Source organism: Castor canadensis, chromosome 6 (assembly GCF_047511655.1).
Source record: "Castor canadensis chromosome 6, mCasCan1.hap1v2, whole genome shotgun sequence".
Classification (NCBI taxonomy): domain Eukaryota; kingdom Metazoa; phylum Chordata; class Mammalia; order Rodentia; family Castoridae; genus Castor; species Castor canadensis.
In genome coordinates, this window is record NC_133391.1 from 169,203,577 (window position 1) to 169,273,902 (window position 70,326).

General features: G+C 42.4%; 3 protein-coding genes and 1 long non-coding RNA gene across 8 annotated transcripts; 2 read left to right on the forward strand and 2 right to left on the reverse strand.

The window, feature by feature from the left end:
* Window positions 1–1,379: 1,379 nt before the first annotated feature.
* Window positions 1,380–3,930, reverse strand: LOC141424233 (uncharacterized). The gene is made up of 2 exons (XR_012449245.1): window positions 3,728–3,930; window positions 1,380–3,438 (listed from the first exon to the last, which is right to left on the reverse strand). It is a non-coding gene; the product is annotated as an uncharacterized lncRNA (long non-coding RNA).
* A 63-nt stretch (window positions 3,931–3,993) lies between these two features.
* Window positions 3,994–20,460, forward strand: Cmbl (carboxymethylenebutenolidase homolog). 3 transcript variants are annotated; one of them, XM_020176857.2, is made up of 6 exons: window positions 3,994–4,091; window positions 11,358–11,591; window positions 14,533–14,640; window positions 16,406–16,548; window positions 18,753–18,844; window positions 19,881–20,460. In XM_020176857.2, exons 2-6 carry the CDS (start codon window positions 11,377–11,379, stop codon window positions 20,058–20,060), a joined length of 738 nt encoding a protein of 245 aa, XP_020032446.1. In that variant the 5' UTR covers window positions 3,994–4,091; window positions 11,358–11,376; the 3' UTR covers window positions 20,061–20,460. The 3 variants fall into 3 exon arrangements, with proteins under 3 accessions (XP_020032446.1, XP_020032445.1, XP_073933838.1); XM_020176856.2 differs by having other exon boundaries at window positions 3,994–4,087; XM_074077737.1 differs by lacking the exon at window positions 3,994–4,091 and adding an exon at window positions 6,670–6,815.
* A 3,274-nt stretch (window positions 20,461–23,734) lies between these two features.
* Window positions 23,735–36,969, reverse strand: Cct5 (chaperonin containing TCP1 subunit 5). 2 transcript variants are annotated; one of them, XM_020176851.2, is made up of 11 exons: window positions 36,766–36,969; window positions 33,344–33,404; window positions 32,710–32,874; window positions 31,080–31,278; window positions 29,423–29,615; window positions 29,191–29,340; window positions 27,096–27,215; window positions 26,404–26,589; window positions 25,465–25,602; window positions 24,832–25,012; window positions 23,735–23,927 (listed from the first exon to the last, which is right to left on the reverse strand). In XM_020176851.2, the coding sequence occupies exons 1-11, from the start codon at window positions 36,967–36,969 to the stop codon at window positions 23,800–23,802; spliced, it is 1,725 nt and encodes a 574-aa protein (XP_020032440.2). In that variant the 3' UTR covers window positions 23,735–23,799. The 2 variants fall into 2 exon arrangements, with proteins under 2 accessions (XP_020032440.2, XP_073933837.1); XM_074077736.1 differs by lacking the exon at window positions 36,766–36,969 and adding an exon at window positions 35,704–35,828.
* Window positions 36,970–37,059: 90 nt separating this feature from the next.
* Atpsckmt (ATP synthase c subunit lysine N-methyltransferase) lies at window positions 37,060–54,543 on the forward strand. Of its 2 annotated transcripts, XM_020176853.2 has the most exons (5): window positions 37,063–37,308; window positions 43,173–43,462; window positions 45,204–45,341; window positions 46,502–46,552; window positions 53,547–54,543. In XM_020176853.2, the coding sequence occupies exons 1-5, from the start codon at window positions 37,245–37,247 to the stop codon at window positions 53,715–53,717; spliced, it is 714 nt and encodes a 237-aa protein (XP_020032442.2). In that variant the 5' UTR covers window positions 37,063–37,244; the 3' UTR covers window positions 53,718–54,543. The 2 variants fall into 2 exon arrangements, with proteins under 2 accessions (XP_073933839.1, XP_020032442.2); XM_074077738.1 differs by lacking the exon at window positions 45,204–45,341 and having other exon boundaries at window positions 37,060–37,308.
* The last annotated feature ends 15,783 nt before the right edge of the window (window positions 54,544–70,326 follow it).

Consider the following 70,326-nt stretch of genomic DNA (forward strand, 5'->3'; position numbering starts at 1 on the left):
GTGCCAGGTTTTGTCACAGCAGCACCTACTTCCAGGCATCAACATCTGTATTCACTAAAATTGCCATATAACAATTTAGCTCCACACTCAGCAGCTTAAAGCAACAAATATTATTATCTTGCACAGCTTGGGCAGGTCAGAGGTCTGGGACTGGCCTGGCTGGGTGGTGTTGGCTTAGCTCTCTCAGGGGGTGACCGTCAAGATGTCATCTGGGGATGCAAGCATCTGACACCTGACTAGGGGCAGAGGACTTGTATCCAACACACCCCAGCCACATGGCTGTATAGTTCGTACACTTTGTCTACCATGTGGGCGTCTCCATGGCAAGTACTTCCATTTGATGGATAGGGGAGAAGGAGGGAGAGACAGAGAGAGACTGAGAAAGAAACACCGTGGGGTGTTTCTTTAAGAAACTCTTCAAGAACTGGGGCATGGGCCTAGGGGGAGGTGGTTAGGTCATTGGGAGCTCTGCCCTTGGAAGAGATTAATGTAGTTCTTGTGGGGCACGGGAGCAGGTGTTATATAGTGAGGGCACCCCATGTGCTTGGCCTCTTCTGCACACAGCCAGTTCCCTTCCATTTCTCTGCCATGTTGTGACAAAGCAAGGGGGTTGTTGTATGGATCCTTCAGCTACCAGAATTGTGATCCCAACTCTTTATAAAGTACCTAGCCTCAGCCATTTTGTTATAGCAACAGAATATGGACAGAGAGGGGGATGGGGAGCAGCAGAAGTGCTGGTGTCCTGTATAAACTAATGTCAAAAAAGACACACCACCACCATTTCTTCTGCATTCTGTTGATTACATAGGAAACCAGCCATGGTACAGTGTGGGAGGAGAGTACTCACAGTGTCAATAAGGAGAGGCTAGGAGCGTTATGACTCATTTTGGAGACTGACTATCACGGAATTATTAAGGGATAAAATGTCATGTTGCCTATAATTTCCATACTTGAGGGAAAAAAATCAATAGAGCAAATTTAGTAAAATATTAACAATAACTATATCTAGGACTGGGGTCCATGGAAGTTTATTGCATTATTTTTACTTTTCTACCTATTTGTGCATTTTCATAATAAAACCATTTTAAAAAAGAGTGAATGTAGACTATCTGGGTGTAACAAGATGGCTGACTGGCTCAAGAACCTTTTAGAAACCAGCTACTTTCCTCTCTGCCCTGCCCCACCCCATCCTCACTAGCAAAGCCTGTCTTGCCCACAGGCTCAGGGCTTTCCAGCTGGCTTGCTGCAGTCTGCAGCATAGGCCTGCAAATGAGGTGGGATATGTTCCCCTTGTGTATTGAAACCCCAGGCCCAGCTTCAGGGGTTTCAGATATCAGGCCTGTGCCCTCCTCGCCCACCAAAAATGAGATGAGTATTGGTGAAGGGAAGACAAAGGATATTTATTCTATCAAAGGAAGAGGAAAAGTTAGCACTTCCATCCATCCAGCAGGGTACAGAATGAGCTTTAAGTTTAAATAGAAAAAGAATTTGGGACAGGGGACAAAGGTATGCAGAGTTCAGCCGTCCCAGTTACAGGTGTGGCCCGCTTTGGAGAGGGTTTTGGAGAATTGTTGTCACTGTCGTCACTTGAATAGAGCAATCTGGTCAGGATGAGCAAGTCCTTGTTGCCTGGTGGTGTTCTGTACTGCTGGGCTCGGCTGTCCCCGTCCTTGGGGGAGCTTTTTCCATCCCTCCTTGTAAAGATGTTGTAGAATAGTCCTGTCCTTCATGTATCCTAAGGTGACTGCTAGGTGAATGGCTCCAAGACAGACACAAAAATGGAGACAGCAGTGCCAAGGTTTCCCCCTACCCCAGCTTTTAGTTAATTCCAGGGCCCAAGTAAGGAGTCAGTGTTTTTTGGCAAAAGCAGTGTAAGGATCTGTTTCAGTGTTATTTTGAGATGTTCTGAAACACAGAGCACTCCTGATTCTGTTCCACATTTTCTTTAGAGGAGCAGTTCTATGGAATTCTTCTCCTTACCTTGCCATCAAGGTCAGCGTTAACCACGAGGGCTCCAATGGAGTCAGCAGTTTTAACTTTGGCCTTGCCTGTTTGTTAGTTCAGCTGGGATGCATTTCATCCCTGGGAATTTAGTTCTTTATTTCATAAAGAAAAATAAAAACAACTTTGTGAGAGTAACTGGCAGTAACTGCTGAATCCTAACTCTTTAGTTTGTAAGGCACTCCATAAAATCTTGGGCTTACTGTGCTGAGAGGTCCCATAAGAATGAAACTTTCACTTTTTTTAAGGACTTAGGTTAAACATTTACTCATATGATGGATTTTCCAGTGGAGTCTGAAACTCAAATTGTGAAGCTCAAAAACTGCCATTTTGGGTGTTGTAAGCACTTTGTGTATTTTTTAAGACTGAAAATATTTGTGTTGGGATGGGGTGGGGGATGGTAAAGGAGAATGATGAATTGCTTTCCTTCTCCCCTCCACCACCCCACCATCCTAGCTTGCTTCAGTTTCTCTGTCTCCTGCGCCAGGTGAGGAAGAGCTCTGGACCTCTGCAGGACACTCTCATTGTCAACGCCAGACATCCTTTCTGACAGGGAGTTTTGCTGGCTTCTGTATTTTTCCTTTACTGATGGTGCCTAGGTGTGAACTTTGGCCTTTAGCATTGGTTATGTTTACCTAGGAGCTGCCTTGCCAGCCCCTGTAATTACATAACCTGACTCCCTGCAATGAGGGGTTCAGTTTCTTAGGGTTCACTCAGAGCCCTCAAGTGAGAAGCCCTCTGGCTTAATTAAAAAGTTCTTCAGGAATTCAGATATTCTCACGCAAAAGTCTGAGAACCAAATATGGTCTAATCCCCTCATTTTCCAAGTAAGGCAGCTGAGTTTTATGGAAGGGACAGTCTTGGGTTAACACAGAGCTGGAGTGGGAGGCATCCATTCAGTTAAGGAGAATTCTCACAGCCTCAACCTAGAGAAACCTCAGGTAGTGCCCGTGTGGAAGCCAGGCCTTCATCAACCAGAAATGATTCCTGACTCAGAGGCTCAGGTCATTGATCACAAGTTCTTTCCTTGATCATGCCACTCAGGCCCCCTGAGGTCTTTTTCAAGCAGGCCTTGCTTTTTGAAGTGCACTCCTGATTTTACTATGAGGCTAGCAAATTGTGGCAAGGCAGAGTCTTGTCAGTATAAAATCCTTTCTATTAATAACTGTTATTAAATCAGAAGTTAGTAGCAATGCTTAGGGAGCTAAATTTAGCGAATAGAGAAAAATGATATGTAACTAGTACAGATATGTAATTAGTCATCTCTATTCTTTCCTTGTAAACGGAGCATCAAAGATGTTGAAAGATGCTTAAAAACAGTCTTCAAGAAAAATCGTTGCTGCAATGGAAAACCGTGTTTGTCTAGAGGTGGCCCTCGCGCTCTGTTTGCCTCTGCGTTTGCACTTGGCAGGTAACTGCCAGGGAAGCTGTTCTGTCCTGTGGGGAGAGTGTCATTACAGAAAATTACTCTTTACAGCGGGATTAGGCGTCACACACCTCACCCCAGTGGGGTGACATTGCCTTATTGCCCTGCGGGCCCTCTTCCCTCTGATCTAAGGGCCAGGTCCTCAGCGTGCATTGGCACAAGTTCCACCTCCAGCAGCTAAATGAGTACGGTCTCACCACCCAGGGCCACACGGTTTTGGTAAGAGTTGTGGCATCTGGACTGCTATCCCTCCCCCTGCTCTCTCCCTAATCCACTTCTCTCACCGTTTTCCTTCTTTACCTTTCACAGCCAGCTGAAGCTGTTTTCATGATCGCCATCCCATGACCACACAAAATGGGGAGGGCGGAGGAGGAACAAGTACGTAGTGTGTGATCGTTTATTCTAAAAACTAGCCTAGTTTCTGGGACTGTCACAGGCTGGCAGTCCTCCTCCTCCCTCCCACACCTTCTCCCCTCCCCTCCCAGCACCATCCTCCTACCCCGGCCTCCCTGATCTCTCACCTCCCCCTCCCTGGGCCCGGACCCCCCCCCCCCCACTGCGTCCAGGCTCCTCCCTCGCCGCCGGCCGCGCTTGTCCCGGGCACCTCCGCTCCTGCTGCAGGTCTCTCGGGTGCACAGCACTTCCAGGCCGCGGGACAAGGTAGGTGCGTGTCGCTGGGGACAGACAAGCCCGGGAAGCCGGACGTGCATTACGGCAAAGGGCTTTGGGGTGCAAAGATGAGGAACTTACCCAAGTCCATTATCAAAAATGGATTTTCAAAAAGTAATGCATTGTGCTTGCAGAAATGCGGCCCCCTCACCGCACTGGTCCCAGGAGATCTATTTTCCTGTAGGGGTTTAGCTTCATGCCTCTAAAACCTAGTTGCAACCACATTATATACAGTTTGTGTTCCTTATTGCCGTTTGACACAGCATCAAGGTAGCCCTTTCTCCAAAATACTGTTCCTAACTATTGTCCTACAGTTGGACATTTTGCAGAGTTTTTATGAATGCAAAACTAGGAAGAAACTGAGCATGAATGCGTGAAAATCACTATCCATGTTGGCAGTATTTTCTAGGGTACACACCAGAGAGGAGTCACTCACTGTCCTATTAAGAGTATGACATTCTAGATGCTGGACGGTACTTGCCAAGAAAGATAGTACAGTTCACATCCCCGGCCATTGGATCCGCCAGGCCTTGCCAACGCTGGGTACTGCACTTTGTGTCCATTTGCTGATAGAAAAGACCACCTGTTGTTTTCAGAGCCCATTTAAAATAAGGTGGCCAGGGATGAGCCCTGTGCTGCAGAACTGGGGAAGTTTGGGAACAGCCTGAGAGAAGGCCTTTGGTTTTCCGTGACTGGCTTGTGACTGGCAGGTTTAAGAAGGCCACTTTGTGCTCTTTGCATTTAGCTTTCTAATTAATGCTGTCTGAACTATATACCCTATGCAAAATGCAAGCAGGATGGCTGACCAGTAAGTACTTGGAGGAGTTCAGTCACAAAATTACTTAAGGGTAAGTATTTACCCCCTGCCTCACTTGGATTGAAAGTCAGTTGCTCTGTAACTTCTTGCAGTGTTTAACTGATAAAGGGCAAACGCCCAGCCCCTCCTTCCTTATGCCCTTGAGCCCTGAGCCTCCATTACACTTGCACGCGGTTTCTACTTGTAAATCTCTAAAATGTCCAGCACTTTATTCCTAGTCTGCTTTGCTTGTTCCAGTTCTGTCTGCCTCAGCCCCTTTTGGTGGTTGAAATCTGTCTTTTCTGTTTGTGTTGGAGAACTTTGCTGGGTGGAGAGTTCTGACTTACTAAATCCTTGGGGTCTGAAATCAGGAAAACCACACTCTGACCATACTTCACTAACCACTTCTGACTTCCAGTGAGAAAAAAGTTGTATTTGGTTACACTCTTAAAAGATAATTTTCAGCAAAAGGTAAAATCATGATTTTCATGTATAAGTAAAAGTGAGCACATAATAAAGATTTTACTTTATTCTTTAAAGACGGAAATAGACAAATGCCATAACTGGTTCAAAAATGAAGTCAAGAAGTGCAATTTTATTTATTTCTTTAGGTGGTACTGGGGTTTTAACTCAGGACCTCACACTTGCTAGGCAGCTGCCCTACCACTGAGCTGTGCCCCTAGCCCAAGAAGTGCAAATTTGTATGGAGTAAAGGAATGCCTCAGGGAGGTACGTGTATGAGATGGGGAGATACCCAGAGCCCCTTGGAATTTGCAGATCTCTCACTTACAGGGAACCCCATGGATTTGAACTTGTATTTTTGTCAGGGGATTAGTTGCCTGGGAGTCAGGACTGGAGGGGCCACAGGGTAACTTTGCAGGAGAGTGGGTCTGTGATCATACATGTGGCATCTTGTATGAATGTTTATAGAGAAATCATAGGCTTCCTGTTGCTAGCCTGTGTGGGCTTTGCCACCAATGTGCCATCAGGATGTCCTCTCTAGGGGCATGCCTTAGCCATCCCTGGTGCCACAAAGAGTGCCCTGACTTTTGGAGACTTTGCTAGTAGAGGCCACAGAACTGGTCTTGGGCTATGGCCCCAAACACACCTGCCATGAAAGAGAGAGGCCTTTGTGACACACATGTAGTGAGGACCCTGCTGTGCTTGTCTTCTCCCTGTGCAGGAGAAAACAGAAACCTTATTGCTCCTAGGAAGAAACTTCCTGCTTCTGTGGAAAAGCATCCATCAGCTGTAGTTCACCCTTCTGGGTTGTCTGAGTCTAGCCCTGTTCTCTGTGTCTTTGGGATTCTTTGTAAGTTATTGATAACTGATAGACTGATGGTTTGTCAACTCTGCCATGTCTCCTGGAGAGTTAATTGACTTCCTCCTGTCCTCTGGAAGAGTTTTGTCTCTGTTTGCATCTCACTGCACATGACACTGTGGCCCAAAATTTGTGCTCTTTTGACTTTTCTTTCAAGCTAGTTAGAAAATCAGCCTCACTCTCTCCAATTACCCCATTAAAATAAAATCCTCAATGTGCAGCCATTTCTAGGTCTTCTGGGAGCGATGGCTTTACTTTTCCTGAAGTTTATTTTTTAATAAATGTATCGTGAGGAGAAGCAAAACGCCTGGAAGACACATACAGAAATACATTTATCCTGGAATCAATTGCAGTTCAAGGAGGTGTTCCCTGAGACTTGACGTGGCCCCTAGGTGGTCCAATCAATAGAAACTCTGTTCACCCTGTCCATAGTGAACTTGGCCCCAGACACACAGGCTTGGGCTAGCAGCCTGTCCACGTGAGAAATCTGGGCAGGAGTCCAGCCTTCCACACACAGCATTCTCAGGCTTCTGCTGGCTTCCACCTCTTTTGGTCGGGGAATAAATTCAGCTCTCCTTTTGCAAAGTGGACATCATTGGAAGGTAAAGCAGAAAGATTCATATTAGAGGCTGCTTTTGAATGTCAGGTTTTCTGTGGTTCCCTGGGTCCTCCTCATAGGACAGCCTAGGTAAGAAGCTAGCCCATGGAATCAGTTCTTAGTAATAGTGAGTGCAGTAGGGCACAAAATTTACTCGTATTAATGCTGAACTGTTGTGAGTTTTTGTTCATGTGTGTGTTTCTGGGACTTGAACTCAGTACCTTACACTTGCTAGCCAGGCACTCTACCACTTGAGCCACAGGGTTATTTTTCAAATAGCACCTTATGTTTATGCCTGGGCTAGCCTTCTTATTGACGTTTTCTGTGTTGTGACATCTCTTATTGATAACAGTTCTATAAGTAGCTTATGAAACAAAATCAAGAAAATGAGAGTCAAAATGTCTTTGATTGAGTAATTACTTATTAATTTCTTTCCCCTTAAAAGCTAATCACTTCTTATCTAATTATGAAACACTATGCATATTCAGAAAAATGCAAGAAATAATATAATAGCCATCCATTTTTGAATCACCAAGCTTAAATTGACAGGTGTATACCAACATACTCAGCTATTGGTTGAGATACCTTCTTGTGAACTTCCCCCACCCACATGCTGACCTTAACCCATGATCTCTCCACCCCTTAGACTCCCAAATAGTTATAATTATAGGCATAAGCCATGGACACCTGGCCCCAAGTTTTAATTTGCTTTTTTTTGGCAGTACTAGGGTTTGGATTCAGGGCCTCATGGTTGCTAGGCAGGCGCTCTACCACTTGAGCCACTCCACCAGTTCATGGCCCCAATTTTTAAGGTCACATTTATAGGAAGAAGGTTGGAATTTGAACGTACCTATTCTTGAAAAGGACACAGTTCAATCTACAGCCACAAATAAGTCACAGTTCATCTCCTTCTTCTCTTGGGTCAATAATATTGTATTCAACTCTTGCCACCACATCAGTGCCACCAAGAACAATGGGCTTCCATTACCAGTGCAAGAGCACATGCACATACCCTGGGGATTTCTCTACAGAACACATTTAGTGGTGGGATTTCCAGGTTGTAGTATGTCTTCATCATTTCTGGCTCTTCATCTCCCATTCTGATCCATCTTGCTAGATTGCCTTCCAGGGTTTCTGTCAGTCTTCACTTTCCCACCTTGCTACAGGTCTATGTTCTTGATGTTAACAGACTTTTTGCCAAATTGGCAAGATGAAAAATGGTATTTCATTGTTGTTCTTGGTATAATTGAGTTAAATACCCATGAGGTTGAATCTCTTTTAATGTATTTATGGGACCATTTAGGAGTACTATTTTGTAGTATCTTTGGAGCATTTTACTACTGGGTTGTCTTTTTCTTGATGATTCGTAAGAATTTTTCATATGTTTTAATCTAGATACTAAGATTGTTAGTTGGCTTTCTGTCATTGTGACAAAATACCCGAGATAAAGAAAAGGAGGTAAGCTCTGTTTTGGATCAAGGTTTTGGAGGTTTCAGTTCATGGTCACTTGGCTCTGTTGTTTCTAGGGCAACACATCATGGTGGGAGAGAAATGATGTTCACCTCATTGTTGCCGGGAAGAAGAGTAAGAATGAAAGAGGAGAGAGAGATGGGGGGTTGGGGGGGGCGGAGAGAATATGAATGTAAAGGAGCCAGCGTTCCAGTCTACCCTTCAAGGGCACTCCAGTGACCTACTTCTTCCCACCTCCTAATGTTTTTACCACCTCCCAGTAGTGCCACCAGTTGGGGACCAAGCGTTCAACACACTGGCCTATGGGGGACATTTCTGAGCCAAACCATAATACTAAGTTTTCTGTTTTTAAAATATCTTCTCCTGGTCTATGTTGCTTTTCCACATGATATATGGAGTCTTTTATCATTATTAAATTTTAATCATTGTCCTGTTAACCTTGTTCTAGTTGTCTTAGTTATAATGAAAATTTAAACTCTTTTTGTTGTGGGACATCTCGAGCATGTATCCAGTAGGGAGACTGGGATGGTCCTCTGCTCACTCTCCATTCCCAACTTGGGAGCATGGGCTTCCCCTCCTCACCCCACCCTCCTACAAGGCAAATTCCAGACACGGGCTCATTTCTTGTGTATGTGCATCGAGATATGTCTATGAAAGAACAGACTCTACAGCACAAGAGTAGTGCTGTTACCTGCCCACCAACGCTAACAGTTCTCAATGTCCTCAGATGCCCACTTGGAATTAATTCAGTTTTCTGTAATTGTCCTTCCTTCCTTCCTTCCTTCCTCCCTCCCTCTTTTCCTCCCACCCTCCCTCTGTCCCTCCCTCCCTTCCTTCCTTCCTTCCCCTTCTTCCCCCTCCCTCTCTTCCTCTTCCTCCCTTTCTTTTTCTCCCTTCTCCTCCCTCTCCTTCTTCCAACTGGTTAAAAATAAATGAAATTTGCTAATCTTTTCCTTTATGGTACATGATGTTTTGGGGTCTCGTTGAAGACATCCCTGCTAGCTCCAAGGTTAAAGAGAAAGGCATTTCCTGAACACTGTAGTTCTGCTTTCCCTCCTTAGATTTCTAACGGTCTGATGTGACTGCTGGGGAGGTGGGCAGGGATTTGAGGGCTTGTTTTCTCAGCTGGGCAGCTTAGTGTGGCACCTGTTGCCTGTTCTTTGACCAGTCCATCCTCCTGCTATGGATCCTCAGTGTCCTCCAGACCGCTGGGATGACCTTACAGAACCCTGTAGGGCCAACAGCTCTCTCTGCAGACCCTGCACCTGCACTGCACTGCTTGACCTGGCAGAGGAACATGCAGCTAGCACACTTCTCCCTGGTCCTGTGTCCTGCTCTCCTCCCTTCTTGAACCTTCCCCCATCTCACCCTGAGCCGGTGACTCTACTTCTCAGTTCTGTGAACAAATGATGCAACCCGGGCATATCCACAACCTGCCAGCCCCACTTCCAACCCTTCCTGTGTTTGTGTCCCCTCCTCAGCCCTGCCTCCTGGTGCATGGAGGACCTGTCCATGCCTCTAAGCACAGCACTGCGTCACTGCGTGCTACATGCTGTCCTCTCTTCCCCTCCAGCCCTGCTCCTCGGCATGGTGGACTTTGTTTTGCTTTCCTCTGATGTTCTCAGCACATGGAAAGGCTTGTCTGGATCTCCCCTCCACCTTTTGTTCACTCCATTTGCTACCCTCACTGGCAAAAGTCTTCAAAGACTTTCCCATGTTTATACTGCCTGAATTGTCTCCTTCCCTCTGGTAAGCCTTTCACAGGTATGCTTTACTCACATGACTCCTCTGAACCTGCCCTGCTGGAGGTCTCTCTTGACCTTCATGTTGTTGAGCCTATGGCAACCCTCAGCTCTGTTCTGATGATTTTAAGATAGAGTCTCCCAAATTGGCCTGGTCCACTTCCCACGTTGCTGGGATGACAGGTACACACCAGTATTCCCATCTTTTTCCGTTGTGATGGGACCTTACAAACTTTTTTTTCTTGGTCTGGGCTGGCAAAAACACCCCTCTATCTGCCTGATCTCAGGCTCCTAAGTAGCTAGGATTATACAGTAGAGCTGCTGCACTTGGCTGGAATACTCATTTTTTAAAAATCCAATTTGAGAATCCGTTTAGTGAGTTTAATCTGTTTACATTTATTTGGATTTATTTCAGCCACGTAATTTCATGCTCCATGGTTGACGAGTTTTTAATTCTTCCCCCTGGTTTCTATTTTGACTCATTAAGCTGTTGTATGCTTGCTCTCATTTTGCACCCCATCCTCACCTTCAGTCTCTCTGGGTTGTCATGTCTGCTGGGTGTTGTTGGTTTGGGTTGTTTCTGTGGGTGTTTGTTGACTCGAGCCCCTCTTGGAAGTGTATTCCAGCCTGAAATGTGAAAGTCTCACTGTAAAGTGGACTTGCATTGACTTTCCAGGGTCCAGAAAGTATTGCTGGATTAATTTCTCAGCCTACCTTGTAAGGACAGCGTTAAATCTGGGACTGGTTTCTTTTCCTCTTCCACTTGGAACTCAATGCTGTGTTTCCAATCCTGATTGGTAGAGCTTTTCTTGTTTTGTTTTGCTTCCTCCTTCCCCCCAGATGCAAACTTTTGAGGACTCAGTGTTGCAGAGGTGGGTTTCAGTTTTAAATCCCCACCTCATGTGGTCCCAAGGCCTCACTGGACAGAAAGTCCTAAGCACCTGAATGATTGTCAGCGTGTTTCTGGCTCTGGCCCCGCCCCTCCCCCCCCCCCCCATCACCAGGCTCCTTGGGTATCTGCTTGTCTGGCTTTCAGCTTTCTCTCGGATCCTGGACCCTTGGGGATAGTCCCTTTCCCGAGGAGCTCTGCCATTATTGTTGTCATTAGTTAGTTAGGCTCAGTCTGGCATTTGTAGTGTTTGTGATGGGAACGGATTCTGGTTAACCTTAATCTTTGATGTTCTAGAACGAGAATCAGCATGATTTCTTGCATAATAAATGCCATAGGTGGAGCTAAAATGATTTTTTCAGCAGTCTTGACTATAGTTTTCTTAGTATTTATAATCTTTAGATTTGCACCATTCAGAATATAACACGTGTTTCTTTGTCCCTAGGCCAATATCAGGACTCTCAATGGCTAACGAAGCTCATCCCTGCCCGTGTGACATTGGCCACAGGCTAGAGTATGGAGGCATGGGCCATGAAGTTCAGGTGGAGCACATCCAGGCTTACGTCACCAGGTCCCCTGTTGATGCAGGCAAAGCCGTGATTGTCATTCAAGATATTTTTGGCTGGCAATTACCCAACACCAGGTATATGGCTGACATGATTGCAGGAAATGGATACACGTACGTATAAAATTCTGTTCCTCTCATTAAATTCATGTAAATTTCTGTGGTTCATTTTGTCCCCTTCAGAAGACTAAAACAAAACCCCCAAACCAGCCTGACTGTTTTCATTTACTCACCGTGGAAAGGCAAGTGGGAACTTTGATATAAAATTAAACACCCATCTGATGGACCAACTAGTTCCACTTTATCCCTGGCTTCAGGTCCTCCTAGAGTACCTGGCCCCACAGAACTGTGGGGCAGAGTCCTCTCCCACATGGGAACCTGCCTACACCCAGGTGGCATAGCTTGCACAGACTTGCAGGCTCTGAAATAGACCCATGACTTGATTGTTGAAGTATCTTAGGTCTGGGCAGGTCCTGCAGGCCTGGGAGGATGACAGAGCATCTCCAGTCATCCTGGCCCAAGTCTGCACTGACCTTGTCCCCTCTGAACTAGATGGGGGTCCAGAAGTGGCACAGTGGGACCGTGCTCATCACCCAAAGCTTACATCTTTGCCCAACCAAGTGAGGCCTACATTCCTCTCCAGCCTCTGAAAGTGGGAGCCCCACCAGCCCTGCATGGGTGGTATCCCCATTTCCAAAGAGAAGCCCAAACCAGAGAGTGCACTTGTTTCCCTTCAAAGAGACACTGGTTTAAAGGAGTCTCACCCACTGTGGCACGATGTACGCTTAGTGTCCAATGGAAAGATGACTTGCACTCAGTTTCACGTTTTCACAAGATGAGGCAGCTTGACTTTGCAGGAAGTGCAGAGGTGAGCGAGGGTAGGGGCCAGTGCTGATTGCTTCTGGCTTGGCCAGAACTGTGGAAGGCACAGGCACCCTCCCGCAGCCCTGAGGACGGAATGCATCTGTCTGGGTTTTGCAGATTAGGAAATCTGGGTGCAAAGACAGCTGCTAGCAGCTGCCTGAGTGGCACAAAAGGATGGTGGCTCCTGTTGTCTTCTGATGCATCCTTAGCTGAAGTCATTGCGTAATTGGAGCAGAGATGCATGGGATGCTCAGGGCTCTCCCTGTCAGATCAAGAAAGTGAGGCAACAGCTCTGCCAGTGGTCACATCCACATCGTCCCTTGACAGCATGGCTTGAGGCTCACTCTTCACATTCAAGTAGATCTGTATCTGTGAATATGTATCCGAGTCATAACCATTTTCTGGGTATACACCGATTCTTGGGGTAGTCACCCATTGAGCCAGTGGAGGTGGAGAGGCCTTTGGGATTTGGACACATAAAAAATTCAGAGTCTTCTCCTCTCCTCAGCCAAGCAATTGATTGTAAGCACTTTCCATGGCACCAGCAAGCCTGCTAGGAAGTGCAGGAGCCTTCCTCCAGGGTCCATTTGCTGTGGAGTTTGTGGGTCTTGGTAAACATTATTTCTGCAGAATGTCAGCTTGACCACCTGCAGGGATTCTGGAGATTTTCATTTTCTGTTTTTCTTGCAGCCCCATGAGGGGAGTTCTCCATCTTCTCCACCATTTTCCTTAGAGCTGTCAGTGAGGATCCACTGTTTCTTTTACAGATCTGAAATTCAGTATTTCTGGATTTTGCATCATCTTTGTCTACTGTTTACTCTTGCCCTGCCTTGCCTTTCCATGCCATCTACCTCTGCCACCCCACACTGTTTCATCACATTCATGGAGATTCAACCAAGTGCTGTGTATTTCTAATCCATATTTTTTTTATTCCTTTAATGCAAAAGCCTTTATTTATAATAATATGCTTAAATACTATAAATTCACAAGCATTGCATTTGAACAATTAAAAAATGTAGAAATGTTGAAATCACAAAATAAACAGTGGACATTGGAATAAATTACATCATAATTCAGGTATATTAAGACATAAGAGACACAATTATTTAGCAAAAAATATTAGTGTATCAAATAATATAGAGGATGACTTAATTTTCTGTCATTGAGAATCAGTGAAATTCTCTTTGTCACACAACCTGAAATAAATGTTTGGTCCCACTCAGACTATTTGGGAAGTATAAATAGAAGGATCACAGTCCGGGCTGGCTGGGGATAATCAGCTGAGTCCCTATACAAAAAAATAACTAAAGTAAAGAGGGCTGAAGATGTGTGGCTCAGGTGGTAGAGCAACTGCCTGGCTAGTGCAAGGGCCTGAGTCAAGCCCCAGTACTACCACCAAAAAAAAAAAAAAAGTGAGCCTGAAAGTGGTTGAGTGACTTGTTAGGGTCATGCCTCAGGGTGGGGATGGGACTGAGATGAAATTGGATTTTCTGGACCAGGTTTTGGTGTCCTGCCCAACTCTGTAGGAGGACCTGGACATCTCCAACCACAGTCAGTGGCAACTCCGTATTTTGGAAAACAGCCCAAAGTTGGCTCCATCCCTTCCAGGTTGACTTGCGAGAGAACAACTTGGACTTGGGAGTCCAGCTTGCTCTTTGTGGTCTTTTCTAGAACTCTGTGGACTTTACTCTCTGGGAAGGAAACCGTGTCCTTTAGCAGTCTGGGCGGAGGCTTGGGAAAATTGCTTGGTCATAGTGACTGGCCAGGCTCCCCAGGTGTGACCTGTAGCCTGATGCTAATGGCAAAGGCCAGAGATTACTGGGCCACTTGAGAGGTGCAACTCTGGAGAGGGGCTGGGGGGAACCCTCCGAGCCCCTGCCCCAGGCCCAGTGCAAGGTGCCCCCATGTACTACTGTGGAACATCTCCTGGGGAGCAGCTCACCAATGGCCTCGTCATCTCCTAGGGCTGGGTCCCATCCAGATGGCTGGAGGCCATGCACCTGCAGTTGTGAAGAGAGAGGCTCTAGCCTGGCACCAGCTGGCCCCCTTGCTGCAATCAGAGCTGGGCTTTGTGGCCCTTGCGTTTCCTCTATGTGACCATAAAGGCCAAGCTAGCATGTTGCTTAAGAAGTGTGATCAAGGACATGTCCAAACAACTGTGAAATGATGATGTAACGGCCATGTTTCATAGGACAATTGTTCCAGACTTCTTCGTGGGCCAGCCGCCATGGAGACCTTCTGATGACTGGTCCACATTCCCTGAGTGGCTGAAAACAAAAAATGCCAGGAAGATCAACAGGTGAGTGAGTCATCAGCAGCCATAGCTGGGGACATAGCCCAAGGAAAAGAGAGGTAGGTAGGACTTCGCATGGGCCTGGCCAGCAGAGCCTGTCCCCCGCATGGAGGAAGAGTGGTAAGACCTAGCTGCTGTATGAGCTGAAGCATGGAATGGATAAACACTCCTGTGGCCAGCCCTGGAAGCTGCTTCCCGAAGAAAGAATTCATACCACTAAGGCCAAAGGGGGTGTCTTGGAGTCAGGGGGCAGAAGTCCTGGTGTCCAGACAGGTGTTTTCAAGTGACAGGAAATCCATCCTGAATGTTTAAGCAGTCAAGCCAGTTACTGGTTTACAGAACTGGAAAGAGGTAGTGTCTGGCTTCAAGGAGGGCTTGGTCTGCAGATATCCCCATCACTCATTCTCCCAATGTCTTTGCTCCATTTCCTGGTGCTGGCTTCATTCTTAGGCAGCTCCTGCCTCTGGGTGGCAAAATGGCTGTAGCAGTGCCAGCCCCCCATTGCCTCTCTCCCAGCAATGTAGAGAGTCTCACTTTGTCCCCTTAGTTATGACTGGGTCAGACCATTTTCGAATCCATCATTGTGGGCAGGAGATTGGCCTTCTTAAACCAGCCAGGCATGAGTTACATACTGTACTTCTGGAACCAAGGAAAGAGCCCCCTGCTAAAGTATGTGGGTGTAGGGAGGCGTGGTTCATCCAAAGCTGAATTCTGGTGTTCTCAGAGAAGCAGAGGGCAGTGTTGAGCAACAAAACAATCTGATGTTCACTCAAGCCAAAGAATTTTTATAAAAAGCCAGTTTCTCCTAAAATCAAAGTAGTCAAGAAAAATTAAAAATCAAAATGACAGGCTGGAGGAGTGGCTCATGTGGTAGAGTGCCTACCTAGCAAGCATGAGGCTCTGAGTTCAAACCCAAGTTCTGCAAAAAAAAAAAAAAAAAAAAATCAAAATGACACAAAATACTGCTTGTTAAATCTTATTTTGCAGAGTTAATTACTGTTCTTGTAACATGAAAATCACGACTTGCATAGAGAGCAGTATGATGCATTTGTTTAAGCGTGCAGACACTTGTGATGAGAAGGAAGAGGTGTCCTGGCACTGCCTTATGCTTTCTTTTCGAATTGCATACAAGTGGCATCTCTTGCCTCTCTGATCAACAGAGCTTCCTGGCTGCGCGTCACTGTAGCAGTGGCAAGTGCCTTCCAAGTTCTGAGCAAGTGTTCTTGTGTCCTCATGGCTTAAACAGCCAGGAGGTGACTTTGCCAATTTTGCTGCAGTCTTTGGGCAGAGGTGATGGGTGATGCAGAGTTAGGGATTTTAGGAGGGAATGAATGTGTTGGTGTACTGCTCATGGTCGTGGCTGGCACCTGTCACAAGGGAGGTGGGTGGTGGATGCTCACACCATGGACCAGGTCTTGGACTCAGGTCTTATGGTCATGGTACTCTGAGGCTGGAGAGGCTGCTTAGCCCTCAGCTGCAGTGCAGAGCTGCAGCTTTGCTGGGTGTGGCTGAGGAGGACTTCCTTCCTTCCTTCCTCTCTTCCTCTCTCCCTCCCTTGGTGTCTCCGTCCTGTCCCTTCTTCCTTCCATGCTTCCTTCCTTCCACGCTTCCTTCTTTCTGCAGGGTCTCACTATGTAGCCCATGCTGACCTCAAACTTTCAATCCTCCTGCGTCTGTTTCTGCCTCTGCCTCCTGCATTCTGGGATTACAGGTGTGAACTACTATGCCCAGCTAATCCTTGATGCATAAATACCTTTTTCTTCCATTCCAGGGAGATAGATGCTGTCCTGAGGTATCTGAAACAGCAATGTAATGCTCAGAAAATTGGTGTCGTGGGATTCTGCTGGGGTGGAATCGCTGTGCACCATGTGATGACAACGTATCCAGAACTCAAGGCAGGGGTGTCTGTTTATGGTAAATCCACAGGGTGCACTTTTACTTAGAGAAACCAGGAGGAATGGTTGAGTGATAGAAAGCCCAACTCTCTTCCATGCTGTACAACACAGGGACCAACTAAGGAGCCTGGATTTAAGAATCTGGAAATAAGTTGGGGCTGGTGGCTCACGCTGTGATCCTAGCTACTTGGTAGGCTGAGATTGGAGGATCTCAGTTTGAGGCAGCCCAGGCAAATTTGTGAAACCCCACCTCCAAAAATAACCAGAACAAAATGGACTAGAGGTGTGGATCAAGTGGTAGAGCACCTGTTTTGCAAACATGAAGCCCAAGTTCAAACCCCAGTCCCACCAAATAAAACAAAACAAATCAAAAGTCTGGAAATAGAGGCTGGGGTGTAGCTGACTGATACAGTGCTTGCCTAGCATGCTCGAGGCCTCCCTTCCCCGCCCCTGGGTTCCATTCAGTAGAGGTAGAGGCTGGTCATGTAGTTGTGGGAGCCCGGGAGGATGTTACTGGGAGTGCCTGGGTTCCAGCAGTGACTGAGGCCTCCATGACTTCAGTCAGGATAAAGGGGAGAGCATTTCTTCCTGTCAGGATGGTTGATATCAAGTATTATTTTTATGAGCAACATCTGTGAAAACATTTTTCAAGATATGATTCTTCACTAACAGCACACACACACACACACACACACACACACACGATGAAAAGAAAAGGAAAACCCACTCTAAAATGTAAATACTGACTTTTACATTTTAGCCCAAACAAAGCAGCCATCCTAACAATGATGTAAGAACATTTGTACCTGGAAACTGTATGCAGTTACAGCACGTGATACAGAAGCAGTGAGACAAAAAATGTTAAAAACAAACAAGGCTCAAGGGGATTTGACTGGCAAGTCACAAAGTCCTACTAGTACACCACAGCGTTCTTTTACACTGGTGTGTCAAAGTTAGTTCCTGTAGAGTGTGATTCTTATTTGGTTTAGTGGTTCCTCGCTGTGGTATTTTCACCTACTTTTAGTTCTTAAAAAGAGCATCTTAAATATTTACTTACCAAAAATGAAACTCAGCAAATCGCGGTTGCCTTGGGCACAATAGGGCCCTATCCACTGCTAGAAGTGATGCCAATGGTGCGTGCCTTTGTGGGAACAAAAGGAGCTCCTGAGCCGACGCCTCACTAGTACCACCTGCTGGCCACTGTTGTGCAGCACGTGAACTGCAGAGCACGAGAGGACAGACCCAGGGGACATCCATTTTTTGTCCAGTCACATTATGTGACTTTGCAAGAGTGGAGCAGGGAGTGTGGCCATCTTCCCCGTGGCTCCCTGACTCCTAGAGAGGGGTGATATGGGAGGAAAGACCCTCTATGTTACGTAGCTTTGCTGTGCCACTGGCAAGAAGTGGAAAAAAAAGTTATTTTTCTACCTATTCTTATCTTAAAATGGTAACTTACAGCAATATGCTCACTTCTTTTCTCCAGAAGAGGGCATCCCTGCAGGATGTTTAGAACCCCTGGGCTGCTGGGGGCATGGCTCACGTGGTAGAGTGCCTGCCTGGCAAGCTCAAGGTCCTGAGATGAAGCCCCAGCACAGAAATAAGTAAATGAATGAGTGAAGGCTCAAGCGGTAGAACTGCCTGCCTGAAGCCTCTGGGCGGGCAAAGTGTGCTTTTGACTGACTGACCTCTGAAATTCTGAGACAAGGACCCATACTTAATTTTTATAGAATGACCTGCTAAAACCAAACAATTGCTCACTTGTGGTCATTCATGTCTGACTGCAAATACTTGTTCCAATGGCTATTTCTTCTTAAGCATAAAACTGTTCTGTGCGTTGAAGTCAAAGCCTTTGGGACTCATGTAGACCAAAACTTGTAGAACAATGGTTTGAGACTTATCAGCTCTTTGTAAATGAAGGTACATCCCAAGAGGGAGCATTTATCAGTCTGCTCCTGTGTCTTTGCATATTGAGCAACCAGAAAGGTTCAATTCCATTATGTAGTGGCCTCGTTTCTAGTGAATAACGTGGAGAGTAGGAAGATCTAAGACAGTTGCTCTTTTACACTCATTTCATAGGCCAGGCCCCTTCTGTAGAATTGCTAAATAAAGAAAATAAAAAGCCCCACAACACATATTTTACTCTGACATGAAACCAAGTTCAGGCAGTTGCCTGTGGCACGACTGTGGAAGTCATACTCTCATACCCTCGAACTTACATTTCAGGCATTGTCAAGGATTCCGAAGACGTTTATAGTTTAAAGAACCCCACGCTGTTCATTTTTGCTGAAAACGATACTGTGATTCCTCTGGAACAAGTGAGTTGCACCTTCCCTCTTCTCCTTTGTCTATTCCAATGTCTTTTTGTGTTGAAATGTTAAAAATGAGGTTTATCGGGGACTTAGAGTAGAATTGTAACCCCTAAAAATCGCCAATTTAGCTTGACATCTGAAGGATGTTGCCCTTTTATGGTAACCCACAGGTTACCATAAAGCCTGTTACCCTAAAGATGGATATGCGAAATCCAGTAAGTTGATAAGGAAAAAGCAAAAGGAAAATTTGATCCAGAAGCAGTCATTCGGGCTGGGGATGTAGTTCAGCAGTAGAGTGCTTGCCCTTGCTTAGATCAAGGTCCTGCCTTTGATCCCCAGATGGGGGTGGGGTGGTGGCAAAAAGCAGTTATTTGGAATTGCTATTAGTATCTTGTAATACAAATCATTTTAAATACAAGGAGTCCTCAACTTATGACAGTTTGACTCCTCCTCTTTCAATTTTATGAGAGTGTGAAAGAAACATTCATTTCACACATTTAAGTGTGAATTTGGAGCTATTCCTGGCTCCTTCTCTTGTGATGTGACAGGAGCAGCCGGAGCGCCTGTCTGTCCCTCGGCATCCACTCTCCAGTGTGCTGGGTGCTAGCGTGGCCAGCACGCAGCAGTATTAAATTCATTATTACTATTGTTCTTGGTGATGTGGAGGATAGAAGCCAGGCCTTACACATTCTAAGCAAGTGCTCTACCACGGAACCACACCCTCGCCCCTCGAGACGCACTTTTCACACACAATATTTGCAACTCATGATGGGTTTATCCGGTCTCGAACCCATCGGAAGCCTAGGAGCAGCTGTAACTGCTGTTTTATTATTTTTATACTGCTCTGAAATCTCTTTATGCCAGAGGTTAAGAACTGTGTTAGTTATAAAGGTAAAAATAAAGAATTTGGTATAGCGGTGGAACTTGCTTGTGATTTAAAGCGTTGATGCTCTCTTTTATGAACACTCACTGAAGAATTAAAGAATAGAAACTATTACTAAAAGTTTAAAATGATGTCTTCATACGGCCTTTTGTATGCTAGGTTTCTGTGCTGACCCAGAAGTTGAAAGAACACTGCAAAGTTGAATATCAGATTAAAACATTTTCTGGGCAAACTCACGGCTTTGTGCATCGAAAGAAAGAAGATTGTTCACCTGCTGACAAGCCTTACATTGACGAGGCAAGAAGGAATTTAATTGAATGGTTGAACAAGTACATTTAGCAGCGATCAAGTACAAAATAGCTTTAATCTAAAATTTTTCTTCATCATTTTTTACTTTATAGGAAATAATATAGGAATCTGGAATTCATTTAATTTGAAACTCATTCATATTCAGTACAAAATGTTAATTCTGAAAATTTTTAATATGCACATAAAATAAAAATGGAACTAGATCAGCACCTGAGGAATTTGAATGATTAAATAATATGTTAATTAGGGAAAACCTGGGACTCTTCAGAGTACCAGCTGAAAGCTCAGGTGTGACCTTTCTGGTATTTAGTTGCATATATCCTTTAAAATGACTGTTGGCCATACAAGACATAATGTAAACTGGGGAAAAATTAAAAACTCATGGAGACATTTGTCTTTGTCTTAAAGAGACCTGACTTTTTCACATTTATATGCTGTAATTTGAGTATTGAAGTGAACATAAGTTTCAGTTGACCTAAATCTATCACCCTGCTATCCCCTAGGTGGTGGTTTTCCAAACACTGGCATTTTGGGTCCAGGGTTGGGCCACATGTGTTCCATCACAACATGTTCCATCAGAGTAGTGCTGGTGAAGGGTAAAGTCCCTGGCCTATACCTGCATCTGTTCGGGACTAGTGTGTGGCTTTTTTTTTCCTCCTTCTCATTTGGTCCTGTGGACTCTCTCATGAGAGTGGCTTTAAACTCTACCCCTGCTCTGATGGAGCTTCAGGGAGTTTGGTCATGAGCGTTCCTATGCTTTTCATGGGACACTTTTTTTGGCAGTACTTAGTGCTTGCTGGGTAAGTCCTCTACTGCTTAAGCCAGGCCTTCTGCCCTTTTTGAGACAGGTTCTTACTATGTCCAGGCTCTCTGATGTTGTGGGCTCAAGCGATCCTCCCGTCTCATGCCATGGGCACTTCATGTTGCTGGATGGCCTAATGCATAAGGGTTTGACTCATGATGGGGTCCCCTGTCATGTTTCTGCTGACAGATGTCTTTGAGGCTCATCTGACCCATGTCTAGTTTATTCCTACCAAGATGGCCACTCTTCTTTCTCTCAGTGGGGGAGGAAGTTAGGTTAGGGTGCATCCATAGGTGACACTGGAAGCAGCTCAATAGAACACCTAACAGCAGCACGTCATATATAGATCCAGACTGAGGGTAGCACCCCTCACAGTACCAAGAGGAAATGGGGAGCTGTCCAGGACGTGTGCGCTCAACCAGGGAGTGGTGGCCAAGAGATCAGGCCACTGTATTGGGGTTCATGGGTTACTCAAGCAGGCTTTTTTTTGGAGGCAGTGGGAGTTGAACTTGTGAGGCAGGTGTTCTAACACTTGAGCCACACAAGGGTACACAAAGGGGGTTGTAAGTGTTGGACCAGCAGGCAAGTTCTGTGGAGTCACATGTCTCTTAAGAGGCCTAGCTATCTGGTCCAGCCAAGGTTGGGGTTTGGTGGGGGAAACCAGGTAGGTTTTATCTAGTTGTCCTATAGGCAGGTGATCACTAGGTGGCTGCATGAGGCAGAGGTCTGGATCCACTACCTTGAGGAACTAAGAGGAGGCAGATCGCTAGTCACTTGTCAAAGGTGACTAATCCTGGCTCTGGTTAAGAGAATTTAAAACCTACATTCAGAGCAGATGCTGAGGCAACATAAAATTTAAGAATCCACTATACTTGACTTCTTTTTTTTTGTGGTGCTGGGGCTTGAACTCAGGGCCTACACTTTGAGCCACTCCATCAGCCCTTTTCTGCCTTGAGTTTTTTTGAGAGACGGTCTCACGAACTATTTGCCTGGGCTAGCTTTGAACCATGATCTTCCTTATTTCTCCCTCCTGAGTAGCTAGCATTACAGGTGTGAGGGCACCTTGCTGTTTTTGCACCTGTCAAGTGGGGATAAGGATGCCTTTTGTGTAATGCTGAGAACAAAAGCCCGAGCACAGGTTGTACACCAGGAACCCTGAGCCACAGACTTCTAGCAGACTAATGCCTGTGCCTGCAGAGGGAGGCTCCAGGGCCTCTCCTCCACACTCCCAATACAATCCAAAATGTGCTGGGCTTCCTTCCTGTCAGTATGTGGGCAGGCAGTAGACAGGAGGGTATAAAACAATGTTAGAGGTAGCCATCCAGGCAGATCTTCCCGAGTTGATTCTGAACTTGAAGGGCTGCATTCTGATGCCACACCAAGAATGGAATGATGCAGTATTTTCAGTACTCAACTGTGTAGTTCCATAAACACACAAACCAGGAAGAGTAGGAACATGCTAGTGCACAGGATTTAGCAGAGCCCCCAATGCATTAATGTAGAGAAATACGACACAGTTCGGAAGGCTGGCTGGGTTCACAGCTCTGAATGTCGCTTAAGCAACTTAGGAGGGGTTTTGATTTCCTAATTCCTTGGTTGGGCGAATTCTCTCCCCTGGTGGCAGTGGTAACCAAGTTACCACTGTGGTTCTCTCTTAAGAATTCTTTTAGAAAATCTAGGGTTGGAGATGTGGTTCAAGAGGTAGAGCCTCTACCTACCAAGTGTGAAGTTTTGAGTTCAAATCCCAGTACCGCCCCCCACCCCACCAAATTATAGTTTAGAAAAGAGAAAATCTAAGGAACCATACATAAGCACAAAGCACACAAAAGCAGAGTTAAGAATATGGTAAGGTGTGAAGGGAACTCCAAGGTCAGACTGCCTGTAATCGACCTGGCTCTACAATTTACTAGCTAGCCAGGAGAGCCTGGCAAATTATCAAAACTCACATGCAGGTGGGCGCTGGTGGCTCATGCCTGTAATCCTGCCTACTTGTAAGGCTGAGATCAGGGCTGTGGCTCCAGACCAGCTGATAAGACCCCACCTGTAAAATAACCAGAGCAAAATTGACTGGAGCTCAATCAATAAAGTGACTGCTTTGCAAGTGGAAAGCCCTGAGTTCAAACCCATCAAGCAAAGTCACATGAGATGTAAGAAAGAAATTTACCCACTTCCCTGGCTTATGAAAGCTGAGGTGATCCAGGTAGTCCTCAGATCAAGATCTGGCCCCAGGTAAGGACTGTCATTGTTGGCTAGTATTATTTTAGGAAGTAGAATTAACACTAAATTTCTTCTCACTAGTTTTGAAGACTTCTTTCCTTATTTTGTCCCTCTGACAAAAAAAAAAAAAAAAAAAAAAAAGAAAAAATCAGTCTAAACTGCCCCTACATCATCTGCTGGCAGTACAGCTCTGTCCATGCTGTTCTGATTCTGCTCGAATCTTTCACTGGTTTTGTCAGCACTGTAACAACATTCCTGGCTGTTGATGTAACCTGGTGAAAGCACCCCAGAACTGTGTTAGAAATATTCATCTATAACCCCGTCTCTACAGAGCATCCACTAATTAGACTGGCATAGGATCAACCCCAGGTTTCTCTCAATGTTGAAATAAATCCTGAGAACACACTCAGTGCTTAAGATACTAAAATAATATCTACAGCTTATGTCAAAAAAATCTACTCAAATCCTTTCAATTAAGGCAGCATTTAATTGTTAAAACAAATGTTTCTTAAACTTGAAGATAAAAAGGTTTAAAGAGACCTCTTTAATGAATACAAAAGCTTGTAACACAGTACTCCTACAATTACATGGCTGTGAACAGAAACCATGGTTACCACGCAGCTGTTTTTATGATACCATCTACAGTGTCTGAAAAAGGATGTAGCAATAAATAACTGCAGATGCATCACAAGACACCCATTTATTTAACCATGGTGGTTGATCTTACTACATTTTATTCAACATTTTTCTTTATTCTTCAGATTCTCCAGGCTTGCGGATGTCATCAATTTTCAAAATCATTCTGACCATTTGTGTTGCAAGAGATATCTGCTGCTTTTTGCCAATCAAGGTTTCTATGACATGTTGTTGCTTCATATCTGAAAACCACAAGTAAATCAATTAGCTAAAATAACACAGATTTAGTATCAATTTATGGAATTACATAAATTATAATTGAGAATTATAGCTGAGTATGATAGTGTACAACTGTAGTCTCAGCTACTAGGGAGGATGAGATAAGAGGACTGCTTTATCTGAAGAGTTCAAGGCCGCTCTGGGAACCACAACAAGATCCTGTCTCAAAAACAAACCAAACCACAGTGTGGAGGTCAAATGGCCACTAATTGGAGTCATACTTCATTTTCAGATGAGTAAGACTTCATTACTTCCAAGGACACTCTAGAATCCAAATGTGGTCAACTGCTCGGGGCTTCTGGTCAATGAGCAGCTATGGGGAGAAACTGTCAGTGACATCCTATCCCACACAATATTCAGTGAATCAGAGAGCACCTAAAATATAAAGTATTGCTCAGCAATGCTAAATCACAGGCCTTCAATTAAAAAACATACTTAGCCTGACAAAGAGTGGCTATCATTAAACTCCTTGGGATGTGAGCATGAACAGAACACACCTACACTCCTATGTAAGAACAAACAGATTCTGTGGTGGAGATGGATGACAGTAATTCAAATATGATATGACCAGTGCAGAAACCACTGGACCAAAGTTTCAACCATCTAAAGCTCTCCCGAATGACACGCTAGTAGCTACAGAACAGTGTTTAACTCATGGGATATAACCACAGTACACAGTAAACTAAAGTCCATTTCAGGGCTGTTTTGTATGATATCCAGAACCCACTTTGACAGATATTTGTATAAAAAAAAAAAGGGCAGGAATTATTTTTTAAAATCAGACATTATTGTGTACACAGCCATACAGTATATAATCACTCAACTTAATAAGAACATAATCCACACGAACAACAGTGACACTCTCACCATTTGTTCCCTTATGCAAACAGTCAATCCCAAGGGCAGGGTTCTGCTCCTTTACTTGTCTGGCGCGAACTTCAGTCATTGTCTGGATGGGATTCATGCCACTGTTTTCGGAAAGGGCCATGGGGATGACCTCCAATGCATCTGCAAAAGCTCTCATGGCGTACTGCTCCAAGGTTGGACACTAGAAGGGTATAGGGGTGCAGAGTACACTTAGCAAAAACCCAAGTTAAACCAAACAAAAACACCCAGCAGCAAGTTGAAAACCTAACTCTACATTACATAATTTGAAAAGTAACGCACGAAGAGTTTAAGAATAAGCTGGCTTGAGTATTTTTAATGTCACAATATTAAGGTCATTAAAGAATAATGATGGAGGGAACATAAAATACATGTGTGAGAGAGATCTTAGAACAAAGCAGAGCTCACTGCTTCATTTTTAAGTCATCTTAATAGATTAACTTAGAATGGCTGAGGAATACTAATTTATGGTGACTTGAATTTGTGTAAGACATCAGAATGAATTTAAATTCTTGTTACGTATGACCGATGATGCTTTTGTTTGTTCAGGGTCTAGTGCCCTGTTCTGTTCCACAGCCTTGGGACCACCACAATGCACAAGTCTTTGTCTTTTACCTTATCTGCCTCTTGGCTAACCGCCAAAGCACAGGATATCTCAGCAGCACCTCCCCCGTATACCACACGATTATCACGGATGAGGTTCCGGATGACACATAAAGCATCATGAAGTGATCGTTTTGCTTCCTCGATAATCTGGGGAGAAATTCTGCGTAAATCAATGTGATCAAAACCATTCACTTTAGTGCCAAATACCTGACATCTCTGGTTTAGTCTAAGCTCTTGCTGGGTCCTGGCAATACCTCTAAAGAGCCCCAATTAAAACTAGCTTGGTTGAAAAGAGGCAGAGACAATGTGTTATAATACTCTGGTATCTGTATTTTCATCATACCTTTCCTCCCCAGAGTGTAGTTAACGGAATGCAACCAGCAGAGGCAGCCAGCAACTCATTATGGGATACATGATAAAACAAAGCTTCCAAACAATGACAAAGACCAAAACTTCACTTATCACAATGCACTAAAATTGTGAAGAACAGATTATCAAAGGCTATTTACTTGGATTTCTTGTTTTTACTTAAAAGACAGCAAAAAAGCAAATTTCCCTTGTAAAATTGTCAATTTAACATGCTCTTCAGTAAATTGTTTTTTTTTTTTTTTTTTTTGAGGTCTAAGATTGAACCCAGGGCCTGGTGCATGTGAGGCCTGTCCTCTACCACTGAGCTACATCCCCAACCTTTGTTTTACATGGTTTCACTATGCAGCTCAGGTTAGCCTTTAACTTTTGATCTTCCTGTCTCAGCCTCCCTAGTGCTGGGATTATATGCATGTGCCATCATTCCAGCTGGTCTTCAGTAATTTTACATCATGTTAATCATTGCTTGAGAAAAATGATTTAAAAAAATGGTGACTCAACTTAAAAATGCATCGTGTGACAAAAAGCCAAACCATGTACCAAAATCAGAAAAACAAACATGACAAAGAACTGAATTCTTACCATCTTATTTCCTCCTCTAATGAAAATGGTCACAGCTCTGGAGTTCTTACACTGCTCGATGACCAGCATTTTGTCTTTAGTTGTGCCAAATGAGATCTCCTGCACAAGTCCAGCAAAGCCCAGTTTCTCAGCTGTGAGTTCTGAGAACCGAGGGACAATCCGGCCTCCTGTTGCAATGGCGATTAGCTATTTGGGGTGGTCAGGAAGACAGTGTTGTTCAATGTTAGTGAACACTGGTGAACTTTCAAAACTGGACCACAAATGAACTAAACCTAATCTAGGACTAACTTGTTTGACATAACTGCTGCACCACCATGGACAAAATTATCTTAAGTTCAGTTCCAAGTGCTTTATTAGGCAAATAGGTTCTGAAGAGCTGGACATCTCGGCCTGGCTCTGGTGCTGCCTGGCTCTATCACTACGTATGTAGTCTCCACTCTCTGTGAACTCAATTCTCATGTCCTCTGCAGCAGGCTGCCAGGAGGAAAGCTGATATCCAGCTGTCAAAGGGCATGCATGATACAAGGTCTTCATGCCTCAGAAAGTCAATGAGAGGGGCAAGGAAGATGACTATGGAAGGCAGTTCAAAATGCCACTGAACACCAGAAAAAGAGAGCACTGTTATTCAAACAACAAAAAGATGCTAGTGGTTTCTTCTCTAGCTCCTCTCCTCGAACTGTGGAGTCTCCTACCTCGATCTCAGGTCCTCCAACCCAGCGAACTGCAGGCAGGGTGTTCTGAAGAAGTAAATGATTTGCTTCATCATCAAAGCCCCACTGGCAAATAGCTAGGTTAGCTCCAGTATTTTTAATCTGTGAAAAGAAATGCCAGAATCTTATTGATAACAAGTAGGTATTTATTCTTTGTTATGGAGTTTGAAACAAAATGGGGAGGGGAAACACAGCTGGGTGTATAAGGTGGATGCATTAAAATATTCAAAAGCACAGGAAAGGAAAAGAGGGAGTAACATTTGAGTGTCTTTTTCTGCCAGTTCTAAATTTTAAATAACTGACACGTATCAATGGAATCACTTCATTTTTCACACTATGCCTTAGAAGTCGATCAGTAACTCATGCTGAACCCTATTACTATCATTAAACAAAAAGATGCACCAACAAAACCAATACCCACCCCTAAAAAGTTAACAGCTCTGTTTTGCCCTAAATCTATTAAGTAGTTTCATCTCTGTGTTTAAAACAAGACCAGAATGTTATGACAAACACTCATCGGAACCTTGCTTGACTCACATGAGTGGATGATATTTGAGAATCGACACACACAGTCTCATATAGGGGTCTAAAGTGGCAAGCAATCCTGTTTGTTCATTCATTCATTTATTTTAGAAATAGAGTGTCTCCCTCTGTAGTGCAGGCTGGCCTTGAAGAAAAGTCCTCTTGCTTTTTGCCGCTCCTAGTGATCAGCAATCCTGCTTCTAGTATGAAGCACCCTTCTACCATGCACATAAAGGGCTAAGAGCATTTTCCCAAGACGGCAGGGAAATGAATGGGCCATCTCCCCTGTAGTGACCATCTGTGATTAATTATTGGACTATGGCCCACACTTCTATGGAACTATCTCCACCCAAACCTCCTATACGTCTACCACTTGTGGGTTTCCACCTCCCTGCACTCCAGGACTCTGGAATACAGGGCCATCAACACCAGACTCTGTGCATGTTTCTATCATATTCTTGCTGTACACAAACTCTGGCGGTTCCCTGAAAACGCCCCCTCCCCGCCCCACATTCCTCCTCAAAATAGAATCCTTCCTGCTCCTCAGTTTCCTATAATGCTCTCTGGGTCACTCTCATTCTTTAAAATTGTAGCCTCTAGGCCTGTCCTGCCATTCCTGCTCTTCTTTCTTAGCAACATGGAAATGTATGTGAACCACCCAACACTTTTGGCCTTAGCCAGCATTCCCATGACACCCTGCAGCTCAGACAATGTTGCCTGTAGGCTTCAATGAAGGTGGCTGTTTACACAAACCAACCATGTCCTTTTCTCAGCCCCTCCACCCCCACCAGCGCACCCCCAGACTGGAATGTTCCTCATCCAGAGATGCTGCACTGTCACTTCCCTAGAGACTCCTTCTCTGAGCAGTGTCTGTATCAGAGCTTCACTCACCTTTCATGGATTCTGTGCTGCAAAGATTATGAGTTTGTGGCTTGGTTCACTGCTGTATTTCTAGTGCCTACAACTATGTTTGGTACCTAGCAGGCATAATAAAATGCACCATGAAGGAATAAATGAATCAGAAACTTCCCTAAGAGCATGAATACTTAAAACATTAAGGTATTCATAAAATCATAGTCTGACTTATTTGAGAGAAGAATTGGGATTATGAGTGCACTCTGGTTTAATACCTGTTACTTCACAAACTTTTGTTTAAAAGTTATACTCAGTGGTCCCAGGAGAGCAAATAAAATTGAAGGCAGAGTGCTAGCTAACTGGGCCAACTCTTTATGGCACCCTAAACATGGGACCCTTTAAGATAAGATGAGATTTCTTTCCTCTGTGTTTTTATTATCTTTGTGACTTAGAACTGAACAGATTACACTGAATGCTACTTGTATCCACAATGAACTATCAGGATGGTAATTCAAGTTAATGCCACACATACTTAAGTCATCTAAGCAATCCCTGACTTTTAGAGTTTAAATTTCTCTAAGGACTACATGAAGACTTACTTGTCAGTGGCTGAAGGCATGGCTCAAGTGGTAGAGCGCCTGCCTAGCAAGCATGAAGCCCTAAGTTCAAATCTAATACCTGTCCCCCAAAATGGACTTACTTGTTGAATCATCTCTTCAAACTTCTCCTTTTCGTATTTCTGAAGGGCTTTAAAGTCTTCCACAGAGGTCACATCCAGCTTGTGCTTTGTTTTTGGTTTAGGTGGTTCAAATGGACATGTGAGAATGGCAATCTTAGCATTTTCCACTTTCTGTGGGGAGAAATAAAAATATTTGAATTGGTGGGTTTTAGAGTTAAAAGCCAGCATGAGGTTGTGAAAGGCAATGGCTTACTTTTGGCATCTGCGGGTGACTGAAGTCCTTATCCACGATCACACCCTTGACCAGCTTGCTGTCCTCCAGTCTCCCACCAACTTTGCCTTCTACTTTGATGAGCTCAAAGTCAACATCTCTCCGATCCATGTCTGCTACAGTGAGGACAGCATCCACAGCTATCTCAGCCATTTGTCGGTGACAGCTGTTAACCCTGATGAAAACATCACAGAGCTTTTCACATTCATTTCATAGTGACTTCTACTAAAGCGGAATCTATCACGTGAAGTAATCAAAGGTATTTTCTAAAACTGAAGATGTCCATTTTCCATAAATAATACCATCACAACCTGTATTTTCAACAGTTTGGGGCAGGGATTCTCAACCTAGAATACATAGACCCCAGAGGGGACTAAAAACTTGGATGGGGGTAAAAATTATATTTTTATTTTCACTAACTGAAATTACTATTCCCTTTCATTATAAATGTACATAAAAGACCATTGCAGTATGATAAGAACAAAATTTTTCTAAGATCACACTGCTTTAAAATACTACTGCTACTTTCTAGGTTTAAAGTAGAATGGGAAGATAAATCACCCAGGAAAAGTAATAAATCTAGGCTATGAAACACTGGAAGATTGCTGAATGAATATGTAGTCTGGAAAAACCAAAAGGGAAATCTGTCACTTAAAACAGTACTGGGCCTGTTGTATCACTCACAAAAGAGAACCATGAAACCAAAAATGTCAGTATCTGACAATGTTTTGCTTTATGGGAGATAACTTGGCTGCTATGAGACAACTTGAGCATTTTTTTTGTAGTAAAGACCTATGCAAAAGGTAGTGGTCTTTGGGTTTCATAAAGATTTGCATATTTCAGGCAATGGGATGGCTTTCTTCTGTGAGAAAATAATGCTGTAGTAACACAGGTGGCTCATGGCAAGTCAGTCCCAGCTAAGGCCTGTAGTCAGAGGACAGCAGGCATCACGGAAGGCTTCTGCCTGTGCTCAGAGAAGGCAAGACAAACTTGTACTTCGCAACCCCTCTACATTCTTCCTCTTTGCTAAAACCACCAAACACACTAAAAACTGAAGCATTCCTGATATTAAAACATCTCTTACACTGTTAACAATTTTAAAAAGCTCCTTACATAAAGTTTTTATGTGACATTATGGCAATTTGCTACAAATTTCTATTGTTGTTCAAAATAAGTGTATCCTTGGCTGAGGATGCTTAGTCTCTAGGGGACAAGAACTGTTAACTTTATGCCTCTAAGACACCAGTAAGCCCAGTACATAGTAGCAAACACTGAAAACAGCTGATGAGTCAACTTTAAAGACTATCCTTCCTTACTAAACTCAAAAATTTTAGACTAGTAAATCTGCTTGCTGAATGAACTGAAAATGAACAGAATCTCCAAATAAGACCCTCTCTAGTTGATCTCAAAGCAGTCTATGCTACTAAATTAAAGGACTATATATTTTACAAATATTGTCAAGATGATTCAGCTCAAAATGCATCTATCTACATCCACATTAAAAACAGTAACAACAACAAAAACAAAATAAAAACTTCAAATCAATACCAAGCCATTAGTGATCACACCTCTGCATTTAGGAATAGGCAAACAAATTGTCTTCCATAATGCTTAAACACTCTACTGACATGACACGTACACTTTGGAGCCCAGTGTGGTTTTTGCAGTCTGAATCAGAGGCTCAGTGTCCTTCATGTCAACAAGGACGCTATCGCTAATCTTGTCCAGGTGCTCAATAGCAATGCGGGCAGCCTGCTCATAGCCATCGGCTATTCTGATTGGGTGAATGCCTCGGTCCAGCAACTGCTCTGCTTCTTCCAACAAGGCACCAGCCAGAACTGCAAGCAAACAGAAGATATCAGTTTCGAAAACGGAAATTAGAAAGTTGCAGAGTTAAGCTGGATGTAATTCTGGAGCCCTCTTGTTTCAGTTTTAGCAAAGATTTAATGGTCTTCCCTATGGATGAATGTCCACTTCTCAGTAATGACATGAAAAAGCTAACTAGGGAATATAATGCAGGAGGAGTATTTTTAAGGGAAAACAAGTATTGTTTCCTGGGTCAGGGCCTTCTCAGTGAAATCATCCTGGTATTAAGAGGATTGACAAATTTGTTTCTTCTTTATTCCCCCACTACCAACCTTTCCTTCCCCTCATTTTGGTGCCACACAGGTTAAGTTGTGTGTATTACTGGCATTTGAACTTAGGGTCTTGTACACTGCAGGCAAGCTCTTTACCATTTCAGCCATGCCCCCAGCTCTTTTGTTTGTATTTTGTTTGAGATAGGGTCTTGCTAACTTTGCCTGGACTAGCTTCAAACTCTCCATTTTCTTGTCTCTGCTTCTCTAGTTGCTGGGATTATAGGCATATACCACCACACCAGGCTACAGGTGCGTTTGTTTTGTTGGGCAGTACTGGGGCTTTGAATTTAGGGATTCACACTAAATTTAGGGATTCAAGAGCTCCACCACTTGAGCCCGAGCCTTTTGTCTATGCTTCAGATACGGTGTTCTACCCCATCCCACTTTCTATACTATTTCTGTGTGTGCCACCACATCCAGTTTATTTTTTGAGATAGGGCCTGGCTAACTTTTTTGCCCTGGCATCCTTGAACTGCAATCCTTCCATTTCTGCCTCACTCACAGCTGGGATTACAGACATGTATCACCAGTCCTGGCCTGTTTATTAATTTAAAGTCTGATATTCTTCAAGCACACCTAGAACGATGCTTGTTAAAATAAATGATTCAAATTAGTTGCAGAAGGTAAATTACAAATATTTTTATCTCTTCAGTCTTCTCCAACTTTTCATTATAAATGATCAAGTATTTTAACATTTTGCTATGTTTCCTTCACATACATATACACTTGAATTAGTGTAGAAACCAAGAGATCTCACTATTCTATACTGCAGCATGTAGCTGAAACCCAGGACATTCTCCTACATAACTACAATGCAGTTGTCACACAAGAAACTGAAGGTTGATTCGATACTATTATGTAATTCACAGTATGTATTCAAATCTCATTGCTGGTCTCAAACATCTTTTATTGCTTAAAAACTCATCAACCAGCCGCCAATCAAAAATTACACATTGCAGCTGGTGTTCTATCTCATTGCCTAACTCACTCCACCTCCTTTCCATTTTTTCTTGACACTTAGTTTTGAAGTCTGGACTTATTTCCTCATGATTGAGAGTAAACATTAGTTTGTGACTGACTTTAAGTAACACTTCCTAAATTAGAAAGGATATTTTTTTTATCTTTTCTTACCAACCACTCCTGTGGTTCCATCTCCAATTTCATCATCCTGGGATTTGGACAATTCAACCATCAGCTTGGCAATCTGATGATCAACATCCATCATGCTTAAAATGGTGGCACCATCATTAGTTACAGTCACATCTCCATCTTTGTCTACCATCATCTTATCCAGCCCTGAAAAGAAGACAATGTTTAGAAGACCTCTGGGCAATCAACATTAACAATACTGAATTTTTAGATTAGGTAACCTAAATCAACAAACTGGGAACAATCTAACTGGCTGAAACCAGAGAAATGGCAAACAAACAACCTGAAACCAAACAACCCTTCCCAAATTACAAAGTGTTACCAAATGTGTATTAACTTCAAAAGGTAATAAACACTGGATGGAAAATGCTAATGAAAGAAGTGAGGGAGGAAAAAAAGCCTGATTTAAAACTAACTGTGTTTAAGAAGTCTGGAATACACCATTTAGGGTATTAGGATACCTCCATCCCACTTTTTTATATTTTTCTTCAGTGCTGGGGATCAAACCCAGGGCTTTCAGCATGCTAGGCAAGCGCTCTAGTCCTGAACTACACCACACCCCCCCTTTTGTAAATATGTGTACTGACTATTTTAGAACTATTGTTGGGACTCTTACCATTTGGTCCAAGTGATGTTCTCATTGTATTTGCGACAGCCTTTGCAGCCATTATGTGAGACTAAATGAAGCACACAGAAAACGCAGATATTCAATTACATATAATGCAATAATTAAAAACATAGCTAATTATAAAAATTTTAACATACTTTCTATTATCTAGAAAATTCTACATTTAAAAGGCTATAGACAGTATTAATCTCAGTGTATTTAGAAATCAAACCAAGTGTTTTGTGTTGTCTCATTTAACAACACATCAGGTTCTTTTACCAGCCCATTTAACAGCAGAAAAGAGATGATTCAACTAACAGGACCTACAGGGTTCAACTGTAAACATGTGGTGCTTTGAACTTTCACACTATGGTCTACTTAGAAAATACTCCTGAAGGTAATGTGTAACTCATACAGCAGTCAACCTTGTCTGTCAAAAGTTTTTTAAAAAGATTGATTTTTCAAAGAAGAAAAGTTCTGAATAATGGCTAAGAACTCAGTAACAGGAATTCTGTAGGGGCATATGCTCAGGTAGAACTGCTCTGTTCTAACCTGTTTATTTTTCTTTGCCCCCAAAATCTTCCACCTGTCTGAAATTCCAATTATAGATTAAAGTTAGCACCACAAATATTAGGATAATTAAATTACCTGGCATTTCTTCTGACTGCATCTAACTGCTAAAGTAGCAGGTATAAATTATTATTATTTATTTAGGGTAGGGCTGGGACTCACACTTGCTAGGCAGGCACTCTACCACTTAAGCCACTCTGCCAACCCATTTTTGAGTTGGGTATTTTTGAGATGAGAGTCTTGAAAACCATTTGCCTAGGCTGGTCTTGAACCAAGATCCTCCTGAGTAGTTATGATTATAGGCGTTGACTCACGGGCACCTAAACTATTTTTTAAGGGGAAAAAAAGGAGGCTGAGAGCTTGGCAAATAGAAGAAATGCCAAAGTATACTTTGCCTTGCTGCTCAGGAGAGTGGGAGAAAACTTTATTCTTCTTCTAGTTGATGCTAGAGGGAATTTAAACTTCAAGGTACCATGGTTCATTTACACTGTGGACTAACTAGATTTTATAAGCTGGGCTGGGCATTTAGCATGTTTTTTTTTTTTTTTCCTCTTTCGGGTTATACACTTTTAGAATACAACTCTTTAATAAGTTAAGTAGTGCCTGCATTTGCAAGACAAATTGTTATACAGTGAAGGGTCACACAACTGAAGACTCTTAACACAATACCCATTACCTTTAAGTGTTTGTAATTTTTATCCATCAAAGTGTTATGAGTATGATACTTTTACTGTTGGCTTTAATTTTTCATGTATTTTGGTCTCCTAGTCAAGTGAACTGGAAGGTATATTGAATCAGGAACAAAGAACATATCCCTTAACACTCAAGTAGGCCCACCTAGAGCATCCAATTCTTAAAGACATTCAAATGCACATATTATTGTCCAAATGAGCCTTAAGTCTTGATATTCACAATCTAGGAAAATAAACGATAGCCTCACTGTAACATCTGAACAGACTCAATCTGCAGAGAAATTCTTGGAACCCAAGAGTTGTTAGTTACAGCAAACAAATCTTCCTAACTGACCATCCTCCTCCACCAAAATCCAGGCCAATGATAATCAAAACCCTGTAAGTAACCAAGCTCGAAGAGATCCATCCCTGTTCCCATATATAGTTAAATTGATTTCCTCCAAAGTGGTTTCGTTTCTACTCTTGCCATCACCAATCTAACTCAGATCTGAAGCACTCTATGGGATTCCTAGATCTTGTCTCATCTATCCATCAGATTCACCCCACATCCAGCTAACAAGATTTTCCCCACAAATGTGTCTTTTACCAGTTCCAAAGGTTTATGTGACTCCCAATGCCTCAGCACTGAAGCTGGAATTGCTAACTTTTTTTTCTTAAAGCCCTCCACAATCTGAGACCTATCTCCTTTCTGGTGAGGATGGTCTGTGACTGTTTCCTAAACTTAAATTCTGATTCCTAAGGTACTGATGCACAGAAAGCTCTTTATCCATAAAATCTTGACCAAATTTTTAAAGCAGTGCAAATGCACATGTTCCGTAAAGCCTTCTGTTTGCCCTTTGTGGCATGTTAACAAGACACAAAGTTCATTTAGCCTGTGAAATTAACAAGACACAAAGTTCATTTAGCCTGTGAAAATGCTGCTAATTCTTAAAATGCCACTTCAAAAGGTATGTTTAGAAGAATGTTTAAAGGATAATAATCACAGGGAAATGGTTCTTGACTGGGGGTGATTTTGTTTCCCAAGAGACACCAGACACATTTTTTGGCCCTCAAAACCAGAGGGATGCTCCTGGCAGAACAAGGAATGATCTGATGCTAAATACTAACATCAAGGCTGGGAACACCGCTCTATATCACTGGCTTTGACTCAGACAGAAGTGGGTTTGAATGCTCTTTAGTAGCCAGGTGACACTGAGCAATTTCTTGACTAGGCTGGTCCCAAGTTTCCAATTCTGTAAAACAGTAGCATTTCAGAGTGAGGATTACATGCAATTATCTATGTAGCTAGCACAAAATGGCTGTGACACACAACTCGTAACTTTAAAACTGGAACGGAATATGAAAAGAAGATTCTGAGCGTCTACCATGGATCAAGTACAGTGGCCACTCCTTCAGTCACCCTATTTAATACCCGTCAAGCCCTCAGCATGGTAAAAGGAGTTACCCCACCGGCGAATCAGATTCAGAGAGCTTCTGCAACTTGTCTTAAAGCCAGCCTGAGAGAACTGTTTAATTTTAAGTCTGTTGTACGTAAAATCACAGGACACCCCGCACCTGGTCTACACACGTCTGAAGCTCCCCCCCAGCCCCGATCCGACGCAGGGAGGGGCCCTCCACCCTCATCTGCATCTCGTCCCGCAATGGTCATTCCGCCCACAGGCCGCAGTGATGGCCGCGGTGTCGGGTCTTCACCGTGCGGGTTTTCTTCCGTAGCACCCTAGGGCACGCCACTCCTAAGAGCTCTCAAAACGGAATGCTCTGCGGATGACTAAGCCTTTAGGAGACAAGGAAACGAGCGTCCGCTTTCTCGGGGCCGGGCGGGCAGGTCCACGGAAGGTTAAGACGGCAGCCTCAACAGGGCGGGTGGCCGCGGGGCAGGGGGTGACCGCGGCCGGGCTCCCGGGAGCCGGAATAGGAGAGGCCCGGCCCGGCCCCGAGGGAAGCCGGCGGCCCATCGGACCCCCTACTCGCACTAAGGGCTTTCACAACGGCCTCGCCCGAGCTCACACAGGCGGGTGAGCTACCGGACTCCACGGAGGCTCCCGGGAGGAGATTCTCGGCCTTCCTAAGCCGCACATGGCAGAGCCTCTCCTCGGCTTGCGCAGGCGCAGAGCCACTTCTCTGGCCACCTCCCCTCATCCCTCTTCCAAGCGTGTCCCGGGCCGTTACCTTGAGGGCTTCAAGTCCCATAAGGCGAGACTTGCGATCTTGGTCCTTGATGATGATGAAAGGGCGCCCATATTCATCGAAGGCGAGGGTCCCCACGGACGTCATGGTGCAGCTGCAAGAAATTACTCTCTCACAACCGGCGGAGACCACTATGGAACCACAAACGAACCTTCCTCTCGCGAGAAGCCTCAACGGCTCGCGCATGCGCAGTAAGACCCTAGAGACTTATTTTTCAGCCGAGACTAGTTTAACGCCAGACAGCACCTTCTGGAATCGGCGACCTTCGGAAACTTCTATCATCGTGGAAGCTGTAGGGAAAAGTCGAAGACACAGAGGGAACTTCTAAAAACCAAAACCGTAGATATAGTTTGATCATTTAGTAAAGCATCACAGTTGAGGGTTTCTGAATAGTTGGTCCCAGTAAGAAACTCATTTACTTAAATCAATCTCTGCCTTATTTCCACCCTGGCTCCGAGGAGATGGTAGAACCCACTTCCGTTTCCCCTACCCCCGGAAGTCTCGCGATGGAAGGAGGAAGCGTAGGTGAGGCGGAACGGCACGGGGGTTCCCGTCGGGTGTGGGCACGTGGTGTGGAGGGGGACGTGAGGCTTACAGCCGGGGTCTCCACTGCGGTGCCTCCAGGGTTGGGGTGCAGCCGGCGGGAGGCTGTCGGCGCAGCGAGCTTTAGGCCGCCGCGTGGCGGAGAATGTCCTGTCCTCGGGTCGCGCCTCCGGGTGGGCTGCTGGTTCTGTTGTGGGTTTGCCACTGTTCTGAGCGCCTTAGGGCAAAGGATTCCTTCCTTAGCACTGTTTTAAGAGAGATGGGTAGTGGAACCACATCTCGCTGGAATCGCAGCCCTGCCACGTACTAGTCGGGACTTTAGAGAAGCCACTTAGCTTGTCTGCAAAGTTTCCTTGTCTGCAAAATGGCTCTAGGAACAATAGTGTCTACCTCACAGGGTTGCTAGGAGGATTCAGGGGAAACTGTGCCTGGTCCTTAGCACGCTGTAAGCGTATTTGTTGCCACGTTGCACACATAATCCAGTAATTTTCCTAAGAGTGCACAGCTATGAAGAGACAAAGTTGCACAGCCTAGTGCGTCAGGTCCCATTCGGCCCCTGTGTTGTGCTGCCTCAGACAGGTAGTTCCTGCCAAATAACCAAACTACCTTGTCTCCTAAGTCACGACCTGTTTTATAACATTAGATTGGTTTGGTGTGAGTTTCCAGCTTCTCTTCACCTCCATTGCCAAGGGACATGGGAACTTGTCTCTGTTTTATTATTCCCAGCTTTTACTAGCCACTCAAAAGTGTAGAAATGAATGCCTGAAGCCAAGAATTGACTTTGTCATTGGATGATTGGTGATCCATTAACCTCTCCTAATAGCCCATACTCTTGCTAGACTTAAGAATGATGCTCCAAGGGCATTTTAGACTTTGTAGTAGGTTATTATTTCACTTTAGCTTTGACAGGTTACTAATGTTCCCTCATTCAAAATGGTGAGTTCTGCAGTCCATTTTGCACATTAGATTGTGCTTATTTCCTGTGAAAATCCCCTACTGTGTGAGGGTTTTTTTTTTCAATAGCTGATAAATAGCAAGAGGACACAAGTGACAGTCCAGTACACAAAAGGTTTAAGGACCATAACATATATGCTGTAGTTGTTAAACTACATGAGGTGCATAAGTGCACCTCAAGTATTGTGATCTTCAAATACAAGCCCTCCTTTGAACGTGTGGCTGTTCACAATTCCTAATGGACCTCTTCCTGCCTTTCTCCTTTCCTTTGAATTCAACTTGAATGAAAACCTGTGTATATATATATTTTTTAAACATCTTAGTCACTGCCTCTTAATTTCAGCTGATCCAACCAGTATCAAAAAGTAAGCAGACAGTGCCCAGAGACTAGACTAGCAGTTAGTCTTGCACTACCTTTTACTTGCAAGAATGGACTCATAACTGCTCAACAAAAATAGTGGCCACTGCAGCTCTTAATACAACGGCTCAATGTTCCAACGAGTTCTGACAGAAATCTCTTGTCAGTTGTTTATATTATAGTAAGTAGTTTTGTGAATCTCAACATGGTCTGCTAGAAGGATTTATAGAAACAGTCTTGATTTTAATTTTGAATGTTCAGAAACTGGTTTTCACTGACAAAAATCAATACATTGTTTATTGAACAGAGCTAACATATTGGATATATTAGATTTGCATGATAACATCTTTAAAAGCTTAAACAGTGAGCATAGCTCTTGTTTTCTACATACAGAGTTGTGCATTTGAAAAATATGCAGGCATAAAATGAGATAGAAAATTAAGTGGTTTTGTCACAGGACACATTGCTGGTGGTGTTACCTTTCTTAACACAAATTTTGTAGTGGTGTTGGTCATAGAGCTTTATTTTCATGTATAGAATAAACACACATCCTGCTTTCTTGTTAATCTCCCACTCAGCTCTGCAAAGTGTTCCCCACCTTCTGTACCCTGGTTTCAAGGCTTTTTTTGCCCCAGTTTCAATTCTTTCTCCCAGCCAACATCTAACTGGTCCCATCATTGGGATCAATCTTCCCTTCAAACCACCTGCCCCCAACTCCCTCCATTGAACCCCATCCTTCACACAGGCTAGATGGGAGGCCCTGAAGATCAGAGGCTCTTTACTGGGCTTATGGGAGAGTACATGTCTACACAGTGAGGTAGAATTTGGACCATCTGACTTGTATGTGTTTAATAAACTCAGTGCACAAATTGGTTAAGTGTGGTATATACACACAGTGGAATATTCAGCCATAAAAAGGAATAAAGTACTGATTCAAGGAACAACATGGGTGAATCTTATGAACCTTAGGCTAAGTAAAAGAACTTGGTCACAGAAGACCACATACTATTTGATTCCACTCCTGTAAATCCAGAATAGGGGACTCTGTAGAGACAATAATGGTTGCTAGGCCTTCGGAGTAGGGAGTAGATGGGGGGAATGATGGCTGAAGGCTAAGTGGTTTCTTCTTGAGGAAATGAAAATGTCCTAAAATTGACTGATGATAGTTACAAATATCTGTGAATATACTAAGAACCATTAAATCATACATGTTTAAGGGGCAAATTGTATTAATTCACATAAAATCTCAGTAGAGGTGGTAGACAATTGTCTCCTTCCCTCAAATGATTGTCTTGAGAGTGAGAGTAGCACTTAAGAGTTACAACTTATCTCTCAGGCCTGTGCTGATGCTTTGTATGTGTTGTTTTTATTTTTTTGTGGAACTGGGGTTTGAACTCAGGGCTTTGTGCTTGCAAAACAGGTGCTCTACTGTGAGCCACACCTCCAGTCCAATTTGCTCTGGTTATTTTTGAGGTGGGGGTTTTGCAAACTACTTGCCCCGGCTGGCCTCAAACTGCCATCCTCCTGATCTCAGCCTGTCAAATAGCTAGGATTACAGTATGAGCCACAGGCACCCAGCTTGTATGTGTTCTTTACTTAACCACCCCAAAAGCTGTTGACAAGTTTTTTTTTTAAACTTTGTAAAAAATAATTTCTAAATCTTACTGGTGAGCAAACCATGCTACTTACTTAATGTTAAACAACCAGTTTGAGTTCTGAAGACTCCCAACAGTGACCCAAATCCTTCCAACCCTTGTACTAGACTGTAGAAAGGCCCATAGGATGACTGTAATATAGACATGGCATATGTGCCTCGACTTTTTTTACATAAACGAATGCACAATTATTATAGGATGTATGATCCTCTGTACAGTGCCAAATTATGAGTGAAATCATTTAAAGTTTTTTCTTTCTATTAAACATGATTGCGTTCCTAAACTTAATTTTGCCTCTGTCGTTAGCACCGTAACAAACTTCCCTGTCTTCCCTGATTTCAACTGTGAAACCAGTTTTTAAAAAATCTCAGGAGTCAAGAACTGCTTTGTGGCAGCTTTTGGTGTGTCTTTTACTCAAATTTGTACCAGACCAGAATATATTGTCACAGTTCATGGGTACAGTGTGTAGGATAATGGCCCCTTGAAAGCTGTCCATCTATCTTGGTAGGGAATGTTTTTATTTTGATCACTTAGATCAAAATGTTATTACTTTAATGGTTGGTAAACCAGATAACCAGAACACCCAATCTATGGCTTTTGGTGATGATATATACCTTGGTGATAACCAAGTCCTTTGGTGACATAAGTTTCTGTGCTCATCTGGTGTATTTCCACACAAATGTTTAAAATCCCAATTTCTTGGTCAAGTGATACATTGTTTGAATTTATTAAATATATTTAGACTTAGCTATTATACAAACAACTGTACAACTAAACTACTGTATGAAAAGTGCTTCGCTGTGTTGCAGGAACATTAATTCTCTGATAAAGATGTTCATGAATGCACTCTGTATTACTTATATCTATTTTTACTTACATCTAAAATTTGCCCTCTACATTATAACCACCTTTGTGATTTTTATAAGAAATCTACAGCTCCTCAATTCTCAAATCTTCTCTTTTCTTCATTATTTCTTAGGCTTAAGCTATACAAACTTTATTGGAATCTTGGTCTTTGTGCCCATTCTTGCACTTTAACACCAGAGGCCTAAAATCCAGGATGGGAATTATATTAAATTAAACACAAAAATTAGACACAAAAAAGTATTACAGACATTTCCCCTGAAATATACAGAACGTGTCATGCCAAATCTCTTTATACAATAAGCTGGTAATATTGATGAATTGCACACATATCTTTTGTTTGTTTGTTTTGTGGGACTGGAGTTTGAACTCATGGCTTTGTGCTTACAAAGCAGCCATTCTACTGCTTGAGCCACGCCTCCAGTCCCACAAACATTTCCAAAATAGAATAACTTAAATATTAAAGTGTACTTTTATGTTACCAACATAACTGACCTTACAAGCATAACAAATGTCAATATTCAATACCAGAATCACAAAAGCCAGGAAGTTTAAATGCTGCATATCCCAACATACAAACTCATCCCCTTAAGACCTACTTAAACTGTAGGCTATCCACCTTTTAATCGTTGTTCACTTTTGCAGATGTGATTAAGGGTCTTGAGATGGGAGATTATCCTGGATTATCTAGGTGGGCCCAATTCAAAAGGGTCCCTATAAAGAAAGAGGGAAACAGCTGTGAGATAAAGAGATACTAAGATGGAAGTGGAGGTGGGAGTGATGTGGGGGTCAGGAGTCAAGAAATGTGGGAAGCTGGCAAACATGAGCCCTTGAGGAATGCAACTCTGCCAACTGGTTGTAGACATCTGACTTCCAGCACTGTAGGGTAGTGTGCATGTTGTTTTCAGTCAGGAAGTGTGTGGTGGTTTCTTTCAGCAACTTGACACTAATGTGGTAGGCCTTTTGAATAATTTACTGATAATGAAGTTGTGTACAGCCAAGTCTGCAAACGACAAGCCTCTTGTCATCACCCTTACCCATTCCTGTTTCCTATGGATTCTTGTTGTTTTAGACTTCCTAAGTGCTTTATCTGAATCCATCCATTCCATCCTCACAACAACCCTGGCACCCCTACTTTGCAAATGGGGAGATAGGTTCAGTGAGGAGAAGGGATTCAGAGTCATGCTATCAGTCAGGGGACAGAGCTGGCATCCAGGGGAGTCTGCTGTGACCTGCTGTGCTGTCATTTGTCAATTTCATATCCTACTAGGAATGAGTCTTAAAGGACAGAACTCAAAGGAAGATATGAAAGGGGACATTCCTTTCTCTACAGTCAGGGATTGGAGTTTGTTTGCTTTATTCTGTTCTCGTGATAGTCTTGAAATGACTAATTTTTGTTCATTTTGGATCCGCTTTACAAAATCTATTATCACACTTAGTTAAGAGTTTGGAAAAACCTGGCTTTTGTCTGTTCTGCTTCAGAATTGTATTTGTACAACTAAATTATAGATGCCAGGCCAATTTTGGTGTGGAATCCTTTCATCCTAGTTTAAGCAGGTAATAATTAGACATTTTATACTTATTTGTTGATGAGGCTTTTTTCATCCAGAACATAAAGGTGTGAAGTTAACGGTGAAAATGTGTGTTGATGACTATTGAATTGATAATTACTGCAGATGCTTGTATACATTAGTTTTTTAGAAAGACTCCTACACACATTGAGAGATTTCAGTCTTCCATTAGTACTGAATAATTTTCTTCAAATTACTGTGACAGTGGATTTTAGATTTCATTGTAGAATCTTGTATTTAGATTTTATTCACTTAAACTATCCTTTAAAAAAAATACCAAACCTGAGTTCATCTGTAAGAACTGTAGGAAAAGGACCAGGGTAGCTCAGTGGTGGAGCACTGCTAGTATACACAAGGCCCTCAACTGATCCTCAGCACCCACACAAAAGCAGCCTTGGGCTTCAGATGTGGTACTACATGTGTTTCTGCTTGCTCTCGATGTAGGTACACCCCCGGAAATGCCCAGAGAAGAACAGCAGTTGGCACATGCTCTGACTACAGGTTTGGAGGGCAGCAGTTTGAAGAAAAGCAGTTGGGGGATCTTAGTTCCTGTGATGGTTGGTGGGGCACTGGTGGCTTTGTACGCGGTGGCCACGCCGTTCATCACACCGGCACTGCGGAAAGTTTGCCTGCCTTTTGTACCCGCAACTTCCAAACAGATTGAAAATGTCCTGAAAATGTTGCAACGCAGACGGGGATCCGTCGTTGACATTGGTAGTGGCGATGGACGAATTGTGAGTTGTGCCAAAACGATCTGAGGTTTGGAACAGGAGTCGTTATGGTGTCTGCTTCACATTTCTTATGAGGCTTCTGCAAAGATTTTCCAAATCAGAGAGTTTGACAAAGTGGTTGTTTCATTTTGTGTTTGTTTGGCTAATCTGTTAGATTACCACTATGATTTTGGAATTAAGTTTTTTAGATTTAATTTTTTCTTCAAGGAGAAAGTACTTTGTAAATATGCCAGGTAAAAAAGAACAATTAACAGGTAAATTGTTAAAACTGTTGGGCCAGTGGACCGTAATTAGAAAAAGCATGTTGAATCATGGAGTTTCACCATTGTTACGTTTTTGCAGTGTAGATCTTTGCTTCCATATTTCTCTTTCTATGTGTGTACACACACACACACACACATACACACACACACACATACATGCATACATACATATATATTTATTTTGCTGGGACTGGGGTTTGAACTTAGGTCTTTACACTTTTAAAGCAGATGCTGTACTACTTGAACCATACCTCCAGTCCATTTTTGTTCTGGTTGTTTTGGAGATGGAATCTCATGACTTATTTGCCTGGGCTAGCCTCAAACTGTGATCCCCTGATCTCAGCCTCCCTTATTTGCCTGGGCTAGCCTCAAACTGTGATCCCCTGATCTCAGCCTCCGAAGTTTCTAGGATTATAGGTGTGAGCCACCAGCATCCAGCTTCTATTTATTTTTGCTTTAGTTACTTTTCATGTTTTTACCTGGGACCAACCTTGGACCTCAGTCCACCTACTTATGCCTCCCACATAGCTAGGATTACAGGTATTCATCACCATGCCCAACTTATGATTGAGATGGGGTCTTGCTAACTTTTTTGCCTGGGAGGGTCTCAAACCATGATATCCTGATCTCTGCTTCCTCAGTAGCTGGGATTAAAGGTGTGTACTAATTTCTCTCTGTTTATATATGAATAAGTAGTGATTCCTATGGGGTAGTAGAGTGTTAGAACAAGGAAGAACAATTGATGAACCCCGTTTGACTCCTACACACTGTGGCCCTGTCTGGAATCTAAAGTGATGACAAGGCCACAGATGAGGCTCCTCAGTGGCAGTGGCAGCACCCTGGCCATGAGATGATGAGGACAGCAGTGTTCTGAAGCCTGTGGAGACTAGCTGGGGCCGTGCCTCCTTTGACCTTACTCTGCCACACCGGGGACACTGACCCTTCTGTTCTGTGGTTGAGACCCAGAATAATCAGGGAGACACTGAAAACTGATCTAGATATTTTTAATTAAATTTTAAATAATTTCTCATATTGTGCTATAATATACATATATAAATATTTTTCATCTCAGCCATTTTAGGTGTTCAGTTCAGTGCTGTTAATTACACACATATTGTCCAGCCTTCACCATCACCATCTCCAGAACCCTTCATCTTGCAGAACCAAAAGTCTGAATTTATTAAACAATACTTCCCAGTGCCTTCCTTCCTTTAGCCTCTGACAACCCCTGGGGTTTATATTTAAGACATTGGGAATCATAAGTATTAACCAGAAGGATTCTTTCCTTGGAGCAAGTGCTCTACCACTGAGCTGCATCCCCCAGGCCTTAGGGATAAGTTTTTAAATGGTGTCTTCAACAAAGGAAGTGCCTTTTGACAGGATGATTTAGGATTATAAACTGCAAATAGGAAATACTCATATTGTTTGACCATGGAGGTTGATTTTTTTCGTCTTTTGGATAAATCCCTGCCTCTCTCCAGGTGATTGCAGCTGCGAAGGAAGGATTCACAGCTGTTGGTTATGAATTAAATCCCTGGCTAGTTTGGTACTCCAGGTACCGTGCCTGGCGAGAAGGGGTGCATGGCTCTGCCAAGTTTTATATTTCAGATTTGTGGAAGGTATGTAAGAAAAACTCAACTGACAACCACTTTATTTACAACTCGTATGACTGACAACCTGAAAAATGTATTAAAAGAAAAATAATGAAAATTCACGTGGGTATTTTGGTATAACAAAATGTATATACATTTTAAGCTGATGAAGTTTACAGATGGACTTTACCTTAGAGCAGAAGCTTAAAAGCTTTGATATATCATATGAATTCCAAGAATTTGTTGGCTAAATTAAAATGTTCTCATTTTATTTATCATGAAATAATGAGATTTTTCATCTCATATGGAAATCTTATAAATTATTATTGATAAATATTTGACTTTTCCATATGTGTGCATTTGTGTGTTTATGGGTTTGTGTAGTTAGAGAGACAGATGAATGATAGAGAAAAGAAAGAATGTGCCATAGTGGTTACTTTTTGTCCTCATGAAGTATGTGGTACTTTCAAATTTATTTGCACTCTAAAAAAAAGCCCTGTAATTTTGCTTTCAGAAAGCTCTATAAAATGCTTTTTCTTAAATAAGAATTTTCCATTGTAATGTTGTCATCAGTATCTTATAAAAATTTACTTGAATTTTACTTGCATTGTTTTTATACCTTATATAACTAAGCAATCTCTATAGAGTAAATAAGACTTTTATTGGGCAATAAGAGTTTTGGCTGGCAAAGCAGTTTTACCTCCAGTTTTTCAACTGTTGAAAGACCATTTTCTTGCACTTTTTACATAGTATTTTAGAGAAGAGGAAGGGGATTAGGATTTTAAGGATGTTTCAACATAAAACAGTTGATGTGAAATGGTTGAGTTCTTGCTAAGTTTGTTTCGTGTGGAGTGGAGTAGCAAAAGACCCTGTGGCCCGGGCCAGGTGTGAGCAGCATCTGGGCACTGGGGGTCCTTGGCTTTTCTGCCACAGGGCCCTGAGGGTGTTCCCTGCTTGGACTCCTCATCAGGATGAGATGAGTTACAGGGGGTCATTTTGAAAACTGACAGATTAGAGTAGCAGGAGTGAAAGCATATGTATGGTACTCTTCTTTGCGCCATTCTTTCTAGAAGTTTAGAAAGCCCACCACTTGGCAGCATGGAAAATTGCTATCACTTCTGTGAAAGAAACGAAGTTTGGTGTTTGACTCCTAGAACTAACCTGCCGTGGTTTCCTGTCTCACATAGGTCACCTTGTCGCAGTGCTCGAACGTTGTTATTTTTGGTGTGCCCCAGATGGTGAGTATGCTCTTCCTGGTGTCTGTTTTGGGCAGATAATGCCAGTGCCAGCACCAGCGTGCCACTTTCACCCATTGCAGAGTGATGGTCTTCCAGAGACTGAGGGAAGTTCATTGGTTTAATAAAATGCTTCAGATCCTTTAAAGTCTAATAAAAGATTCCGTCATATTTTAAAACTTGTTTCAGATTAAAATCTCATGATGTACCTAAGCGTAAAAACTCAAGTTTGAAAACTGCTTTATGAGGTCCCCGTGTGGAATGCAGCTCATGATTTCACAGCTGCTCACTCACACCCAGCTGGAATCACTTGGAGAAATTAATGGGATGTTCCCTTTGAATTGATCAGTCCTCCAATTTTGCAGGAAGATAATTTTCGGAGTGGATGAGCATTGACTAGTTTCAATTTACCTCAATTGACTGATTTGCAAAAGAACTTAGTATTGAACTTTGATTATGTACTTTCAAAAGTGAGAATGCCTCAGCAGTGTGCTAAAAATGGTACTCACTGGCCTTTGAAAGAATGGTCAGGGTGGGATGCTTTTCCTGTAATTGCTGACTGATAGACCAGAGAAATAAATCCCTTTTTACTTTTCAAAGTTTGTAATTGTAACCATAATAATCTTGGCAGAATTGGATGTTTGCTGAAATAGCACTGAATAATTGATGTGGTTTTTAATGTTGAAAAAAGGAAATTCACTCTTTTTGTTTTGTTTTCTTGTTTATACCTTAATTTTTTATGTAAAATGTTTCAGTGCTTGATAAATTTATTAGCATTTTCACTGTAATGCCATGTTCTTTAAATTTTTAAAGACAAATTAGAAATATTTTTGTTACATATTCTTTAAAGTGACAACATTCTATGTGTTTGTGTTATTAGGCCTAAGAATGGGTCCTAACTTGGGTATCTACACTTTTTTTTTTTTTTTGGTGGGACTGGGGTTTGAACTCAGGGCTTTGCACTTGGAAAGCAGGTGCTCTACTGCTTGAGCTACAGCTATCTATACTTTTGTTCTAGAAGTGAAGATAGGTAGGAAGGCATGGATTTAATAAAAGCTATCTGGTTTCATAGAATAGTATGTCGTTTTGATGGTGGTTTACTACTTACTATGATGTCTCGGCTTTCCTTTTAGAATGGAATAATAAGCATTTTGGAGACAAGTAACTTGCATTCTATACTTTATAAGAATAGAAAGTTAGTATTTATGGGGATTTCCACACTGTCTGGAGAGAGAGGATGTTGAGCTGAGGTGTGGATTGTGAAACCATGCTGCCTTGTCCCAGTGGGGGGCAGCAGTGGCCTTTGGTAATGCCCTGGCTACATTACCTCTCATGGCCAGTCTTCTGCCTGTCAGGTTTGAAGTCCACACAGGATTTGGAGCTGTTCACTTACCAGCAGTAAGAGTGGTTATTTTGATAAATGCTTTTGCAATTATTGCCCATTCTTCTGTACATAGAAGCATTGTAACCAAGGAATTTGCAGCATTTTAGTATTCTAAAGGAAAAAAGGGAACAGATGAAATACATGAGGTACTTACCTTCCCTGTAAGAAGACAGATCCAGCCAACGTGTGTTTTCCATTTGGTGGGTCGATCAAGGGTGGAAGGAGCCCAGATAGTTCTTTGTTGGTCTGGAGGGTCCCTACTTTCAGTTGTCATCAAGCTTTGCCTAAGTGGAGGTAGTGATGGGGAGGAGAGCTTGCTGACTGGGAAGTTGTGCCACGTCTGCCCTTCAAGAGTCATGGGACCCTGGGAAGGCCCTTTTACCTATCTGGGCCTGACCATGTCGTGCCACTATTAAATTGTATTCCCATTTTCCGAGTGCTGGTCAATGTAGCAGTCATGGCTGCATGCCTCAGCAAAGCCAGCATGCAGTGAAAGTGTTCTCATGGTGGCTGATGCACTGGCAGGTGATTGGAGAGCCAGGATGAGCTTTAGGGAAGTGCAGAAGTGAGACACCTGCTGTTGTGAGTCCTCAGCCCTGCTCTGATGCCAGGCTCATTAGTCCTAGTGGCTCAGGGCAGTTGTAGTTGGAAATTGAGCTAATGCTGTGATACATGCGTGTATCACAGTCGGATGAGGCATCCCATTTGGATCTAGTAAATCCAGTACCTGGATCACATGTAACACAAGCTGATGCACCAAGGTCTTCTTAAAGTGTGTCCTCACTTGAAACCCTTCTGTGACTTTCTCCTTGCTGCTTTTAAGGATAAAGCCTAGCCAGATGGTAGTGGTGCACAGCTGTAATCCCAGCACTAGGGAGTCTGAGACAGGAGGAACACAGGTTTGAGGCCAGCCTGGGCTTTTAAGACCCTCTTTCTAAAAACCAAACACACTACAAACAATAAAACAACAACCCCTCAAAAAAAAAAAAAAAAAACAATTATAAGGCCCAAACCACAAGGCCCTGATGTGGGTGTGGCGTGGCCTCTATTCATTTTGGCCTCACCTTAGCCATACTTCCCTCACTCACTCTCTGCACAGACTGTCCCTGCAGTCCCTTGGTCTGGGCTGTGCTCCTTTTCCCAGAGCCCAGGGCTATACCTTCTTGCTGACTTCAGTCCTCTTGCTCTGAGCCTGGTTAGCAAGCACCTCCTGGTTGCTCACTACCAACTGTCCTTTCCTGAGTGAAGCTGTCCTGGATGGCCTCATGAGGTGAGCTCCAGCGCTCCCTGTCATCCAGTCCTATAGCTCAATGTTCCCCATCCTCAGATGAGGTATTGTGTGCTTCTTTGCCTGCCAGCTTCAACAGTGCTCTGCTCTGTGAACTCAAGGATGTGGACCAGCTGTCTTTGCTTCCTGACCTCCAGCACTGCATCCCTGAGCTCAGAGTAATCACTCAGTAAGTACTATTGAATGAATGAATATGGTATACACATGCCCGTTAGTTACAGTTTCCCCAGAAGGTGATTGATTTTTATAACTCCAAAGAACGACTAATTTTAGTTATAAATTCTGATGGAGAAAAGTGACTCATGACTGAATCATATACACTTCCTTCCTTTGTTCAATTGATAAGTATGGCTGCTATAATCACTTTGAATACTTCACTGAATAACAGAAAACACTCTTGCTTCTTGCTACTGGGGACAACAGATATTAAAAGAGGCACAAATATAAAATATATTGTATAATAGAATAAGTGCTATGGCATAATCAAAAGGGAGGGAGGGCCAGGAAGGACACAGTGTTCATGAGATGATGAGGGAGAGGGCTGTGCATGGGATAATGATCCAGGCCAAAGTGTACCACTTGAGAAGGGGCTGAGGGGAGTGTGGCTGGTGGGTTCAAGGAGCAGCAAAGCGGATGGGGGTGAAGGGTGATGTGAGTGAGGGGAGAACCAGAGAAGACATAGGGCCAGCATCTGAAGGACACTGCCTCTGGTAAGGGCAGGAACTGTTGAGAAGTGAGCAGAGGAGTGCAGGGACCAGTGGGGGCTGAAAAGGATAATGGCGTGTTGCAATAGAGACTAGATCCAGGGCAAACACTGTTGAAACTGGAGAGTTCTTGCAGGTGTCTAGACTATAGGTGCTGAGACTTGGACCAGGATAGATTAGCTGGTGAGAGTAGTCAAATTCTGGATGTGATGTGAAGGTAGAATCTAACAGGTTTAGTGTACAGATTGATGGGTGAGCGAGAGAGAAAGAGGAGTCAAGGGCAGCCCCATTGTATCTGCCAAGCTCCTAAGTTGTCAGGAACGGATCTGGGAGAGGTGCAGTGGTGTTCGCCAAAGTTATGCGTGGTCACGTGAAGTTCAGTGCACCTGCAAGCTGGCAGTCTTGGGGAAGAAGGAATCTGGGGTTAGGATGAGAGGACATCAGGAGGTGTGGGTGTGTCAGTGCACAAACACGGGGAAGCCCAGGAGGCTGAGAGTCACTGTGGGAGCGAAAACCTCAGAGGAGCTTCCTAAGTCTTGAAACTAACATTTGAGGTCTGGAAAGCAAAGTGTAACCAGCCAAGGACTCAGAGAGAGGAAGGGGAGCACTGCTCTGGGAGGAGGGAGAAGTCGTGGGTCAGTGCTGCTCATGGGTAGACCTGATTCGTCTCATGCCTTTGAGCTGGTTCCAAGTTATGTTTAAAGTTTTGAAGATATAATTAGAATATGATGAGTTTGTGTCACTTTGAAACCTATAATTGTGTGAATAATTTTGAATTCTATTAGACAAACATGACACATCACTGCTTCTCTTTGTGTATGATATCAAGAACCAGATTCATTGCATATTTATGTATAATTTAGTCAGTTAATTTCTCATGATTGAAATAGATCCTTTCATTTTTAGGTTTATCTTGACTTAGCATATGACAATCATTTGGAAATGAAAGAAACTATAAAAGAGAAATGAATAATAGTAATGTGAATAAGTTTACAATTATCTTTTCTATGAAGAAAATTACCATAAGAAACCTCTGACATTTTGGAAAAGCGCATTTTTGTCTCATTCTTTGCTTATTTAATTTTCCCTCAAGGAATAAAACTTATAAAAAATTCTTTACTGGCTGTTAGACGAATAGAAAGCGTTCACCCTTAATGGAATTTATTGTTTTCTTGGTATTGATTCTAATGAGGAATTAGAATTTTGTTTCACTCCAGCCATAGTTGTGTGGAGTTTTTTCCAAGCCACTTTTATAAGCTATAAATCGAGAGCAAAACCTTCATACAAGCACTATAGATTTGTTTGTCTTCTTCAGTTGGTTACTTTTTAAAGGAGTAGTTTTTGCTTAGATCTTGGTTTCTAAGTATCATTTTCACTAGGAATCTTTGAGAGGTGGCTGATCCAGAGCTTGGGAAAGGAAGATACAGAAGCCTGGAACATTTTGTTCAACCAGAATATAAAGAAGTACTCAAAATATTTAGTGGGAGTTTGTCCAAAGGATGGAAAAGTTAGCAACAGGAGGCTCACAGTGGCCAAATTAGGACAATTTCAGCTTTAGAATGAACAAGTACAGTAATGGATTATAACCCATTGAATGGAATAAGAATGTAGATGTTTGTGCTTGGGATAGACAGTTACAGGTAGGCGGGCAGAGGGAGGAGGGAAACTCTTCCTTATGCTAGAATGTGCGCTGTACATCCAGAAGAAATGATGGATTTAGCAAAGTGCCACTTTGCAGCTGTTAGAGTAGAAATGGATTCTGGTCAGAATCGTCAGGGAATGTGACTTCTAGGGCAGGGCAGGTTTGATGAGTAACAGGTGTTTTCATTACCTCCAGGTGTCTTTCCACAGCTGCTCACTCAGTATAAAAGGAAGGGCAGTAACTGCATTGTGGAGTCAGCAGATTTCACCCTAGTAAGTGGTGAATGTTACTCTCAGGGGCAGGTCTCCTGGGCTTCCACTGCCCTGATGAGTTCGCAGCTGGGGTATTGTCAGGATGCACGTGTGCTGAGCCTATCAGGAGCAAGTATGAGAGGACCCCAAAGTCTGGGCCATTCAGTCCATTGTCGTGAAACACTAAGACAGATAGGAACTGTTTCAGATCAAACGAGACCAAAGAAATGGTACCATTAAGTGTTGATGGTACACTTAAGTGATTCTGGACTGAGTCCTGCCCAGGGGGCAGTGTGATACAGGACGCCATTGGGACAATGACAAAATTAGAGTGTTGGAAATACTTTTGGGATACAATGTTGAGTTTCCTAAATAAGGTGATTATTCTTGGGAGTACGTAAGAAAATACTCATTTTTTATAACCATTAAAGAAGTAAACAGGTGTGTTTCATGCAACCTGTTTTCAGATAGTTTGGAAAAAATGTTCATAGAGAGAGGAAGAGAGCAAATGTGATAAGAAATGTGACAAAATGTTAACAATTGGTGAACTTGGGTGATGGTATACAGTTCTTTGCTATTTTTGCACCTTGTCTGTAAATTTGAAATTATCTCAAAATAAGAAAGTGGAACAATGGTTTTTAGGATATGAAGTTGTTAATGTATTTTAGGAACTCCTGGCAAGTTTTCAAGCTGTTGTTAATTTGTTGATGTAATTAAAATGTCAACGCTTTTAGCAAACAAAAACACTTCATTGGTAGATTGCTGATAAAATTATATAAAAGCGATATACCTTAGATTGTCCAGAAGTCCATTATTGGGAATGGGGTATAGCTCAGTGGTAGAGAGGCACTCAGGATGGGTCAGATCCTAGGTTCAATCCCATCACCAAAAATTCATTATCAGTGTGGTATAGATATAGTTTAAAATTACGAAGTATTTCACAATATTTGTACTTGATAGAATGTGCATATTTTTTCATGGCCTAATTAAACCATATTTTATTGACTCCAAATGTTGATATTAAAATGTGCTGTTACTGTTGAGAAAAAATACTGCCAATTATAATCCTAAAATAATGTCAGCTGTCCGATATATCCTGACTGCAGAGATATTAAAAATGTAGAAAAATATGTCTTAAATATATGACACAGAGTTTGTCAAAATGTTTAATTACTGGGCGTTGGTATAGTGGGAGGGGGGAAGATATAAGGAAAGGGTGTAGGAGGTGAATATGGTGGAAATATTACATACACAGGTATGAAAATGGGAAAAATGAGACCTGTTGAAACTATTACAGGAATCTGGGGAGGGGAGATAAAGGAGAATGATGGAGGGGGGGGAATTCAACTATGATACATTGTAAGAACTTTAGTAAATGTCACAGTGTATACCCAGTACAACAATAATATGATAATAAAAAATGGAAAAAAGAAATGTTTGATTAGGTAACTAAAATACTTCTTATTTTAATTTTTGCCATGTCATAACTTTAATCAGAAAACTGGAAATCTCTGATTCACATCTGCTAAAAATGGCATATTTTCTAATTGATATTACAGTTCTTATAACTGTTGTTAATGTGTCTTCTTTATGTTAATAGATTGTTTGATAAGGTACTTGTGCCCTGGAGTAATTTTTATAAGTGTTTTCAGTAAATTCATAAGGGCATTTTGGAGTCATTTCCTCTGCCTCATCCCTTACTGAACTAATGGCTGTTATTCTCCACAGATGCCACAGTTGGAGAAGAAACTTGAAGTTGAACTTGAGAATGATGCAAGAGTCATTGCTTGCCGATTCCCTTTTCCCCACTGGACACCGGATCATGTCACTGGAGAGGGGATAGACACTGTGTGGGCTTATGATGTGAGCACTTTTAGAGGAAAGGAAAAGAGGCCCTGAAAATCCTGCATCTCCAGAAAGTCATTCAGATAGAAACTTTCTGAAATGTTGATCTCATTTGATTTTGTAGAGACTGAAAGCTGTGTCTTTGGCAACAGAGCATAGTTTTCTTTGTGTGGAATGAGACATCACTGTTACTTTCCTTACCTCTTAGAGAAAACAAACAGGAGCTAAGAAAAACAGATTGATTTAAAATTCGTTTTTATTGGAACATTCTAAATAAATGTGCTTACTGCCTTTTCATGCACTGGGATGCATGAAAATAAGAATATTTATTCATCTGAAGATCATGTTTATGGTCAGAAAGATGTCAACAACACTACATTATAAGCAGTATGGATTAATACCACAGATGAGGAGAGAAGATTTTTATTTAGTTACTTTTTCTTGGAAAAAGTAATAGTAAAGTTTATTAGGAAAGGAATACACTTTCAACAGACTGAAAGTGTGTTGTCTCTGGAGTTGAGAGCAATGGGGTTAAGGGGAAGAGAAAGAAAGAGAGAGACATTTCCTATTCCCCAGGGAGGAAACGGGAGCAAACAGTCTGAGAAATGATTTTTAAACGGAGTATGTATTAGCAGATGTTTGTCATTTCCTACAACCTTATTCATACTTCAGACTTATCTCTTTCTTTTCTGTACTTTATGACAAAATTAATTTTCTAAAGGATTTAGAGAACCATTTACATTTTGTAACATTTATGAGAAATAATTTACTCCAAGGTTAGTGTATTAGTGTATTTAATTCAAGATACACACATGTATATGAGTATACATATGTAAAAATGGGTGTAGATAAACATGAATAAATTGTATCATTTCTGAAATTGTGACGTGCCTTCCTATTAAAGGTGAGTTAAAGCTTTAATTGGCACTGTTGTAAATCTTGATGAAGCTGTGCTTTACAGTTTATAATTTGATAATTAGATTTGATGAAATAAGTATTCAGAAAAGAATCCCTGGCACAGTGGAGTAATTGGTAAGATTTTTTTTCCTACTTGGGCAGTCCAGGGGTTTGAACACAGGGCTTCCTGCTTGCTAAGCAGTCACTCTATCACTTGAGCCATGCCTCCATGCAATTTTTGCTCTGATTTTTTTTTAATTTTAATTTTTTTATTATTTATATGTGCATACAATGCTTGGGTCATTTCTCCCCCCTGCCCCCACCCCTGCCCTTACCACCCACTCTGCCCCCTCCTTGTCCCCCCCACCCTCAATACCTGGCAGAAACTATTTTTCCCTTATCTCTAATTTTGTTCTAGCGAGAGTATAAGCAATAATAGGAAGGAACAAGGGTTTTTGCTAGTTGAGATAAGGATAGCTATACAGGGAGTTGACTCACATTAATTTCCTGTGCGTGTGTGTTACCTTCTAAGTTAATTCTTTTGATCTAACCTTTTCTCTAGTTCCTGGTCCCCTTCTCCTACTGGCCTCAGTTGCTTTTAAGGTTTCTGCTTTAGTTTCTCTGAGTTGAGGACAACAAATGCTAGCTAATTTTTTAGGTGTCTTACCTATCCTCATATCTCCCTTGTGTGCTCTTGCTTTTATCTTGTGATCAAAGTTCATTCCCCTTGTTGTGTTTGCCCTTGATTGAATGTCCGCATATGAGGGAGAACATATGATTTTTGGTCTTTTGGTCCAGGCTAACCTCACTCAGAATGATGTTCTCCAATTCCATCCATTTACCAGCGAATGATAACATTTCGTTCTTCATGGCTGCATAAAATTCCATTGTGTACAGATACCATATTTTCTTGATCCATTCGTCAGTGGTGGGGCATCTTGGCTGTTTCCATAACTTGGCTATTGTGGATAGTGCCGCAATAAACATGGGTGTGCAGTTGCCTCTGGAGTAACCTGTGTCACAGTCTTTTGGGTATATCCCCAAGAGTGGTATTGCTGGATCAAATGGTAGAACAATGTTTAGCTTTTTAAGTAGCCTCCAAATTTTTTTCCAGAGTGGTTGTAGTAGTTTACATTCCCACCAACAGTGTAAGAGGGTTCCTTTTTCCCCGCATCCTCGCCAACATCTGTTGGTGGTGGTGTTGCTAATGATGGCTATTCTAACAGGGGTGAGGTGGAATCTTAGTGTGGTTTTAATTTGCATTTTCTTTTTTGCTAGAGATGGTGAGCATTTTTTCGTATGTTTTTTGGCCATTTGAATTTCTTCTTTTGAGAAAGTTCTGTTTTGTTCACATGCCCATTTCTTTATTGGTTCATTGATTTTGGGAGAATTTAGTTTTTTAAGTTCCCTGTATATTCTGGTTATCAATCCTTTGTCTGATGTGTAGCTGGCAAATATTTTCTCCCACTCTGTGGGTGTTCTCTTCAGTTTAGAGACCATTTCTTTTGTTGAACAGAAGCTTTTTAGTTTTATGAGGTCCCATTGCTGTGCTGCTGAGGTTCCGTTGAGAAAGTTCTTACCTATACCTACTAACTCCAGAGTATTTCCTACTCTTTCCTGTATCAACTTTAGAGTTTGTGGTCTGATATTAAGATCCTTGATCCATTTTGAGTTAATCTTGGTATAGGGTGATATACATGGATCTAGTTTCAGTTTTTTGCAGACTGCTAACCAGTTTTCCCAGCAGTTTTTGTTGAAGAGGCTGCTTTTTCTCCATCATATATTTTTAGCTCCTTTGTCAAAGACTAGATGGTTATAGTTGTGTGGCTTCATGTCTGGGTCCTCTATTCTGTTCCACTGGTCTTCATGTCTGTTTTTGTGCCAGTACCATGCTGTTTTTATCGTTATTGCTTTGTAATACAGTTTGAAGTCAGGTATTGTGATACCTCCAGCATTGTTCTTTTAACTGAGTATTGCCTTGGCTATTCGTGGCCTCTTGTGTTTCCATATAAATTTAACGGTAGATTTTTCAGTCTCTTTAATGAATGTCATTGGAATTTTGATGGGAATTGTATTAAACAAGTAGATTACTTTTGGGAGTACAGACATTTTTACCATGTTGATTCTACCAATCCATGAGCATGGGAGATCTCTCCACTTTCTATAGTCTTCCTCAATCTCTTTCTCAGAAGTTTATAGTTTTCCTTGTAGAGGTCTTTCACATCTTTTGTTAGGTTTACACCTAGGTATTTGATTTTTTTTGAGGCTATTGTAAATGGAATTGTTTTCATACATTCTTTTTTAGTTTGTTCATTATTGGTGTATAGAAATGCTAATGATTTTTCTATGTTGATTTTATATCCTGCTACCTTGCTGTAGCTATTGATGATGTCTAGAAGCTTCTGAGTAGAGTTTTTTGGGTCTTTAAGGTATAGGATCATGTCGTCTGCAAATAGGGATATTTTGACAGTTTCTTTACCTATTTGTATTCCTTTTATTCCTTCTTCTTGCCTAATTGCTCTGGCTAGGAGTTCCAGTACTATGTTGAATAGGAGTGGAGATAGTGGGCATCCTTGTCTAGTTCCTGATTTTAGAGGGAATGTTTTCGGTTTTTCTCCATTAAATATAATGCTGACTGTAGGTCTGTCATATATAGCTTTTATAATGTTGAGGAACTTTCCTTCTATTCCTAGTTTTCTTAGAGCTTTTATCATGAAATGGTGTTGGATCTTATCAAAGGCTTTTTCTGCATCTATTGAGATGATCAAGTGGTTTTTGTCTTTGCTTCTGTTAATGTGGTTTATTACGTTTATTGATTTTTGTATGTTGAACCACCCCTGCATCCCTGGGATGAAACCTACTTGGCCGTGGTGAATGATCTTTTTGATGTGTTGTTGAATTCAGTTTGCCATTATTTTATTGAGGATTTTTGCATCAATGTTCACTAAGGAGATTGGCCTGTAGTTCTCCTTTTTGGAGGTGTCTTTGCCTGGTTTTGGGATAAGTGTAATACCGGCTTCATAAAATGTGTTAGGCAGTTTTCCTTCCCTTTCTATTACGTGGAACAGTTTAAGGAGCGTTGGTATCAGTTCTTCTTTAAAGGTCTGGTAGAATTCAGTAGAGAATCCATCAGGTCCTGGACTTTTCTTTTTGGGGAGACTCTTGATTGCTGCTTCAATTTCATTTTGTGTTATAGATTTATTCAGGTGATTAATTTCCTCTTGGTTCAGTCTTGAATGATCATATGTATCTAGAAATCTGTCCATTTCTTAAAGATTTTCAAATTTAATTGAATATAGGTTCTTGAAGTAGTCTCTGATGATTTCCTGGACTTCCATGGTGTGTTGTTATCTCCCCTTTTGCATTCCTGATTCTACTAATTTGGGTGTTTTCTCTCCTCATTTTAGTCAGGTTTGCCAGGGGTCTGTCAATCATGTTTATTTTTTCAAAGAACCAACTTTTTGTTTCATCAATTCTTTGTATGGTTTTTTTGGTTTCTGTTTCATTGATTTCAGCTCTTATTTTTATTATTTCTCTCTTTCTATTTGTTTTGGGATTTGCTTGTTCTTGTTTTTCTAGGAATTTGAGATGTACCATTAAGTTATTGATTTGGGATCTTTCACTCTTTTTAATATATGCACTCATGGCTATAAACTTTCCTCTCAGGACTGCCTTTGCTGTGTCCACAGGTTCCGGTAGATTGTGTTTTCATTTTCATTTACTCCAGGAATTTTTTAATTTCCTCTTTTATTTCATCAATGACCCATTGTTCATTAAGTAAGGAGTTATTTAGTTTCCAGCTGTTTGCATGTTTTTTGTCTTTACTTTTGTTGTTGAGTTCTAGTTTTACTGCATTGTGATCAGATAGTATGCACGGTATAATTTCTATTTTCTTATATTTGCTGAGGCTTGCTTTGTGCCCTAGGGTATGATCTATTTTGGAGAAGGTTCCATGGGCTGCTGAGAAGAATGTATATTGCGTAGAAGTTGGATGAAATGTTCTGTAGACATCAAGTAGGTCCATTTGATCTATTGTATATTTTGCATCTTGGATTTCTTTATTGATATTTTGTTTGGATGACCTATCTATTGATTATAATGGGTTTTTAAAGTCTCCCACGACCACTGTGTTGGAGTTAATATATGCTTTTAGGTCCTTCAGGGTATGTTTGATGAAATTGGGTGCATATAGGCTGATAATTATTATTTCCTATTCGTCTGTTTCCCCTTTTATTAGTTTGAAATGTGCTTCTTTATCTCATTTGATCAATATAAGTTTGAAGTCTACTTTGTCAGAGATAAGTATTGCTACTCCTGCCTGTTTTCGGGGGCCATTGGCTTGGTAAATCTTCTTCCAGCCTTTCATCCTAAGCCTATGCTTATTTCTGTCAGTGAGATGGGTCTCCTGTAAGCAACAAATTGTTGGATCTTCCTTTTTAATCCATTTCGTCAAACGGTGCCTTTTGATGGGTGAATTAAGTCCGTTAACATTAAGTGTTAGTACTGATAGGTATGTGGTGATTCCTGTCATTTATCTGTCTTAGTGTTTGAAGGTTTGGTTGTGTGTACCTAAATTGAAGTTACTGTCTACTTTCTTGCTTTTTCTTTTCCTGTAGTTTGGTGCTGCCTGTCATTTTATGGTTATGTTGGCTTCACTTTCTGTGTGCAGAATCCCTTGAAGAATCTTTTGTAGAGGTGGGGTTTTTTTTTTTTGTCTTTTCTTATTTGGTGCTGGGATCGAGCCCAGGGCCTCACGCATGCTAGGCAAGTGCTGTACCACCGAACTACATCCCAGCCCTGCTCCATCTATTTTGAATGATCGTTTTGCTGGGTAGAGTATCCTGGGGTTGAAGTTATTTTCATTCAGTGCCCAGAAGATCTCACCCCACTTTCTTCTTGCTTTTAATGTTTCTGTTGAGACGTCTGCTGTGATTTTGATGGGTTTACCTTAGTATGTTATTTGTTTTTTCTCTCTTACGGCCTTCAATATTCTTTCCTTAGTTTCTGAACTTGTTGTTTTAATGATGATATGTTGTGGTGTAGTTCTATTTTGATCTGGTCTGTTTGGTGTTCTGGAGGTGTCTTGCATCTGTACGGGAATGTGTTTCTCTAGATTTGGGAAATTTTCTGTTATTATTTTGTTGAATATATTACGTATTCCCTTTGCTTGCACCTCTTCTCCTTCTTCGATGCCCATGATTCTCAAGTTTGGTCTTTTGATGGAATCGGTGAGTTCTTGCATTTTCTTTTCACAGGTCTAAATTAATAGTTCTTCAGTTTTTCCTTTAATTACCATTTCATCTTCAAGTTCTGAGATCTGTTTCTGTTTGTTCTGTTCTGCTGGATCGGCCTTCCGTTTGTTTTGCAGTTCTGTTTCGTTCTTTTTTCTGAGGTTTTCCATATCCTGGGTCATTTCCTCTTTAATGTTGTCTATTTTCGTCCTGAGTTCATTTATCTGTTTATTAATCGTGTTCTCTGTTTCACTTTGGTGTTTATAGAGTGCTTCTGTGGTTTCCTTTATTTCTTCTTTTGCTTTTTCACATTCTCTATTTTTGTTGTCTTGGAATTTCTTGAGTGTCTCCTGTACGTTTTGGTTGACCCTATCCAGTATCATCTCTATAAAATTCTCATTGAGTACCTGTAGTATTTCTTCTTTTAAATTATTCTTGTGGGCTTCATTGGGTTCTTTGGCATAGTTTATCTTCATTTTGTTGGAGTCTGGATCTGAGTATCTGTTTTCTTCATTTCCCTCTGGTTCCTGTACTAAGTTTTTGCTGTGGGGAAACTGGTTTCCCTGTTTTTTTCTGTCTTCCCGTCATTGCCCTTGGTGTTGTTAATGTCCCTGTACTGTGTGCAATTAAGTATTTTCTGGCTGTAATAATAGCACTAGTGATATTTAGAATTGAAGGGTGAGAGGGGATGGAAAGCAAAGAAGTTAAAGGAAAAAGGAAAAACAAATAATCAGGTAGAAAAAAAACAAAACGAAACAAACAAAAAAAGTTTCAAAAATATAAACAGGGAGAGACAGTGTACTGATCAACCGTAAGCTGAAAAGGCATTAGAGAGACAGAGAGAGGATTGAAACTAAAAAATAAAAAGAATAACGATAAGAATAAAAATTAAAAATAAGTAAATGAAAGAAAAAATGTAGATATACATAAAAAATAAAATAAAATATAAAAAATTAAAAAAACCCTCCAAGTTCAAATGCAATGAAGTTTCAGTCTTAATAATTTTCATATTCGTTCTTCAGTCTCCAATCCTGGAGATGGTGCCTCAGATGTTGTTCTGTAGTTGTCTCATCAAAGGGGTAACATAAAATAGAACAAAACCGCACAAAACAAGAAAAAACCCACAAAGTGTCCCACGTTCAAATGCAATACAATTTCAGTAAGTTTTTCAGCATGCAGGTGTAGTTCATTTGTTTTCTCATCAAAGGTAGGGAGAGAGAAAAAGAAAGAGTCTGGAGACAGTTCTGTGAATGGCTATCTGCGGCTGTGGCTCACCTGCCCGCTGCTGTCAGCCTGCTGTTGCTGGAGGCTTTATTTATGCAGATCTCTGGGGTGAGCTTAGCACTCGCCTGGCCCCACAGGCTTTGTTTACTCAGAGTTCTTCTGTGCGGGAGCCACTGCTACAAGCTTTCCCCTTTCCAAGCACACTGGGGGAGGTGACACTGCGCCCGCTTTCTCAGGCCTGTGTGTTTGTTTACAGTTCACGTGGGAAGTGGGTCTTTCCCCCTTTCCTGTGGAGTTTTCTTCCCTCTGCCACTCTCACAAGCTTTCCCGCTCCTGGTTGCTGGGCGTGTGCCCCCGCTCCTGCCTTCTCTGGCCCGGCTTGTTTATTTACAGTTCTGTGCCCCGCTCTTCAGCACTCAGGGCACCCAGCCCATTTTGCTATGTGTCTTTATTGTTCTTATTGCTTATTACTCAGTTTCTCTTTTTTCCCTGGGTGGTGGTCAGTCTGTCCAGGGGACTATGCTGATCTGGCCCAGGCTTGTCTGTGGAAGTACCGTGTACTGCTTAGCTCACCTTGTCCCTGTCTTCCCAAGCCATCTGGGCGTGGGCGACTGGCCTGCTCTGATTATTTTGAAGGTCTCACTTTTTGCTCAGGATGGCCTGGACCATGATTCTTCTATTACAAGTTTCCTGCCATCTCTGGATGACTGGTGTGTGCCACCACACCTGGCTGTTGATTGAGATGTGGTCTTGCAAACTTCTTCCAGGCTGGCCTGGAACTGTGATCCTACCCATAGTAGTCTCCCAGGCAATTGCAATCCCAGCACCTGGGTGGTAATAGTAAAACAAATGATTGTGAGCTTTGGTGGTGCCCCACCTAGGTTCAGATCCTTGCTCTGTCCTTAGCAGGAGTCTTTGGCCAGTGACTTACTGTCTCTGAGTCTTAGTTTCCTGAGTATCTGTGCTGCTGGACTAGTGACATACTGAACATGGGACTGGGGACCAATTTGTAAAACTCACAGCATATCATCATTGGTCTGTAAATGGTATTTATTATTTTAGACACTAAGGAAAAGCTTATTCATGGAAGTTGCAGATTACTCTACTAGTTGTTTATTTTATGGGAGCAGCCATTTAATATTTCTCATTTATGAGAAGAGACTTGACTGATTTAAATAAAAGATGAGTTAAGGAAAACCTTTCAATGTAAGTAGACAAGCTTCATATATCTGAAAAATGAATATTGAATGATGGTTCAAATAATCAGTACTTACCACAGAAAAGAATTAAAGTCCCAGTCATACACACCCAAACACCAAGCTATCTTAATGGAGATTCAATAAAACAAAAGGTTCCATCTCTGTGAGATACTATACAAGATACAATAAAAATATGATCAATTTGATAATCTTCATGTAAGTGAGAACCATCTTGGGACACATTCATTCAGTCACTCATTAATTACATGCATTTGTACTGAGAATCTACTCTGTTAAGAAGCTCTTCTGGTCTACAGTGAATAGGTGGTTTGAGTGCCAGTCTTCTGGCCTCATTGAATCCCTGTTGTAGGAGTGAGAGACAAATAAGCAATTTTCAGTGTGTGTGAAGTTCTCTGAAAGGCAGAAACTGTGTGGCATAGAGGGCAACTGTGTGTTTGGAATGAGGAGATGGGACATTGAGTCAGGTTGTTGGCTGCTACCATTCTTCCTTTCCAAAACCCTGATTTCCTCACGAAGAGTGAATTCTCTCCTGTGATGTGGAGTTTTTGTGGGATGGCCATTCTTGGTGTCTGTCTCTTGCTGTCACCTTCCACTCTAGCCAGTTGTGTAGTTTTTTGGGCACACTTGGAGTGGGGCATATCCTTGCTCCTGCCATGAAGATGTGGTGAGTAGCTATGGGGGTTTTGTGGAACCGTGGAGGTGCTCAGCTGTTATCTAGAGGTATTCCTAATCTTCACCTTCCCAAAAAGTAGCTGATGCTTGGTCCTGCAACCTCAGTAGAACTGACCATTTCATTGAAGTATTTTGATTCAGAGACTGTGAGCTCTTGAATTGCTTTTAAAAATAGTGGTTTAAGTAAACTGCACAGTAGGATTTCCCCAGAGGTTATTGTGGCTTCTTTGGCTGGTTTGAATTTTTATCAGTAGGTTACGGACACTGATCAAATTTGCTCATGATACCAGGCAGAGAATGAAAACTACTATATCTGAGCAAATTGGAATCAGGGGCCAGTGCTAACTTGATAAAATTTAAAGTTTTAGAGAAAAAATAGAGGGCCAGTGGTCTAGCTCAGTAGTAGAACACTTGCCACATATGCTCTAGGTCCTGGGTTCCATACCCAGCACTGCCAAAAGAAAAAAGAATAGAAACATTAGGGTTGGTGTTGCCCAGCAGCAGCCCTGATGAACAGGTGTGGGACTTTCTGCTGACATTTGGGTAATGTGCTCCTAGCTGAGTATATTGTTCTTCAAAAGTGTGGTTCTCAGGATATAACCCCTGCATTCCCCAGATGTGCCAGGTGGCACCCATCAGATCTCCTGGTGTTCAGACTCCCTCAAATGTTTAGCCTTACAAGGACACGTGAAGTGGGGTTTAAGAGATTTAAGAAATGAGCCTTTCTTCCAGATGCACTATGTGTGTTCACCAACGCTAGGAGATGGTATACACTGGCAAGTAATAGCTAAACAAAATAGAAGAAATGAAAGATTTTTTTTTTACTTAAATTTAAATCTCACTGCTGGATACCATCCATCTGCCAAAGTTCTTTTCTTGGTAGACAAAGGTCTAAAAACCCTGACTGTGAAGAAAGGCTCTGAAGTCTAGCAGTCTTCTAAGCTTGTGCTTAAGCAAGTGTTGTTAGCTTTGCGCTGGCTGAGCACATTTTGGGAAAGAACTAGTCATTGCAGAGAATATGGCAGGACTCTACTTAAGTCTCAACCAACAGACACCCAAGGACGGTCATTGATTGTGTGGTGTGTCTTGTCACTTGGGCCCCTATGTGCCATGGTGTGCTCAGCTCTTCATAAAATTGTTTGAAGTCATCTGGGCCGTGGTGGAGTGTTCCTCATCATGGGACAGTAAAGTATGCAGGCCTCTGACCTAGGCCACCTCTCCTGAAGCACGGGACTCTAGGAGGCCTTGAAGGAGGTATACAGACACTGCTTGCCTCCACTCCACAGCTATACTCCCCTCTGTCTTGCTAGCAAAACTGTTTTTCAGTTGTCCAGCAGCAGTGTTTAGGGAAGATGTGTCCCACCAATTGCCCAGTCCCATTCCCCTTTGCAGTGGGTATTGGAGGGGCAGTGAGCAATGGGCACGGGACCAGTCCCTGGCAATGAGAACTAAGGGAAAGTATGCTGGGAACTTGGGGATATTTGAGGAGCAAGCATCCATCCTGGCTTTGGATATGGTCTGCAATGCAATAGCTTTAGCAGTTATTCTGTAGCCACAAGGAAAAGTGTGGAAATGAGATCCAAGCCACTAAGGCTGGTAGAGCAGACAGGAAGATGGTCCTGGTGATGCTGCCTAGCTGCTAAGCTAACCCTGAAGTCTACTTCAAATGCCTTCTTAAGTGAAAGAATGTGTCCATACTGCTTTGGGCTGCTTTTACATGAGTGTTGTGTTACTTGTACCCTTCATATTCCTGATCGAGGTAGGAGGGTTGAACTAGGGTGAGAAAAGTTGGCAGTGTGGAATGGCAGGTCTCTGGGAGGCCACTTTTCCCTTCTGGAGAGGCCAAAGGTGTCAGCCCTTTGTAACCAGTTAGGGAGGTGTGTCTGAAGTAGGAGGTGGAGAGTTCCTAAGGGCAGAAGGTCTACGTACAGAATAGCTCCCTGGAGTGGGCTTCAAAGGGGTGTGCCAAGTAAAGAGGGCTTGGCAAGTAGAGTGAAGGTGGACCCAGCCTTCCTAGGTGAGCAAATGGTCTCCAAGGGTCATGTATCATTTTAGGAGAACATCTTGTCCTTAGAGACACAGGTAAGCGTAAGTCAGCATAACTGCAGCCCTGTCTCTAAATTGCAAGGAGTTTTACAGGGGAACAGATTATTTCTCAGAATTAGAGAAGACTTAAGGAAACAAAGGGAGGAACTCACCTTTAGACTATCCTTCTTGGCAGTGGGGTTAAGTAAAGGAGCTGGTAACTTAGAAGAGCCATATCCAGCACTCTTTGGTCTTCTTCTGGCTGTAGCCAATATTTCCTTAACCTTCGTGAGGAAAGAGAATTCAGGAGCCATGTTGCAGGAGGGAAGACAAAGCTAACCCTAATGTGTATTGGGACTGGTTAGCTGAATGGGCTCTAGAGGCCCCAGCCCCCTAGGATGACTGCTGGATACAGTCTCTCTGCGATGGTCTTTGGGCTCTCCTCCTGCTTCACACAGAGGAGGGCTTTGGCATGGCCTGTCCCCACACCACCAGTGGCTTAGATGACTGACATAAACTAGAAGCAGAAAATGAAACAGGAGAAACTACTTGGATACATAGAACCCTGGATGTCTTGAAAGCACAGCCTGAGAGGCATAATTAGGTTGTAAATGGCTTACTCTGGATGACAGGCTGTTGAGAGGCAGTATACAGACTTCTTAAAGTGTTTGAAGGGCACTGCTGTGTGCCAGGCGGTTCCAGGTACTGGTTCCCCTTCTCATTGTCAGGAAGGTGGTACTGTCTTCAATATATACACATATATACTTAACCCAAAGGAAGTCATTACCATCACAGCTGCTTTTCTGAAGTTAGGCTATTCTGATTGGCTTTGGGGAGCAAACTGGGGTCATTGGGTGGATGCTGAAGCACCAGGAAACTTAAGTTCAGTTTGAAGGACGCTCTTAGAATTAAAGTTAGAGCATTGCCTAGCATGTTCCTTCTCCCTGGAGACTTGGGAACAGACTGGTCAGCCACTTGGTGGAGATGTTGCAGAAGGGATCTGTCTGTAGCAGGCATGAAGTCCTAAGATGACCCCAAAGTGATGATGGGGTTTTCAGTCCTAGCAGGGCTGCCCAGATCCTTTGAACAGTCCTCCGTGGGACACTGAATTAGACGTTGGCGACGGAGATGTTTGACACAACCCTGCAAGCGGGGTGGCTATGGCCATGTTTTTACTCTGGTTTTACAAAACAAAGTAATCAAAAATATTGAGAAGCTGATGAATGAAGATAAATTGTATCAAAACAACTGCCCTGAAGTGTGAGTCTTCAGAGAGGAAAGTTAGATTCCAAAATTCCAGATGGTTTAGCTAGAAGGGGCACAGTTCTTGAAACCCGTGGTAGGTGTTTATCACTAGTACTCCCAACCTTGTCACAGGAGCAGCTTGTGAGGACCAGACACTCTGCAAACCTTCCCTAATTTATCAGAGCAGCATTGGGCGTCTGAGTCCAGGCAGCTGGTGGCTGGGCAATGAAGTGGCTGTCAGAAAGTCATGAGATGAGCTACTCAGAACCCATGTTGACAATCTAAACTACAGAACAGAAAGATTGGGGACAGAGAAGTAAAAGTTAAGGGCCTGTGGTTGAGACCAGAGGAACTGCAGTGGCCATGTAAAAGATGAGAGAATGAGTCAGGCTTCTCTGAGCAGGCCACAGTTCTGAGGGGGACAATCCAGCCTGTACTCTTCCCTGGCCAGGAGGACAAGGGAACCCATCTCCCAGGGGCAGAGTCTGCAGAGCTGTCATGGCACTTTATGTGTCTCAGTTTGTCACCTTTGGAATTTTTTAAAACAAAATTTTGCAGTGCTAGAGATTGAACCGATGACCTCCCACATGCTAGGCAAGTGTGCTGCCACTTGAGCCACACCCAGCCCTCAGTGCTGTGAGTCACCTGTCCCTTGAAGAACTCCATTTGTAAAATAGGAAATTTTATGACCAATAAAAGGTCATAAAGGAACTTTGTATTCCCGAAGACTGTGGGTCATATATTTGAATAGAAAAATGGGTATCGACATAAATGTAAGCATAGCTACATCCAAATAACACAATAAAGTTTCTTAACTCAAACAGAAACCTCTAGTGATCTGAAAATCCTTTTAGGCAGAACACCTTATTCCTTTAGATTGAGATGCTCTGTAACAATGACATATTATGATTGTATTGGAATTGGGACACTTGTGACTCAATGAACTGATGCAAATTGAACATGAACAAAAGGATCATATAACTTTTATAGGTGAGGGAAATTAGATGTCTTATTTTTCTAATTTAATATTACAGTGTGAACATTATCCAGGAAAAATTGATAAAACAATGGCTCATTGATCGCCAGGTTTAATTCAAGGATGGAAGGGAAGAATCAAGTTAGTTTTCTACTCTGCCATATTGCAGGATGAAAAATTGAGCAGCAAAATTATGTTTTATAAGAATCCAAATGTCAGAATAGTTTCACAAAACTCCATGTATATCCTAAACTTGGTGAATACATGCAGGTGGTGAGGTCTGATAGAGTTTGCTATAATACAGCTTTGTAGTGTTTTTCATGTGGCAGTTAAAGGAGAGACAGTGTAGTAGGATGCATTGGGCTAAATCCTGGTAATGTGTAGCTAGCAGTTGGCAAAATTGTAAGGCAGGTAAAATCTTTGCACTTGTTGGTGGCCTTCCCTTTAAACCTGGGCCTTGGCACTTACCCTTGATGAATTTATCATGTGGCCTTTTGTTCACATATCTGCTACTCTTTAAGTGTTTGATTACATATTACTATTTTCAAGGGAATTTGAATTTTGTTAAGAAACTCTTTAATATAAATTTGGCTTTAGCAAGTCCCAAGCAAGTTAATTCATAATAGAGAAATGTCTTAATTCGTAATGGAGAAATGTCAGGTTCTGTGCTTCCACTCTGGCCCTTACCTGATCCCAATCTACCCTACTGGCATATCCCTGGAAGTTCACTTAAGGCAAATTGGGGTCACCACGAGTTTCCCTTGACCTGAAAATCTTAGTGACGAGAAGAAATTCATAGTTCAGGAACTATGACAAGGATAGTTGTCATTTACTGACTATGTTATATATACACATTTAAAAATACTCTCATGTTAACTCTACAGTGTAGATAATGATTTTTCTCAGTTGGGTAAACTGAGGCATGTAGTCAACAATACATTCAGCAAGGCACATGCACTGATTAGTAAGCAGAGGAGTTGATACTCGAATCCAGGCCTGCCTGATACTAAAGCCCATGTGTTTTCCTCTACTGCACTATCTAATCAGGGAGCAGAGAAGGCTCTACTGTCATGGGGCTAATCCCAGCTTCTCAGCAAGCTTAGATGTGGGTTCTAAGCCTCTTAGTGTCAGAAGAACTCTTTTATAAAAGGTAGGCACAGTGTGGTCCTTGACTGGAAGCAAAGGCCTGAGAGAGCGAGAAAGCAGCAGAGCTGGCAGATCTCTACCCACTTAAAAATAGGTCAAGGAAGCAGTATCTTCTAGGAAGAAATGAACAAACAGGCCTCCTTCACCTAGAGGTAATTTAGTGTAAGTTTGTCACCTATATTAGAAAATTAGTAACTTTTATAGAATTGCTGTCCCCTGCCCCAGCCCCCAGCTATATTGGGATTTGAACTCAGGGTCTCACATTTGCTAGGAAGTCACTCTATCCCTTGAGCCATGTCCTCAGTCCTTGAAAGTTAATAAATTTTGAAAGTTTGCTGGAGTTGCCATTGACAAAATACTACAGACTGGGGCTTAAATGACAGGAATTTCTTTTCTCGCAGCTCTGGAGGCTGAAGTGTGAGGTCAGGTTGTCTGCAGGGTTGGTTCCTCCAAGGCCTTTCTCTTTGGCTTGCAGGTGACCACCTCCTCTCTGTTCTTACTCTGCTTTCCTCTGTGTGCTCCTGCCTCTGGAGTGTCTCTGTGTGTCCTAATCTCCCCTAATAAGGACACTGGTCAAATTGGATTAGGACTCACTCTAAGGACCCCATTTTTAACTTTATTGCCTCTTTGAAGGCCCTATCTCCAAAGACAGTCAGTCACACTCTGAGGTATGGAGGGTTTAAGACTTGAGCATATACACTTTGGGGAGATACAATTCAGCTTATGACAGCACCTTACCAAGTGCAGTATCATTTGTGTAGTAAGTCACTGATCCAGCTTAATGCGCATCTGGGGTGAGTTAGGGCCCATGGTTCATCAGCGGAGCAGCTGTGAAAAAGACTGCAGCAGAGTGACAAGTACCAATCCTCTTGTGATTTCCCAAACCCAGGCTTCTCGGCTCTGGCACCCCTTCTGCAGCATAACCAGCCTGTGGAAAAGCAGTGCTAGTGGGAGGCCATTCCAAATGGGCACAACTTTGAAATGAGAAACTTAACAGAAACAAGCTTTGTACCCAGAGAGAGAACCTGGACGGTGCAGGCAGCAACTCCATTGCACTGAGACTGCCCAAGAGGATAATAAATGATGATAATAATGATACAGGAGTGCTGTTTTGGGGTGCTGAAAGTGCCGATGAGCACTGGAGGACTTAACATCCCCTAGGACTGCGTGAGGCAGGTGCCCCCGTCTGGGGAGGTGCAAGGACTCCTTTTGCATTCTCTTAAAGTATAGCATCAAGCTGTTCCTTTGTCTGCTGAATGTTCAAACTCAACTGTCATAATTCAAAGCTCCAATCTCCTTGCCTAGGAAAAATTGAATATGAGTCAGTACAGCCTCCAGGTTATTCTGATATCATTCCTCTGTGTGCAGTGGTGGGTGAGATAACTGGAGTCATAGCAACAGGTGCCGTAGCAGAGCAGACTACTGTCAGGTGCAGACAACAGAGGGCAGGACAGTATGACAACTGCTTCTACTGTATAAAGAAGGACACGCAAGTGCTTACAGCTGTATGCACACATATGTGTATGTGCGTGGGGGCAAGATGAAGCCAAGACACTTTCTCCTATTGTCTAACACAGAGCATATCTGGTAGAAAAGCAAGTGACACACACAGAGCGCTGAAGGAAACATTAGATTATTGACTGTGAACAGCCATCAACCCCCTCAAAGCATTTGTTGTGTGTTTTTGGAGCCCTGCAGAAGTGTGTCCAGGGACTGACAATTAATTCATCTATATTCTTAAGGTAGCTCCTTTATTTTGGAGCCTGCCTGTTAGAAATGTTTTCATATACCTGGCTGAAACCTGGCTCACCACTTCTCACCTTGCTAGTCCTCATTTCACCCTTGGGGTCACCTAGAACAAATCTAAAGCTTTCTCCATGGATAGACTTCAAATATCTGAAGAACTCTCTTCTGTACCAGTGACTCTTTCGCAATTCTGCATGTAACCCAACTCTGCCTAGGCTGGCAAGTGTCCTTAATCTTAGGTTATAAGTTGTTTTTCTCAAGTGGCACATGAGCCATACACA

Bases quoted from the DNA above. Each gene is read 5' to 3' on its own strand.
- Cmbl (XM_020176857.2), top strand. From the start codon at position 11,377: ATGGCTAACGAAGCTCATCCCTGCCCGTGTGACATTGGCCACAGGCTA. The intron at 11,592-14,532 runs GTACGTATAAAA...CATGTTTCATAG, and splicing joins ATTGCAGGAAATGGATACAC to GACAATTGTTCCAGACTTCT. The intron at 14,641-16,405 runs GTGAGTGAGTCA...CTTCCATTCCAG, and splicing joins AATGCCAGGAAGATCAACAG to GGAGATAGATGCTGTCCTGA.
- Cct5 (XM_020176851.2), bottom strand. From the start codon at position 36,969: ATGCGCGAGCCGTTGAGGCTTCTCGCGAGAGGAAGGTTCGTTTGTGGT. The intron at 32,875-33,343 runs GTAAGAGTCCCA...TCTTCTTTTCAG, and splicing joins AACATCACTTGGACCAAATG to GGCTGGATAAGATGATGGTA. The intron at 31,279-32,709 runs GTAAGAAAAGAT...GTTTGCTTGCAG, and splicing joins TGGAACCACAGGAGTGGTTG to TTCTGGCTGGTGCCTTGTTG.
- Atpsckmt (XM_020176853.2), top strand. From the start codon at position 37,245: ATGGTAGAACCCACTTCCGTTTCCCCTACCCCCGGAAGTCTCGCGATG. The intron at 37,309-43,172 runs GTGAGGCGGAAC...CTCTCGATGTAG, and splicing joins GATGGAAGGAGGAAGCGTAG to GTACACCCCCGGAAATGCCC. The intron at 46,553-53,546 runs GTGAGTATGCTC...TATTCTCCACAG, and splicing joins TTTTTGGTGTGCCCCAGATG to ATGCCACAGTTGGAGAAGAA.